This window comes from Apium graveolens, chromosome 8 (assembly GCF_009905375.1).
Source record: "Apium graveolens cultivar Ventura chromosome 8, ASM990537v1, whole genome shotgun sequence".
Lineage (NCBI taxonomy): Eukaryota > Viridiplantae > Streptophyta > Magnoliopsida > Apiales > Apiaceae > Apium > Apium graveolens.
In genome coordinates, this window is record NC_133654.1 from 36,050,386 (window position 1) to 36,122,474 (window position 72,089).

Here is a 72,089-nt window from a genome sequence, read left to right on the forward strand (position 1 = left end):
TCTAGTTACACCAAAATCCAATCTTATAATGAATCAACTAGAAACATTTGGATTGAGATCCAAGCAACCTAGAGATAAAGCTGGATTAGGTTTTGATGAAGAGAATATACAAACAGGAGTAGAAGTTACTCTAAGAGATCCTTTTATATTGACAGACAAACCATATGAACAAATCAAACAAAAGCACCTTGATAAAGTGCTATCTGCTCAAATTGTGATAGATGCTCATGATAAGGAAAATCTAAAGGAGAAATTGATTTTATTTCTCTATGATGGATTAACTTACAGACTAGCTGATACTGATGTGCTAAAGAAGTCTATCAGAGAACTTCAACATATTCACTATCTTCTGGAAGTAAAATCTGATGTTACAAGAAGATGGTTATAATACATTTTGAAGGCTATAAGAGATCTATTTAGAATCTCTGGTACAAAGACTTCTCAGTATATACCAATGATTACTGAAGATGATGGAAGAGAAATTCCTATGCTGAAGAATTCTGCTAAGGTGGAAGTTATTCTGAAAGGAAGATGCTTATGTTATAATGAAAACTCTTCACAGCCTAGAGTTATCAGACTTGGAGATGGACTTGAAAGAACATCAATTCAAGCTCTCAGAACAGCCATTTATCAAATTGGTGATAGTAAAGATGAAGAACTGATGCAAGTCAAAGCACAGTTACTTGAATTTCTGAGGAAAGCTGAAGACAAGCTGGTAAGAGATTTTGTTAAGAATCATTATGGATTCAGATTGATCCAGTGAAGTTGGTATAGCTACAAGGACTGTAAGTTGTAGTTAATAGTCTTATTAAACTCTTATTACATTTCAACTTAAATGTTTTTGACATCATCAAATCTATTAACTTGTATATTTTTGCACAATTTATAAGTTGGGGGAGATTGTTAGATATATTTGAGATGTCATGTCTAATATGTTTCATGTTTAGTTTTCAGATCTTAACAAACAGGAAATATCAGTACTTACTGAAATCAGTACTTACTGTAAGTCAGAAGATAAATATCAGAAGATGGATATCAGAACTTAAGTACTGGAAGACTAACAGTTAAGGAAGGAAGCTGATTTACAGGAAAGAAGATCGAGACTAATACAAAAGAAGATATGCATGGAAAGAAGTTAGAGGACTTAAAGACTTGTATAAGATATCTGATTGATATATTTTGGGAGACAAAATTATATTCCATATCAATTAGAAGTTATCTTGTAACTGTGTACTATATAAACACAGATATAGGTTTACACTATACATGTTATCATTATCGAGAAGATCATATATTGTAACCTAGCAGCTCTCGTGATATTTGTTCATCACTGAGAGAGAACAGTTCTATTATAACAGAGTTTATTATATCGAATATATATGTTTACTGTTACTGGAGTTCGAAATCGATTTGATTGTATTCTACACTGTATTCAACCCCCTTCTACAGTCTTGTGTGACCTAATAACCCTGACTTCCAATCTGGTAGATTGCAGTCCTAAGTGCTGAGATGTGATTTCTTTCTAAACCATCACCAAGTCTGATTACTCTTGGATGGGAAGAGTCTTCATTGTAGCACAGACATTTCTCTTTCAGAATGATTTCAAGTTTACCAGAATCCTTCTTCATTTGAATTTCACTTCCATCATCTTCAACAATGTTTGGAATGAATTCTGTAACCCTTGATCCAGAAATTCTTGCTTTATCCCTTATGGTCTTCATGATGAAATTTGACCATCTCCTGGTAATCTCAGACTTTAACTCTAAAAGATAATGAAAGAATTGAAGTTCTTTCAGAGATTTGTTCAGCACATCTGATTCTGACATTATGCTTATCATGAGCATCCAGTACCACTTGAACAGATATAACCTTATCAAGGTGTTTCTGTGTAACTTCTTCAAGAGGTTTATCAGTCAATAAGAATGGATCTCTAGTAAGCACTTCAACTCATGTCTTGATTTTAGCTTCATCAGAACCTAGTACAGCTCTGTCTCTTGCTTCTCTGGCTTTTAATCCAACAGTCATGAAATCAGATAGCAGCTGGCTTTTCTAAGGATCTGATGGATTAACATTCTTCCATAGGAGTTTTCTCTTATCAGTAAATGTCAGTTTATTCAAATCAACTTGAGCACTGTCAGAGGTTGATGTCTTGATGACTTGATCAGAATTTGTTGTTTCTTATGTAGCTTGCTGTTCTTCATTCTGAACAACTTGAGTTGTGTTAGAGGTTGTCTTAGATTCTTCAGTTATCTTTCTTCTCTTCAGATTTTGAACAGTTTCATCTACTGTAGCAGCATCATCAAATACTTGAACCAGTTTGCATACAGGTTTCATCAGGATTTGAGGAATCTTCATCTCCTGTGCCTTTGTTGGTTCATCAATTTTTCCTTTCCCCTTATCTTTGGGATCAGTTTCACCTTGTGATCTTGTCTTGGGCTTTGAAGCCTCAGAATTTAACTTTTCCGTGATCACAATGCCTTTTACCTTAGACCTTGGAGGTTTCTTTGCATCAGAAGCTTTAGACTTTAGATTTGTCTTCTCAGCTGCAAATCTAGCTTCTTCCTCCTTTAGATTCTCTAAATCCATTCCAGGATTATGTTTGAGAAATAATCTTCTAGCAATTTCCTCATCAAGTGTCTAAATTTTAGGATCTTTATAGTAGACAGTAGTCTGCTTTCCCTTTAGCTTCAGAGTTTTAAAAACTTCTGAGAGTCTTCAGATCCTGACTGAATCAGGATATCAGAACTTGACATCAGACTTTTAGCATGCACAGCATCAGAACTTGACTTCTTCTGTGTAGAAGATTTGCTAACATTAGAAATTACTTCCTGTGAAGATTTTCCTTGACCTTGACTCTGACCTCTACTCTTATCAGAGTTCCCTGGTCATCACCTTTATCATCCTTCTTCTTCAGTATTTGACTACTTGAGCATTTGGACTTAACTACCTTCTCCCCCTTTTTGGCATCATCTAGTAGTAGGAGAGAGAGAAGAAGTTCTACTGAAGATTGAATTTCATTTAGTTGAACTTGTTGAGAGGCTTGATTCTGCAGGACCTCAGTAATTTGGGCTTGTTGCTTTTCTTGAACCTTCTCAATAGCTTCAACTTTCTCATGTATAGGTCTGATAAACCTCTTTTTGTCTAGCTTGATCTCCATATCCAGCTTATCAGCTTTTTCTAGAAGTTTGTCAACTTTTTCATGAGTTGTGGAGTGCAGACCTTGAAGATGTTTAGTACTTAGAGCTGTGATTTTGAGTTGTGTCTTAAAATCAGAGTTTGTTAACAATTCATCAGCTTTAGCAATATGCTCTGTCAGAACTTTTGAGCTTGGAATGAAATCAGATTCATTTCACTTCTTGGTCCACTCAACCCCTCTGTGAGTTTCTTCCCAAGGAACAGTAGCTTCTTTTTCAACAAACTTTTGAATCAATGCCTCCTTTCCAAGAATGGGAGCATTTACTGGAGCACTATCTCCAGAACTTGCTAACATCTCCTCATCTTCTGACAACACCAGAGTTTGTGTAACTGAAGGAGATATTGTAGCAGCTTCATCTAAATTCTGATCTTCAGGTTCCAGATCTAGAATTGGTGTAGATGGTAACTCAGCCTGTAAGATTAGAGAATTAACAATAGATGGCTGAGCTGCAGTTGGAGCTTCCAGATAGAGCACAGTTGGAATGTTCAGCTAGTGGATGTCAATTTCAGGACTTAATCCTGAATCTTCAACTGTTGTTTCTTTAACTGGAGAGACAGGAGGTGTAATCACTGTTTCTGGAATAGTGTCTTTAGCTTGAGGTGGAGATGGCAAAGTTTCAATTACAACAGGTTTTGATGAGATCAGAGATTCCTGATCCCCTTCCTCAGCTTCTTGAGTATCCTCAGAATGAGGTTGTGCCAAATGTCTTCATGCTCTCTGTTTTTTTGATCTTCTGGATAATGAAGGAGTTGCCTGAGCAGCATCAGAACTTATAGTTCTTTTCCTCTTCAAAATATCTGAACCCTCAGCTTCAGTCTTTTTCTAATGGGTTGACCCTTCAGCTTCTACTGTCACAGGTTCTGATGCATGAACCTGGACTTGCTCCTCTTCTTCATCAGACTCATCCCTTGGTATCATCCTTCTTCTCCTTGATGGAGATTTAGGAACTGATTTTACTCTTGAAGGTTTGGGTCTTGATATTGTAGCAGATGTTTGTGGGTGAGAGGATTGTGTTGGTTTGAAATATGTTCTGAGGGTAGGTTGTGGTTGTGGTTGAGAAGTTTGAGCTGTTTGTGTAGTGGTTGTAGGTGTTGATGGAGATTGGGATGGTTGTACATCAGGGTATATGGCAGTATAGGTGTTTGGATCAGAGTTTACTAAGACCTGTTTGACTGATTGAGGAATTTAGAGGGGTCTTAGTACAGTCTTCTTATTATCAGTAGATAATAAGCCAGTGAAAGCCCTTTTTGCAAGTTTAAAGGGTTCAATTGTCTCACTAAAATTCTGAGGTGCATCAGAACAACAGAAACTGTATATAAGCTGACAGAATCTATCAAAATAAATTGTGTTTCTATCTTCTGTCATCCTATCACCTATTAAACCTAAAACAACACTTGCATAATCAAAATGTGTTTGATTCAAGAGAGCATACCCGATTTGCTGACTCATTATGGGTATAGCATCAAAGTTGGAGCTCTTGTTGGCAAAAGCTTTTGTAATGCAGTCAAAGAAAAAACTCCACTCCCTCCTGATGTGGGGTCTCTTCAATTGTCTTAGCTTTGCCAAAGACTTTTCATAGCCCAGATTTGCCATCATTTGCTGAAGGGCCGGCTCCTCAACTGATGAACTGAAAGTGCCGTCTTCTGGCAAATGTAGTGTTTGTCGAACAGTTGACAAAGTCACCACATGCTCATCCTCCTCTGTTGTAAATATGATACTTTGGGACCCATTTGCACCACCATCATCATATACACCACTCCTCCAAAACTCCAGTACTTGAGTTCCTGAGAGTGCTTCTGGTTGGGTCAAAGCATACCCAATCTCAATTCGAGAGAGAAAGTCTTGTATGAAGTGAAGATCTAATGGAGCTTCGTCCTTGCTAAGTATAGCCAGATAGTTGTTGGGGACGAACTTGGCTCCATTAAAAATGATGTCCTTTGGTGCCATTTCTGTGAAAAATCAAGTGAGAAATAGAGTGTATAGAAGGTGTTTGATAAAATGCCTGTTAGAAAATAGCTTCAGAGAATATTAGAGAGAGAGAGAGAGAGAGAGAAAATAAGAGAGATTAGAGAATAAGAAAAGTAGGTAAAAGATTGTAAAATCTTTTAACTCCCATATATATACTCTCTCCACTCAACCGCTCTTTTTGAAAGTAAAACAGACACTTTACATCTGTCAACTAGTAAATAGTTAAAGCAGTAGTTAGTGGGCACGAGAAATAAGCAGTAATTATTGTGCACATGCAATTATCAAGGCAAACACGTTTCCCACTAACCAAATGATTGTGACTGTTTTTATCACACTTAATTATTTTCTGATAAAATATGATTGTTACAGTACAACCACAAATAAGACAAGTAAATAAATAATACCATGTAAGCATCAAAGTTTCCATCAGGATTTGCTTCAAAACTTGACTATTATCAGAATTTAACGGTCATCAGAATATGGCTTCTGTACTCAAAAAGTGAATGTCTGTTTCTGTGATTCTTCATACAAATACTGACTTGTTTCTTCAAAGTTTAATCATCAAAACTTTCTTCAGAACTTGTCCTCAGAATTTATGTAAATAATACTTAACTGTTTGTCAAAAATAATTTGATCACCACAGTAATTTTCATCATTCATATGGAATGAGAGTGTGTGCATTTGCAAATGCTCAAATAAAGATTAAAATCTCATAAACTTCAGTATATCTTAGAAATAAGGCATAACTAAGAAAAGTGCTTAAAATCTGTCTTCAATTTTAAAGTCTACTATAGAATAAATTTATGCAAGAGTCCACCTCAACTGTTTGTGCTCATTTTATGCATCTTTTGACATTCTTTTTACAGTGGCTTCTCAGTGTAAGTGAGTCACAACTGCTATCAGAATTTATACTATTATCAGAGTATTTCTCCAGTAACCAGAGAATGTGAAAAGTCACCAAGAAAAATTTATTTGCTTTTCTAATGCATATAACTTAATACCAGCAATGCACTTGGGTCTTCCCTTACACATATTTACACTAGATCTCAAAGGAGTACCTGACTTCAATTTCTTTTCTTTTCTTTTCTTCAGATAAGTGAGGCTTATCAAGCATGTAGTTCATCCTTAAGATTTACTGACATCAGAATTTGACAGATAAGAAGCAAAAATCTAGTTTGTGACTTAGTAATTAGATACACAAAGTAAATTTGACTAAGCTCAAAATCACAATTTGCTTGTGTAATTGATTTCCACATAAACAACTAATTCAAACATGGGATTTCTAGTATGTTAAAGACTATTAGGTCAGCATCTAGCACAGTAATCCTCATTGAAATGTATAGTCACTGAACATTCAAAACACTATCAGAGTATATAGAATCACATGAGATAACAATCAGTATTTAATATATAACAATTTAAGCACAGATTACATGGAGATAAGACAATCTGTAAACACTGATCATAAAGTCTGATGCATGAGAACAAAAACTAAGCAGATTTTGAGAAAGAACCTGAAACCATTCCAAGTTCATTTACCAGTCTTGTAAAAGTAGCTTCACATAGTGGTTTGGTGAAGATATCTGCTAGTTGTTAATCTGTTGGAACAAAATGCAATTCCACTGTACATTTCATCACATGTTCCCTTATGAAATGGTACCTAATGCTGATGTGCTTTGTCATTGAGTGTTGAACTGGATTACCTTTCATAGCAATAGCACTTTGATTATCACAGTAAATAGGGATTTTAGAAAATTCTAACCCATAGTCCAGTAACTGATTCTTCATCCAAAGAATCTGTGCACAACAAGTTTCTGCAGGAATATATTCTGCTTCTGCAGTTGATGTGGAAATTGATTTATGTTTCTTGCTAAACCAAGAAACCAATCTGCCTCCAAGAAATTGGCAGCTTCCACTAGTGCTTTTCCTGTCTATTTTGCATCCTGAAAAATCTGCATCTGAGTAACCTATTATCTTAAAATCTGATTCTCTAGGATACCACAATCCTAGATCACCTGTACCCTTGAGATACTTGAAAATTCTTTTCACAAATATTAGATGAGGTTCTCTTGGATCAGCTTGAAATCTTGCACAAAGACAGGTAGCATACATGATATCAGGTCTACTTGTAGTTAAATTGAGTAAAGAGCCAATCATACCTCTGTAGTTAGTAATATCTACTGGTGCTCCAGTATCTTTATCTAACATGATTGCAGTGGCCATGGGAGTGGATGCAGTTGAATAGTCTTGCATTCCAAATTTCTTGAGTAAATTTCTGGTGTATTTGAATTGATTTATGAAAGTACCTTCTTCATTTTCCTAGACTTGAAGTCCCAGAAAATAGCTAAGTTCTCCCATCATACTCATTTGATATCTTGACTGCATTAGCTTTGCAAACCTTTCACAGAGTTTGGCATTTGTAGAACCAATGATGATATCATCAACATATATCTGTACCAAAAGTAAGTCATTTCCATGGTTGAGGTAGAACAGTGTTATATCAATTGTGCCTCTGTGAAATCCACTTTCGAGAAGGAATTGAGCTAGAGTCTCATATCATGCTCTTGGAGCTTGCTTAAGGCCATAAAGTGCTTTGTCAAGTTTGTAGACATGATTTAGAAATTTTGGATCTACAAATCCTGGAGGTTTTTCAACATATACGTCTTCTTCCGATTCTCCATTGAGAAAAGCACTTTTCACATCCATTTAAAAGACTTTAAACTTCTTGTGAGCAGGTTAAGCCAAAAAGATTCTTATGGCTTCCAATATAGCAAATCGTGCAAATGTTTCATCATAATCAATACCCTCTTGTTGAGAGTAACCTTTAGCAACCAGCCTTGCTTTGTTTCTTGTAATTATGCCATCACTGTCAGTTTTGTTTCTGAATACCCATTTTGTGCCAACAATCGATCTGTTCTTTGGTCTTGGCACTAGGGTCCAAACTTTATTTCTTTCAAAATCATTTAACTCTTCCTGCATTGCTTTCACCCAATTAGCAGCTTGAAGAGCTTCTTCCACTTTCTTTGGTTCAGTCTGAGATAGAAAGAAATGATAGAGACATTCATTTGATGTTGCAGTTCTAGTTCTGACACCTGCTTTAGGATCTCCAATTATTAATTCAGGTGTATGTGCTTTAGTCCACTTCCTTGTAGATGGAAGTTGTTCTCTAGAACTGGATCCTCCCCCATGATCCATGCTGTCTCCATCAGCATTTTCCGGTGCTCCCCCGTAGTTATACTCTCTGAGACTTCAGAATTATATTTGAATTCTTCAGGATTTGAAGAATCAGAGTTTCCAGAATTATCAGAATTCGGCTCATCAGAACTTGATGAATCAGAACTTGAAGAGCCAGTGACAGGTTCTGTTGCTTTTTGAGAGTCTTGAGTTATGGTAGGATCTTCAGCTTGCTCCCCCTGAAAGGGTGCATTTTCCCTTGGAGTAGTTACCACAGTTTCAATGACATCAGAATTTAACCCGTCAGAACTTAAAGGATCAGGATTTAAGCCATCAGAATTTATAGAATCAGAATTTAAATCTTCATTTTCAAATCTCATCTGATCATGATCATTGAAATCTTCAAGTCGAGTAATCTTTTTATAATCAAAAGATACATTGATAGATTCCATGACAACCCTTGTTCTTAAATTGAAGACTCTGAAGGCTTTTGTGGAAAGTGGATATCCAACAAAAATTCCTTCGTCGACTTTTAGATCAAATTTTGACAGCTGTTCAGGATGAGTCTTAAGAACAAAACACTTACATCCAAATACATGAAAGTATTTCATATTTGACTTCTTTTTCTTCACCATCTCATATGGTTTATTTCCATGCTTGTTTATGAGTGTTGCATCTTGTGTAAAATAAGCAGTCTGCACAACTTCAGCCCAAAAGTAGGTTGGCAGCTTTGCTTCATCAAGCATAGTTCGTGCTGCTTCAATGAGAGTCATGTTCTTTCTTTCTACAACTCTATTTTTTTGTGGAGTTCCAGGTGCAGAAAATTCCTGCTTAATTCCATGCTCTTTGCAGAACTCTTCCATGATTGAATTCTTGAACTCAGTGCCATTATCACTTCTTATTTTTTTTAACAGAATCTTTGACCAACTTACCCAGCTGTCTGACATGATCAGTTAGAGTATATGCAGTTTCATTCTTCTTGTGCAAGAAATACACCCAAGTGTATCTCATGAACTCATCCACTATAACCTTAGCATATTTCTTCTTTATAATTGACATTACATTGACTGGACCAAATAGATCAACATGCAGTAAGTGATAAGGCTCAAGAATTGAGGATTCAGTTTTGCTCTTGAATGAAGATTTTCTTTGTTTTGCCTTTTGACATGAATCACAAAGGCCATCAGGAGCAAATACTGATTTTCGCAGTCCTCTCACGAGATCTTTCTTTACTAGCTCATTTATGTTGTTGAAATTTAAATGAGAGAGTCTCTTGTGTCAATTCCAGCTTTCTTCAATTGATGCTCTACTTAACAGACAGATTGCAGAGCCATCAGAGTTTGTTGAAAGTCTGGCTTCATATATGTTACCATGCCTGTAACCTTTCAGAACTACTTTGCCTGTAGAATTACTTACAACTTCATAGTGTTCTTCAAAGAAATCCACATGATAACCTCTGTCACGGATTTGACTCACACTTAGCAGATTGTGTTTAAGTCCTGAGACAAGAGCCACTGTTTCAATGATGACATTCCCAAGATTGATATTGCCATATCCCAGAGCTTTTCCCATGTTGCTATCTCCATAAGAAACTCCTGGTCCAGCTTTCTCCACAAAGTCTGATAGCAGGGCTTTATTTTCAGTCATATGTCATGAACATCCACTGTCAAGAACTAGGATGTTTTTCCTATTGCCCTGCAATCACAAAGACCATTATTGGTTAGTTTTAAGGACCCAGACTTGCTTGGACCATTTGGCCTTTTTAAGTTTGTTAGCATTTGTAGCGGATTTAATTTCAAAGTTTATGCTAACATGTTGTTTATCAGACTTTGTATCAGACTTTGCATAAGAATTTACACTAGAAGGAATTACACTAACTTTCTTCAAAGAAGTTTTTATTTGATAATAATCATAGTACAAACTATGATATTCCTTACAAGTATAAATAGAATGCCATAAACTACCACAATGAAAACAAGAATTTTGTGGTTTAAACCTAACAGACTGACTCTTAACTCCTGATTTATGAGGTAAAGAGTTTATATCTTTATTTTTCCTGCAAAAAGAAGCAAGATGGTTAGAGTTTCCACAGTTGTAACATTTCTTTCTAGGAGCAATAGGAACAGGCATATAATTATTACTTTTATTCACACCTTCCTTTCCATTCCTATTTTTCTTAGCTTCTTTTACCTTGTTTATATTTCTAATCTCTTTCAGTTTATGCTTAAGCTGCTTCTTAGTCATTAAGCCTATGTTTACTTCAGCTGGTTTATCCTGTATTAATTTGTCAGAAGTTGACTTTTCTTTTACTTCTGTCTTAAAATCTTTCATCTTTTCAGAATCAGACATAACAGTTTTTGCTACAAATTTAACAGGATTTACATTTGGCTTAGCAGTCTGTTTAACACAAATTGGCTCAATTTGTACAGTTCCTTTCTCACTTTTATCATCTCCATAACCTAAACCCTCTTTCCAGTTTCCACTACTTAGTATATTCTGAGTTGTACTGTCAGAGTTAGTCCAAGTTCTGATGATCTCTCATTCCTTTTCTTTCTTATTCCTTTTCTAAATCAGTTTTTATCGGCGATTCATCAAGGACTTTTCAAAGATATCTAAGTCGTTGTGCAATTTGCTTGAGAAAGATGTGCCTTTCAAATTTGATGATGAATGTTTGGCAGCATTCGAGACTCTCAAGAAGAGTTTGATCACTACACCAGTTATTACAGCACCAGATTGGACAGAACCGTTTGAGATGATGTGTGATGCGAGTGATTATGCGGTAGGTGCAGTTCTGGGACAGCGCAAGAAAAATATCTTCCATGTGGTCTACTATGCGAGTAAGACTTTAAATGGTGCCCAATTGAACTACACCACTACTGAGAAGGAGCTTTTGGCTATAGTCTTTGGCTTTGAGAAATTTTGATCTTATCTGCTTGGTACGAAAGTAACAGTATTCACTGATCATGCAGCTATTCGCTATCTGGTTTCTAAGAAGGATTCGAAGCCGAGACTCATTCGTTGGGTGCTTTTACTTCAGGAATTTGAGTTAGAGATCAAAGATAGAAAAGGTACTGAGAATCAAGTAGCTGACCATCTCTCTAGGTTGGAGAATCCTGATTCTACTTCACAAGATAGGACGTTAATCAATGAATCTTTTCCGGATGAGCAGTTGTTTGCAATTCAGGAGGAAGAACCATGGTTTGCAGATATTGTAAACTATCTCGTCAGCAATATAATGCCTCTTAATTTGACATCCGCTCAAAAGAAGAAGTTTCTGCATGAGGTGAAGTGGTATATGTGGGATGAACCATATTTGTTTAGACAGGGAGCTGACCAGATCATCAGGAGATGTATCCCGTTCTGTGAGACGGAGGGGATATTATGAGACTGCCATTCCACGGTTTATGATGGACACTATGGAGGTGAGAAGACGGCAGCTCGTATTTTGCAAGCAGGTTTTTTCTGGCCTACTTTGTTCAAGGATGCTCATCAGTTTGTTTTAAGGTGTGATCGTTGCCAAAGAGTGGGAAATTTGTCAAGGAAGGATGAGATGCCATTAAATGTGATGCTTGAAGTCGAGGTCTTTGATGTGTGGGGAATCGATTTCATGGGGCCTTTTATCTCGTCTTGCAATAATCAGTACATCTTGCTGGCAGTCGATTATGTCTCAAAATGGGTCGAAGTTAAAGCTTTACCGACAAATGATGCAAAGGTAGTACTAAATTTTCTTCATAAGCAAATTTTCACAAGGTTTGGAACGCCTCGGGTAATCATAAGTGATGAAGGATCGCATTTTTGCAACCGTAAGTTCACTTCTATGATGCAGCGTTATAATGTGAATCATCGAGTAGCTACTGCCTATCATCCGCAAACAAATGGTCAAGCGGAAGTGTCTAACAGAGAGATAAAGCGTATTCTAGAGAAGGTTGTTTGTCCGTCAAGGAAGGATTGGTCTTTAAAGCTCGATGAAGCTGTTTGGGCTTACAGAACAGCATACAAAATTCCACTTGGGATGTCACCGTTTCAGTTGGTGTACGGTAAGGGATGTCATCTACCGGCGGAGCTTGAGCATAAAGCCTACTGGGCATTGAAGAAATTGAACCTGGATTTAGATGCAGCTTGTAAGAAAAGAATGCTTCAGCTTAATGAACTTGATGAATTTCGACTTCAAGCGTACGAGAATAACAAAATGTATAAGGAAAAGGTGAAGAGGTGGCACGATAGGAAGCTACATCCTAAGTTATTTGTGCCAGGGCAACAAGTTCTGTTATTCAACTCTCGGCTTCGACTTTTTCCTGGGAAGTTGAAATCAAGGTGGTCTGGACCTTTTATTGTCAAAACTGTGTTTCCACATGGAGCGGTGGAAATTTTTGAGAATAATTCGGACCAAGCATTCAAGGTTAACGGTCAGCGGTTGAAGCACTACTATGGGGACATGGCAAACCGAGAGGTGGTTAGTGCCATTTTGTTGACTACTTGAGAAAGGTACGGAACGTCAAGCTAATGACGAAAAAGAAGCGCTGCGTGGGAGGCAACCCATGAATTGTTGTTACAGGAACCCTTAGAAGTTAATAACCTATCCAAAAACACAAAAAAATCAGAAAACAGGGGCTGAAAAAAAATTCCAGAGACCCTATGCGCGCCCGCGCAGCTATGCTGAGCGGCCGCGCAGCTTGCTGCGCTCCCGCGCAGATATGCTGAGCGGCCGCGCAGGGGTCGAGTTCCAGCAAAAAAAATTTACAGTTCAGAAGAAAAAGAAAAAAAAAACACAAAAACAGTTGTAGCCCATAAACCCACGAATTATTCCCACTACCCCATCATTTTATCCCTTAATTCCCAAACCCTAATCTAATCCACACCCTATATATACATACACATATCCTACATATCTCTCACAAAACTTCCTACACTTAAACCCTCTCACAAATATCAAAAATCAGTTCTTACACACTTTTATTCACGAATCAATGGCACCCAAGAGAGCACGCACTATTGACAGCAGCAGCACAGTTCCTACTGCTGATTCATCGAGGGGTACTACTGCAAGACCTCGGTTAACTGACAGAGCTGCGGAGGAGGAGTACACTAGGCTGTTGGGGAAGCCGATTCTGAAAGAGAGGGGGTTTTTACCATCAGGGAGGGATGGTGAGTTGTTGCCCATGATTGCAGAGAAGGGGTGGATAGCTTTTTGTGAGTCACCCGACGCAGTACCGATGAGCGTTGTTCGCGAGTTCTACGCGAACGCGAAGGCTGAAAAGAATGGGTTTTCTGTAGTCCGTGGGCTAACGGTTGATTATCATCCTGCGGCGATTCGCCGTGTGATTGGACAGCGAGAGAGGAAGCCCGAGGAGGAGAACTGGAATGAAAAGACTGCTGAGGATTTTGACTTGGATTTGATTTGTGCGACTCTCTGTCGACCGGGCACAGTTTGGAACCGCAGTCCAGCCAATAATGAGTATCGACACTTTCCGGCGATCGCCATGAACAGGTATGCCCGTGCATGGAATGCATTTATATGTGCTAATATTTTGCCTTCTTCACATGCACACGAGGTCACAGTTGAGAGAGCACAGTTGTTGTGGGGAATTCTACATGATGAGTACTATGTGGACCTTGGTGAGTTTATCTACCAAGGAATTCTGAAGTTTTTGAGGGGAGCAAAGCATATGAACATCCCTTATGCATCCACGGTTACGAAGCTATGCCGAGCAGTGGGAGTGAACTGGCCGGCTCATGAGCAGTTGCAGTTGCCAGCAGCTCCGATAGATTCTGGCACTCTGAATGGGATGCAGGAGTGGACCGGTGGTGAGCCTGAGGAGCATGGGCTGGGTTATCGTCTTCCAGGAGGGCGTCCAGCACGAGGTGCTACTATGGCTAGGCCAGGGCGTGGTGAGGCTGGTTCTTCGAGAGCTCAGGAGGGTGCTGGGATGGGTGATGCCCAGTATAGGAGGCTTTCACGGCGGATGGATGCCATGTATGAGACGCATAACAGGTTTGCTCAGGAGCTCACCCTTGCGTTAGGGACTGCTTTCGAGGCCTTGGAGCTGATATCCAGTGGCCAGTTTTTGGTGAGGACTCTACATACCCGCCGCCTGATACTCCACCCACCGAGGGTGATGATGATGATGACTCCGAGTAGGTATACCCTGTGTTCCTTTCTACTACTTTCACTGAGGACAGTGAAGATTTTTAGTTTGGGGGTGGTAGTTAAGGAATATTGTGTGTGTGTCATTTAGTTGCATATTCATGATAGTTTAGTTCATATAGTTGCATAATTTATGCCATATAGTTTTTTTTATGAATGTCATGTAGCTCATGCATTTACTATGATCCCTTTTGCAATGATTTATCGACTGAATTGTGATATTGATGCGAGTGTAGTGATAGCATTAAAGTGATATTAAGTTGTGTAGTTTGTTATGCATGCTAGAAACAATTGTAAGTCCACTAAGTCTTAAAGAATGCGTAAGGGCTAGATTGTTGTTATGATTTGGTTGTTTTCAAGGTCAATCTATTTATGATGCTTAGAATTCGATTATAGGTTCTTAGTGATAAAGACATGAAAAAGAAAAAATTTTGGAGAAAAAAAAAATATGGAAGTTGTTGCTAGTTGTGGCTAGGCGTCAAATGGCTAGTAGCCGGCTCGCTTATGTGGCGAGTAGTCTAGGGTTGAGTAAGATGGAGCGAAACGAACTTGCTCAGAAGTTATTAAAAAAAAAAATTGCATAATTGATCAAGAGTGGGCTCTTTGGTATTCGAGTTATTAAGTTCTTAGGGGACTTTGTGCCTAGTGACCTAAGGCTTTTAGAGTCTGGGATCCGCTAACCTAACGCTCGTTACATGGATACCATTGTATAAGTCTTTTGTGGACCTCACTCATTGCACGGTCAAATAAGCATTTGAGTTGTAAATAAAAAGCACGACTCCGTAGTAAGCTCCAGAGTTCTTGTAGTGTTGTATATCACTTTGTGCCTAGAATTTTTTATTCTTTGTATAATCGTAGGATTGCCTTGAAGATAGTCTAGTCATAGTAATTGGTCTAGTTCCGAAGCATATCTGTTAAGCATTTGCACACACCACGTTTCTAGCTGTATGTCCGTTTGCATGAGTTTATTGATCTTTAGTTGTCTAACTGCATTCGTTGAGATGTAACAATTTGGTTGGTTAATTATAGTAAGGGGGATCGTTGCATTTTTATATAGATTGCATTCATGCATATTTGTATTTGTTTTTGAGTCTGTGACGCTTGAGGACAAGCATCGATTTAAGTTTGGGGGTGTGATAAGTGGCATTTTACACCACTTAGAACGTCTTAAAATGGCTTAAATTGGTGTCTTGAAATCAAGTATTTTGTGTATTTGATGCATTTTTCTAGTGTTTATGCATTTCAGGGTAATAGTTGTATTTCGGGGGAGGAATCATCAAGAATAAGCCTTGGCATGTGTTCACCATTGCGAGAGGAAAGCAATGGGCAGATTACGGCGAAGAAATGGAGCAAGCTTGGAATTTTTCCAGTAGGGTCCTGCGCGCCCGCGCAGCAATGCTGAGCGGCCGCGCAGCAACCTGCGCGCCCGCGCAGATATGCTGAGCGTCCGCGCAAGGTCGGGGAAAAAGCTGAATTATTTTAGACTTCTACTTCTGTGTGGCTTCCAACTTCTATGTAAATCTGAGTTTTATGGGACTATTATATAGGTAGATTTGAGACGTTTTCATAGAGAGTATTAAGGAGATTATGTTTTAGATTGTGTTTTACGCAAGAAGCGAAGGAGATAAGGAAGAAGACCAATTTAGCACACCGCAACGAAGAGGAAGCATATATTCTTGTGATTCTTGTTTCGTTGTAACGTTGGATGCTAGTTTTCTTGCTTTGACTTATTTACTCTTGTGACGTACTCTGTTTTAATATAATTAGTGTAGTTATTATTTTCTTGTGTTTGTTGTCATGATTTCATATGAACCCATGATGGCGATAAGTTCTATTATGGGCTAATCGTGATCATGGGGTTACAACGGATTTATTATGGAATTCTTTAGTTAATTGTTTAATACTTTAGTGTGTGATGATTGCATGATATCTAGTATTGGTTGTGCGTATTCGTCTTATGTGCGTCGCGAACATATAAGATAGGGTGTTAATCTCTTGTGAAGCGACGGTGGATCTTGAGATTTAGAACTTGCCATGCTAGCATAGGTTCATGTACGTTGTGCATGATTAGTGGGTAACTCTAACAGTTTTATTTGCCCTATGTAATCAAAAGGAATAACTTGTGCTTAAATCGTTGTGTTGTCAATTTCTGTAGACATATAGGAACTCAACATAATTGATGACTATTCAATTTCTATCTTAATTGTGGATGTTTGGTAGAATGGTATTAGTACAATGAAAGTTGGCTTTTATCAGTTTTGTGTTATTCGATTAATATCATCACTGTCACATGCTAAAGGTAATAACAATGGCTATAGAAGGAAGTAATAATGAAGTTGTGATCTCATGAGTGTTTTATTATTGATAATTTGAAGTGTTAGTTAAGTGGTTAATTATAGTTAATATTTAATCAACAATTTTAAGTGTTATTATCTTAACATTGAGAAGTAATCATACATTGGTGAGTGAGTTTAATTAGACAATAAATTAGTCTGAGTCTCTGAGGGAACGAACTAGAAAGTATTCTATATTACTTGCGAACGCGTATACTTGCGTGAATATTAGCGCGTGTTTTCGCCCTAACACTGAGCACTATCAGATGGTCTCCCAGAAGTATGTTTTCCTGGTCTTGCCATTTCTCAACAATACCAAGAACAATTAACAACAATATGCTACAGAAAGTATCGATCTAAGGTTGCTTTTTGAAAATTGCAAAAACTACCCAGAATAATAGCAAACACTACTAGTTTAAACAATCTTCTGGGACTACTCAACAATATGGTAGAACAAGTGTAGCGGGGTTGTAGAACACAAAGTAATATGCAAACTAGAGTAAAATCGGGGTTCTAAAATGATCAAAACCAACAATAGCACACACAAACGTGGCTTAAATCAACAAAACAGGGCTCACACAAACATGGCCTAAAATAACAAGCACACACAAACGTGGCTTAAATAAACAACATTCATGTTTATGGAAGAGTTGGTTGCTTGGGTTCTTACAAGTTGAATAAATGGACTCTTTAAAGAGCTTGCTGATGAAGGTGAATCCAGGGGCACCGGAGACCCAAGGATGGAGAGCCCGTCCTTCTAGCGCCAAATGATAACTCCTGGGGCGGAGCTGCTCCTTCGATGTCGTGTCTGGATCCTTCGCCGCGGTGGTGGTGTAGCTGTCGTGGGGTTCCTACAAAACAACACCGGAAGGGGGGTTTTGGTCCTGCGGCGCCTCCGGTGTGAGAGTAAGAACTCGCTTTTGGGGAAGATGAAGATAGATAGGAATGCAAGGTGGCTGTGTGCGTATATGAGTGTGAGAGAGTGATTAACCCTAAAACCTTACCTTCTTGGACTATTTATAGCACAAGGACGGGTTTTGGGGTTGGTACCTTTAAATCATAGCCCTTGGTTCAGGGAGCGGAAGACACCTGGTTGGAGTGGATGCTTTACATGTGTCAGTGCGGAACTGGTCGAGAAATGTTCTGAGGAACCTCTAACATGTGCCTTAATTATTCCTATAATTGATGTGTGACAGTTGTCCCTATCATGTGCTTGGCCCAGTGTCTCACGTGCTGGGATTCATCAAGTTTGTCCTTGCGGGACTAGGTCAGTTAGGACTGGCGGTGTCCGGGAGTAGACTGATTTAGGATGCAGGACTAGTCCTTTCCGGAGCTGTATGGAGTTAGGAGTCTGGGACCAGACCTCTCAGGAGCTATATGTATTATCACTAAGAGCATCTCCAACCACATTAACTAAATTGATTAGCTAAAATATATTTAAATATTGGTTAGCTAAATTATAGATAATCAATAAGGTATTTTATTCCGATAGGATTAGTTATATTCATTAGCTATATTTGAAAAAATATTACTTTAATATCATTTAGGGTATTGAAATTGGAGGGAAATGTGATGGGAGGAGATGAGAATGGGAGGGAAGTGACCTGGCACCTCTTACAAATCTCTAAGGCTTTGACAAATATAGAGAAGCAACTGAGATTATGTATAATTTTTTTACCTAACAGACTTGGGTTGGAGTAGAGATGCACAAAAGGCCCACCGCCCGGCCTTAAAAAGCCCGGGCTTTGACCGGGCCGGGCTTTTCGGGCTTTGGCTTTGACCGGGGCCGGGCTTTTCGGGCTTTGATTTTGACCGGGCCGGGCTTTCCGAAAATATCAGAGCCCGATTTGGGCCCTTGAGGCGGGCCTAACCGGGCTTTTTTCGGGCCGGATCGGATCGGGACGGGCTTTTTCTAATTTAAATTGGATCGAGTTTTATTAGAGATTCTGAAGAAAGACTACATATGTTACATATGTTAGCAACTAGATCATCGTAAAAATGTATTAGTTTACACAGAATATTATATGAAAACATTACTTCGTTGAAAATATTTAATTTCGGCAAAAAATTAATATGTGTATAGAATAATATGTTTTATCATTATTATCCAAATATATATAATGTATTTACTATATCTTCTTTCATTATTATGCAATGACGTATGTAAATAATATTATTAATCACAAATATGTAAATATATATATGTTTAAAGTATTATTTATATTTATAGTAAATGTGAATTCATAAATATATAAGAAAATATATTGGAATAATCAGATTTTAACCGAGCTTTTTCGGGCTTTTAGTCGGGTCGGGCCGGGCTGGGCCGAAGGCCAGGCTTTTAACCGGATCGGGTCGGGCCGGGTTTTGCCTAAAAATATAGGGTCCGTCAAGGTCATAAGCCCGGGCCGGGACCGGGCCGGGCTTTGACCGGGCCGGACTTGACCGGGTTTTGACCGGATCGGGCCGGGTCAGATTTTCGGGGCCGGGCTTTTTGTGCATCTCTAGGTTGGAGTATGTTTTTTTATCCCAATAACTAAAAGGAACTGCCACATTGGATTTAGCTAACAAGTATCTATGGGTTAGAGATGGTTTAATAACCGCATAAATATTAACTGGATCTGTAAAATAGTTTGTAAAAATAATTTTATTTGACTAATAATTGATTTCACGAATTTTTGAAAAATGAAAGAAAGGGATGATGAATTTAAATATGTCATATTTTCATTCCGAAAATAGAATTATGAAAATATTTTCTCTCCCTATACGTTATTTTTTAAAAAAAAACTCGGGAATAATATTAAATTTTGCAATCTTGAGTGAGATTTCACAATTCACATTGTGGCCTCGAAACTTTTACAGTGAAAGCCTCTGAAAACCTTATAATTTATAGTTCATCCCACAAATTTGTAAATTTACCGATCGAGTTTCAAAACAAATTTATGTAGTAGTATACGAGTATCCAGCGATAAAAAGAAAGTGCTATGCATGTTTGTGTCTCCCGATAATAGCCAAATCTTGTATTGTATTGTACTCCAACTCTTACACATATGATTGGCGTACAACTTACAATTACAAGTGCATACATGTGCAAGCCAATGAGAAAATTGTAAGTTAGTTGAGACTTGAAACTACTGTGAAATTACTAATAACAATTCTCTGGACTAACAACATATCAGCAGGCAATATAATTAATCGCCAACCTTTGAGAAAAGTTGATTCAAGATTTTAAAACTGCTCAAGTAGAATTATAAATTTTTAAGAGTTCTGATTTATAGAGAGTCTTGAGCAAACCCTACTACACATTTTGTTTAAAATGAATCTTTTTTGGTGCAGGAGGGGTCATTTCTGTGTTTAAGTCCAATTCCATACAGTAGCTGTAAATATACAAATTTTGGGTGCCCCTCCAACACACTTCTGATCCTCCATATAAATTGAGGAATCAAACAACATACAGTAATTAACAGCAAGTAAATCACTGAATAAAACAGCCAATGTTGAAACCAGCAGGGTTTTGTGGGTAAAATGAATAAAAAAATGCCATATCAAATCACAAACACTTACTCCCAAAAATAATGGTGTCAACACTTTGTGAGACAAATATCATCTGTAAAATCATCTACCCATGCGTACATGTACCTCTATATTTATCAACTTCTCTATATTTCACTTAACCACATTATAATCTCTCTTATATTTTCATGTTGGTTGGGTGGTCCATTTTACTATGTGTACATTGTAACATTATGGCTCACCAGAATGCTTGACTAATTAGATAAGTCATTGACTTCAAAGTCACAAGTCTATTCCTCACCATCTCAATTAAAAGGCTAAACTACTTCTGAGTCTCAAATTATGAGAAAAATCAATTTCGCTTTACAACCAAGTCTATATAAGTAGACCAAGCCCCTTTTATCCTTTTCTGTGATAACTCATCAAGTAAAATACATGTGTCCTAGATCTTTGTCAACCCCACTTACTTGAACTGGTTGAGATTATCTCCAGTGATAAATACCAAACTATAACCATGTCTATCTATTAACGTGCTTCCAGTTACATCCACAAAAAACACAAAGAAATCCTAATTTGTAGGACCGTAAATTAAAGTCCAGCCAAGTCGGATATTCAATAAACGAGCTCAAATTTATATTCGAACTCGACTCATTTTATAAAAAAAGAGAGTTGAGTTTATCAGTGTGCAAAACAAGTCGGGTTCACACCCATAATGTGTTAAGTAAACTCACTCACGGTCAAACCCTCTTAACCTCTTTTAGAGTAGAAAAGAGCATCAGTGAACCAACCGGTGTTTAGAAATTAAGGACCCCCAAACTTTAAAAGAGAGAGAGTGAGATTCCAAAAACGTTAAAATGTCAACAAAAGTGTATTATAAATCCAGAAAAAAGAGCAAAACAAAAGTGCAAAACTGCAAATGACTGTAAGAGGGGTAGATTGAACAACAACATGGTGGACATCAAGTCCATGTTTCGCACGTACTTAAACAACCATCCTATTTTTCCTGTAAAAAGGTGTGAGAACCACCCTCCGTCTCCACCTAACTCTACCTAATGAATTACACGATTTACAGTTGGGAAACAACTCATAATACCACTAAAATTACTTACTTCCTACCCACCATGTCTTCTCCATGTATGCATGCCTGGATCATGCAATATTACTTGCATACATATTGCTATGTATTCATGTGTTCCCTTCCAGCCCAACATCAGGCGGCCTACCAACCCTAAATATATACCATTCTACAACCCTAAGTATGCTAAACATGCAAAATTAAATTTACGATTTTGACTAGTGTACTCTGTTAATTGGCGAGGGAATGTATAATAAGGTATCAAGATTGATTTCCTACATTGTCTACAAAACTTGTAATATCTGATTACGTCGACATAGAAAACAAGCGACTGAGTACCCTTTATACCTAGATTACAAGGTCACAAGAATTTGAAGTTAAATTGAATTTATGTTTAACGGATGAATTTCCGGTGGAAGTAGTTATGTTTTGAAGACTGTGTATAATTAACAGGTACCTATTACATAAAAAAGGCATAACATTATTCATTGCAGTTGCACTGCAGAGTGCAGACTATCAGAAATCAATGCAGTCGGTAATTTTGGCGATAAGATCCAAGTCTGGTAGAACATGAAAGCCTTTATATGCACTCTCCATGAAACATAGCTCATCACAGGTAACAATATCATCATAATCTAATGTTATCCAACTCGCTGCGTCGCATAATGAAACCAGAAAAGAGAGGTACCTAAACTTGAGCTTTTATGGATCATAATTGGTGGGGGCATTGTCAACAGAACTACTATTGGCTGATCTGTCTTCTTCTCTACAAAATCTCTCTCAGTATCTATGGATGTTTCTCTGACTTTCCCTGCCCATGTTATCTTTAACAGTCATCAAACTGGAAACTGTACATTTGTAATACACATAAACAGCTAGCTTATCTCTTTCACTCGCATTTCCCTACCACTTAATCTGTCCATATATTGATTGCTAGTGGTCCATCAACTATTAATATAAACCAACCATCTGAGCTGGTTGGCCTTCTTTTCATAATTCTGTTCAATGTGTCGAGGCATCGAACCAGAAAAGGTCTAGTTTGTTTGAATTCACGTAGCCTAGACGCTTTAATTGCCCCGGATTATTATTTTTCATATTCATATACAAAGCATTGTTGTAAAGTTTTGCTTGTAGATGTTAGAAATAAATAGCATCTGACATGAGAAGTTGTATTTATAGAGTTGAATGCAGACTACTCATGAAATTCAGTAGCTCTGTTGTAGGTGAGTCCACAACAGTGATCAGAGTAATATGACCAAAACTCAGTCAATTAATCTCCACTTGAATACCTATGGCAGATCATGACTGGGAGAAGTTATTGATAAGAATACAACTGAAATTATCCGTTGCTGGCATAACGAAACTTACCAGAACTCGAAATTGTAAAATGTACAAACTTCCTTGAGTACAATGCTAACGTGAATCTGATTAACTTGAAAGAACGAATGGCTTAGCTTACACAGCTATTCGGTCTGCACCTTCGTATCTGTTAAATTCTGCATAATTTAAAAGAAGTTTCGTGTCAAAAGATAATGTCCTGACCTATAACTAGTAGTTTCTTGAGACGTAAAGTAACTAAATTACATGAAAGAAACTAAGTGACAGGTCTCGCCAAGAATTGCTAGATGCTAAATGGCCAAGAATTCATCATTTCTACGGAGAGTATAATTATTGGGAGTCTGGTCCTTGGCTTATCGAAATCTTTAAAGGGAAGTAATTAATCGAATGGCACCAGCATGTCGATTTCATTCAATAATTCAGAATACTATACCTTCATTTCCATAGCAATACAGAAAAACTACATTAACAACAGACAGCCAAATTCATAAAACAGTAATTTACGGGACTAGTCATAAGGACAGATTATATGCATGCTTACAAGAAACATCAGAAGAAGATAAGAAGAAATAATGCTTAATGTCCTTGCTCTGATAAATCAACTGTCTAGGTTTTCTATATACACAAGCCTATTAAGAAACTTCATAATTGTCTTGAATTAGGGACCATTCTACAGTTCTGCAAAACAACATAATGGCCATTAAAATGCAGGGTAATTTTTTACAGAATCCGATGACTGTTAAATTTAACTAAAAGACACCAGAGACAAATACAAAACTACACAAACAGATACTCTTGTTGATAGGCACTTGGCCCCTTTATAAATTTGAAACTGGGATCCCTTTTGTTCCCCTAATGCAACCACAAAACGACCACATTTATCAATCGATGTTCATGTAAACGTTAAATTATACCCCAAGAACATTAGTCTGCTTTATCCTCCTCATCAAATACAACTGCTGAACATCAAGGGCTTCATGACAACCACAATCTATATTAATGTGAATTGATATTTTTCCTCCTTGGAGACAAGGAATCACAAAAATCTAAAAATCAGCTAATGAATCAACTTAAAGCTACCGACAACACAGATCAATCTCAACTACTTATAAGAATTACGTGTTTTATAGGAAGCCGCCAATTTCTTTTCCAAAGTACAGGTTAGAGTTGATAAACCATTCTTCTTCAAAATTGAATCACTCGAGTTTTCTAAGGATTGGATGAAATAATAATCTACTATGGTACATAAAAGGCGAGCGAAATATAATATAAACTACTCTAGAATACCTCTAGAAAGTGCACATACAAATTTGAAAAAAAATCAGAGTTTAAAACTTTGGGTTTCTTTCATAACAGATGTGTTTGCAGCTCACTTTGCAATAGTGGTTCAGATAAGACATTAGCATTTGGAACATCACTGGCCTATTATATAATTTAGAAAAACCGAGTATAGATGCCCTTTCAGAAGAATTACAGGAACTACCAAAGCAATTAGATGCAAAATTTTGCTAACATGTAATTTTGTTACACTTGCTAAAAGGAGTGGAAAAGTATGTTGGTGTGCATTCTGCAACTTAGTCCACAGGTGGTCTATCTTTCTATTCAGTGTAATTTACAAGGAACAGATATGCAAAACAAAAGCATAATTCCGAAAAGAATAAACAGCCAAAAAATTAGTGTTTTTTTCTCACTTTTGTGCATGTATGAGTGCAGATTTAGGCATCTAACAGTAATATCCGCTAAAGAAAACCTATTTGTATCTGTGTTTTACAATGCAAAACTTTTCTCCAATATCAAACAATTTAGATTGATATAAATGAAGCAGCAACAGGCTCAATGAATAGATAACATGATAGTTACTATTAAAACACATTTCCTAGGTTGCTGTCCATAGTCCATGACGCTTCATTGTTACTACAATATCAAATGAAGAATTCTATTCTTAGCTTATAGCTAGTAAATCACACAATTGCCAAATCTTTGTTATTTTGGAAAAGCATCTAAGATAATCTATTGACTTCGATGATCAGGGAGCTTATAAGAACTATAGTTTTTCTTTCTGTCGGGTGTAAATTTCAACTGACAGCTAAAAAATTTCCAGAAGGTAAGCAAAACAAAAGCAGAAGGATTTCGTCATTACTTTAAACCGACTTTTATCGCTTGTTGCTGCTGAATTCACTCTTCCCTCCCTCGTAAAACATATGCATAATCGCTTTCCAAAAAAAACATATGCATGATCAATTGATCATGCATATACTATGTCTATGTGTAAAATCATATCGGACACCTTTTCCTTGTTCTTCCTCGAACAACTTTACCACATGAATCCATTGAAGACGTGTGAGCCCCCAAAGTGAAGTGACTACAGAAGTAAATTCGTAAGCCACGCACAGCTACATAGCCAAAGGACTATATAAAAAAAAGGCCATTCCATTTCGACAAAAGACCCACACCCAAGTTCCATTATCCCGATCATAGTTATCAGTTATTCTTGATACCTCCCTATACATGTAAGGAACTCAGGGCATAGGTAATACAAACAGAATTCACAATGTTAGTTATCGCTAGATCCACTAACAGTAATGGTGTCATACGTGAATTCAGTTGGTAATCAAATCAGTAACAACTGTAATTATGGTACTAAAGTTAAGAATGCTTTCTTAGCATAATTGAAAATCAACCCTTGTAAATTGATATCAAACATAAAGGAATCTGTCTTATAGCAAAAGTGTGTGAATGCGCGCACGCGTGAGAGATCAAAGAGACTAGGCAACATGAATTTTGTTCTGTCTCGCATGCTACTATCTTTTTTCCAGATTTCTTGTTATTAATATCATTCACATGTAACTGCAGCTCACCATGTAATTTAGTTCATTCTTTGTTTTCTAAATTTTTGCAATATTTACTGTAGACACAGCATCACATTAGATCATGATGATATATAAATAGAGGAGGCTACTACACACACAGACACACTGGATCAATTAAGTGTATCTAGTCTCTCAGGCTTGCTGAACTTTGAGGGTTTACTTTAAGGGCAACAGGCCTATACGAGAGCAAAAGCGAAAGGCGTGTTTTAGTTATACTATAACACCTTTAGGAAAAAAGTTGGGATCACACCTGCATTTCTATTATCACATCAGGACCACAGTAGAATGGGGTGAACAAATTAAACCAGATATGTAGCACAAGAATGAAGAATCAGGACACCCTGTGACTAAGATCGGTTTTCCCCGTCTCACAAAACCTAAGTAGCAATATCCACCTATCTAACCAATGTGTGCATGTGGGATGAGGGAGAATCTGAAAGAACCTTGGATAGCATTTGTGAGTTCTAATAACTCATCTTGTAATAAATTTAAGGGTTCTAGAGAGTGAAAAGTCATTACTACTCAAGAATTCAGGGAAGTTACTCATAAATAGACAAATGGCAATATGGAGGAGGCTCTCTAATGTACAAATATTCTTGAAGAATGGTAAATTAAACCGTATCCCATTCCCAATACTAATGAGATTCAACCAGAACATATAATGGCTTCCCCTTCAATCGGTCACGCCCCTGAAACATTAACAAACATTAAGAACTTAATGAAAATCCTACAGAAAATAATCATATGGATAAATATTGCATTAGTTGATTACAGATGAACTGCTGACTCTACCAAAGACTACTTTTCATACCCAAGTGTAACATAATTTTCACGCATAGAAAAAACAATCAAAAGAAACATTCTTTTTTGCATCTGATTCAAGCTCAGACGGTCATGGGACAAACTCAGCAGAAGTAATTTACAAATATATAGCAAGTTTGACTCGGTGCAAATTGTGCTAGACTTATATATACAAATCAGCCAGCAATATAACCTTTTAGTAGATTAGTTAACATTAGGGAGAATGATGTTCCAACGGGGCTCTTTCAAGTTTCAAGAAACAAAGGTAATCTGTTTCATAGTTTAACTAAGACACTTCAAAAGTGGGCATTGTGGTAGGCAGGTTTGGCCTACAGAAAGAACCTCTCTAATCAATTTACAAGAAGTTGGCTTCTGTACTTTTGTTATCAGTACGTATTCTAGTCAGTATTAACTACAGTCTTACAGCTGCAGTTCAGAAGGCTCAAACACTGGATGATACTGTGACTCTGTGAGCACTGAGCAGTTTAGCAAGTTCTGAAGGAATTGCTGTCTAGACTCTCACAAGCAATAAGTTTCCATACCAATCTCTCTATCAAATCTCTCGTATTATTATCCCTTGGTTTTTAACTCGCCAGTACCCCACTATTTGATTGGCATCAACAAATCAACTAAATAGGGGAATAATTCCAACATGATACTTTACCCAATAACTATGTGTTGTGGAATGAAGACAAACTTTTACATCCATTTAGCTCCACAATTCAAGAAAAGTTGATTCTAATATAAATTTGATTCAATATAAAGGCTGGACTGAAATTGTCTATTAACCACTATAGGGACACAGTGTTCTAAAAAGCATGAATCAGAATTGTTCGGTGGAGGGACCTAATCGGATAATCGGTGATTAATCGGATTGATTAATCGGGGCATTAATCGGAAGAAATTTATTTAATAAATTAATAAAAAATAATTCTATTTAAATGTCATTAACCTTCCATAAGATTTACAAAAATAAAACCACATATCATTAATTCAGTATTAATGTTTTAATAGTAAGATTTATAAAAAAAACTACTATCACGAGTCCATAATTTATTTAATTAATTTATACTAATTAATTACTACTGACTACTCACTAATATTACTTGTTGATAATTAGATGTTAGATATATTTGATAATGTCATGGCTAATATGATTTATGTTTAGTTTTCAGATCTTACTTAAACAGGATAAATCAGTACTTACTGGAAGTCAGGACTTAAGGATATCAGTACTTATATTATCAGGAGATAATCATCAGAAGATGGATATCAGAACTTAAGTATTGAAGGACGTTCAGATAAGGACAACAGCTGATTAAAGGAAAGAAGATCGAGATAAACATAAGAAGAGATATGCATGAAGAAGGAATTCTATGAAGAATAGAATATTTGGAAGAAAAGATATCTGATTGATATAGCGATTATCTTGTAACTGTGTAGTATATAAACACAGACATAGGGTTTACACTAAAAGTGTTATCATATTCGAGAAGATTATTCATTGTAACCCTAGCAGCTCTCGTGATATTTGTTCATCACTGAGAGGTAACAGTTCCATACTGTAACAGAGTTTATTGTTTCAATAAAATTTGTTTTATGTTATTTGAGTTATTAAAAGTTCGATTTGATTGTACTTTACATTGTATTCACCCCCTCTACAGTGTGTGTGACCTAATAAGTGGTATCAGAGCGTGACCTAACAAGTGGTATCAGAGCCTATCTGTTAACGCACAAACAGTTTAAGATCCAAACACAATCATGTCTGACACAGAAACTCCAACTAAGCCTACCAAAACTGAAGAACCTCCAAAGACACAAATTCAAAGTCGGTATGAGACAATCAGAGTTCTCATACTGAGACCATCTGAATATGTCATATGGAAGGTGAGGATGACCATGTTTCTGGAAGTTACAGATCCAGAATATCTTGATAGAATCAAGGAAGGACCTCACAAACCAACCAAGCTCGCGGTTGCAGTTGCAGGTGAAGCAGCAAAGACTGTACCAAAGAAGAAGAGTGATTATACTGCTGAAGATATCGCATCAATTGCTAAGGATGCTAAGGTACGACACTTACTGCATAGTGCCATTGATAATGTAATGTCAAACAAGGTAATTAACTGCAAGACTGCAAAGGAGATATGGGATGCTCTGGAAACAAGGTGTCAGGGAACTGACACAATTAAAAAGAACAGGAAGACAATACTCACTCAAGTGTATGAACACTTTGACTCAAAGGCTAATGAGTCATTGACTGATTTATATGATAGATTTGTCAAACTCTTGAATGATTTGTCACTGGTTAATAAGGAGTATGATCTTGAAGATTCAAACCTTAAATTCCTGTTAGCTCTTCCTGAATGCTGGGATTTGAAGGCAACAACAATAAGAGACAACTACAATCTTGATGAAACAACTCTTAATGAAATTTATGGAATGCTCAAGACTCATGACCTTAAATCCCCCAAGGCAGCTACCTCAAGGAAAGACAAGGGTAAAGCTCTTTTCAAAAAGTCTGATACTGAGTCATCAAGTTCTGAAAGTGATGATGACTCAGATTCTGAAAGCTTGCCTGAAACTGATGCTGATGAAGAGATAATGAAGCTGTGTGCTCTTATGGTGAAAGAGATCACAAAGATTGCATACAGGAAGTTCAGGAAGGGAAAGAAGTTTTCCAGGAAAGGCACAAGTTCTGATAAGAAGAATTTCAGAAGATCTGAGGGCAGAGGAGGAAAGTCTGATAGAGGAGATTATACCAATGTCAAATGCTATAACTGTGGTGAGAAAGGCCACATATCTCCTGATTGCAAGAAAGTGAAGGGTGACAAAGGCAAGGCTCTTGTCACAAAGAAGAAAAGCTGGACAGACACCTCAGACTCTGAAAGTGAGGAGAATTATGCTTTGATGGCAAATGCTGATAAAGCAAGTGCTGAAAGCAGTTCTGAAGCTGTTGAATCAAAGGTACCTCAGACTACTTATGCTTTTCATACTGATGATACTAATGAGTTGAGAAGATATCTTAAAACCATGTTTGTTAGTTATAGAGATCAAATTTTAACATGTGAAAGATTAACTTCTGAAAATCTTGCATTTAAGAAAAGAAATGATTTCTTAGAAAAAGAGTTAGTTATGTTCCATCAAACTCAGAAGGATAGAGATGATGCTTTTTATGTTAGGGATGAAGTGCTAAAAATGAATGAATCTCTAAAAACTGAGTTAGAAAAGGAAAGAGAGATTATCAAGACTTGGACTAACTCTGGCAGAACAACTCAAAATTTGCTAGGTAGTGAAAACTGGAAAGAGGGCTTAGGTTATGGAGAGGATAAGAGTGATAAAGGAACTGTAGAAGTTAAGCCTGTTATTGTTCAGCAAAAGCCAAAGTTAAAACTTGTTAAGTTTGTAGCAGTAAAGTCTGATAATGAGAAATCAGAAGTTAAAGAGGGATTAACTTCTGACAAACTTAAACAGGAAAAGACAGCTGAAGTAAACATAGGTTTAATGACTAAGAAGCAACTTAAGCATAAGCTGAAAGATGTTAAGAACGCAAACAAGGTAAAATCACCTAGGAAAAATAAGAATGGAAAGGAAGGTGTGAATAAAAGCAATGATTATAAGCCTGTTCCTAAAGCTCCTAGAAAAACGTGTCATAACTGTGGAAGTTCTAACCATCTGGCCTCTTTTTGCAGGAAGAATAAGAACATAAACTCCTTACCTTCAAAGTCAGGAGTTAAGAGTCAGTCTGTTAGATATAAGCCACAAAATCCTTGTTTTCATTGTGGTAGTTTATGGCATTCCATTTATACTTGTAAGGAATATCATAGTTTGTACTATGATTATTATCAAATAAAACCTTCTTTAAAGAAAGTTTCCATTGTTCCTTCTAGTGTAAATTCTGATTCAAAGTCTGATAAGAAAAATGTAACATAAACTCTGATGCTAAAACTGCTGCAAATGTTAACAAACTTGATAAAGCCAAAGGATCCAAGCAAGTCTGGGTCCTTAAAACTAATCATTAGTGGTCTTTGTGATTGCAGGGCAACGGGAAAAACATCCTGGTTCTGGAAAGCGGATGTTCAGGACATATGACTGGAAAGAAAGCCCTGCTATCAGACTTTGTGGAGAAAGCTGGCCCAAGTGTTTCTTATGGAGATGGCAACATTGGAAAAACATTGGGATATGGCAATATCAATCTTGAAAATGTCATCATTAAAGAAGTAACTCTGCTCTCAGGACTTAAACACAATCTGCTGAGTATAAGTCAAATTTGTGACAGAGGTTATCATGTTGATTTCTTTGAAGAACACTGTGAAGTTGTGAGTAAATCTAAAGGCAAAGTTGTTCTGAAAGGATACAGGCGTGGTAACATTTATGAAGCTAAGCTTTCAACAAGTACTGATGGTTCTGCAATCTGTCTGATGAGTAGAGTATCAATTGAAGAAAGCTGGAATTGGCACAAGAAACTCTCACATTTAAATTTTAACAATATAAATGAGTTGGTCAAGAAAGATCTTGTGAGAGGACTGCCAAAATCAGTATTTGCTCCTGATGGCCTTTGTGATTCGTGTCAGAAGGCCAAACAAAGAAAATCTTCATTCAAGAGCAAGACTGAATCATCAATTCTTGAGCCTTATCACCTACTACATGTTGATCTATTTGGTCCAGTAAATGTCATATCTATTGCAAAGAAGAAATATGCTATGGTCATAGTGGATGAGTTCACCAGATACACATGGGTGTATTTCTTGCACACAAAAAGTAAAACTGCATCTATCTTGATTGATCATGTCAAGCAACTGGATAAATTGGTCAAAGATTCTGTGAAGATCATAAGGAGTGATAATGGCACTGAGTTCAAGAATTTGATTATGGAAGAGTTCTGCAAAGACCATGGAATAAAGCAGGAATTCTCTGCTCATTCAAGCTGCACGTACAATGCTTGAAGAAGCAAAGCTTCCAACCTATTTCTGGGCTGAAGCTGTGCAGACTGCTTGTTTTACTCAAAATGCAACACGCATTAACAAGTAAGGAAAGACACCATATGAGATGGTGAAGAAAAAGAAGCCAAATCTGAAGTATTTTCATGTATTTGGATGCAAGTGTTTTTTTCTCAAGACTCATCCTGAACAGCTATCCAAATTTGATCTAAAAGCTGATGAAGGAATCTTTGTTGGATATCCACTTTCCACAAAACCCTTTAAAGTCTATAATTTGAGAACAAGAGTGGTCATGGAATCTATCAATGTCTCTTTTGATGACAAGAAGATTACTGGACTTGAAGATTTTATTGATCATGATCAGCTGAGATTTGAAAATGAAAACTCAAATTCTGATACTGAAAATCCTGACAATCTAAGTCCTGATACTGCAAACTCTGATGGATTAAACTCTGATATTATTGAAACTGTGATGACTATGTCAAAGGAAGATGTACCTGTGCAGGGGGAGCATACTCAAGATCTTACCACATCTCAAGAAGCATCAGAACATACAACTGGTATTGGAGCAACTCCTGAGAGATTGAATCAACTGGAATCTGTATAAATGGTTTACCATACCTACTTGAAAGAACACATCTTGTTGTACTTCATGACAGATGGTAGGGTTTATCATATAAGGCAAAATGTCATTCCATTGAAGTATTTTGAAGAACTGGAGCATGTACTATTCTTACTTCAAGTGAATGACAGATTAACAGAAAGTGCTGCAAACTATTTGAAGGATCAGATTCAGAGACAGAAAAGGCTTTATTCTGTTAAGTCTGACAGCACATATCTTACAAAGTACAGAGATCACAAGGGTGATATAGTTGAAATGAAGCCCAACACTGCTAAGATTATAACTACCTTTCTGGGTTACAGGGCTGTGGAATTCAATCTTGAGTCTGATAAGGCATATTTGATCAGACTGGATCAGAATATAAGAAAAGCTAAGATTAATAATCTCAGGGCTGCAATCTTTTAAATTGGTGAAGATACTGCAGAACTTAAAGATGCTAAAAGGAGGATGATTGATGAACTTAGATATGCTGAGAAGTGTTTGTTGAAGAACTATCTCAGAACAACTCCTGACATCATAGAGATCAGAAGATGAAGCCAAGTCAAGATCTACAACTGATTAAATTCTGATATTTGTACAGACTGAAGCTGTTATCAGAAGTTAAAGATTGGTAAAGTTTTAAGGACTGTAAGTTGTAGTTATCTAGTCTAATTCTCATGCATTTGTACTTAATATTTTTTACATCATCAAATATCTGTTAAACTTGTATATTATGCTAATTTACAAGTTGAGGGAGATTGTTAGATATATTTGATAATGTCATGGCTAATATGTTTTATGTTTAGTTTTCAGATCTTACTTAAACAGGATAAATCAGTACTTACTGGAAGTCAGTACTTAAGGATATCAGTACTTATATTATCAGGAGATAATCATCAGAAGATGGATATCAGAACTTAAGTACTGAAGGACGTTCAGATAAGGACAGCAGCTGATTAAAGGAAAAAAGATCGAGATAAACATAAGAAGAAATATGCATGAAGAAGGAATTCTATGAAGAATAGAATACTTGGAAGAAAAGATATCTGATTGATATATTTTAAGAAGCATAATTATATTCCATATCAATTAGCGATTATCTTGTAACTGTGTAGTATATAAACACAGACATAGGGTTTACACTAAAAGTGTTATCATATTCGAGAAGATTATTCATTGTAACCCTAGCAGCTCTCGTGATATTTGTTCATCACTGAGAGGAAACAGTTTCATACTGTAACAGAGTTTATTGTTTCAATAAAGTTTGTTTTATGTTATTTGAGTTATTAAAAGTTCGATTTGATTGTACTTTACACTGTATTCACCCTCTCTACAGTGTGTGTGACCTAACATTAGAAATTACTACGTACAAATTCACATCGTATAAGAATATACGATTGTTTCTCTGTGTAAAAGAGTCCATATGTTAATATATTATTATTATTAATTATTAAATGTTAAATGTTAATGATTATTTTAAAAAAAACTTTATTTTTTAAAAAAATATATTTTTTTTATTAATTTCAAACTTTGACCGATTCGGCCGATTTTTGACCCGATTCAGCCGATTTTTTCCTAACTGCCCGACTTTTGACCGATTTTTCAAAAAACCATACTTTGACCTGATTAACGATTAATCGAGACGAGACCCGTCCGAACTCCGATTAATCGGTTAATCAGCCGATTTTTAGAACACCGATTATGATACACAAGAGCTTAAATTCCATGACTTGGTGTATATAAAAATGTCTTTTCCTCTTTAATACTCAAAATGAGTAGTTTCAATAGCAAGTAGCAATAGTAGAAGTCAAAAATTCATGCAGAATAATTTTGCGTACTAAAATTATACTTTCTTTTTTTTTTTTGCTAAATACTAAATTTTACACTTGCAGTATATGCGAATCATGCATGGCTGTGTATGCACTAGACTACTCTCTCATGAATAGATCTGCATAATTTTTTTCTGATACATGCAAGCCCACTTGAATATAACCAAAACATAATCCTAAACTGACTTTAATATCAAACTGCTAAACTTTTCTAAAATAGCTAACATGATTTGTGAATTATAGTGCTTTAGCGGTACTGGGTAATCAAGATGGTTTTAAAGATTAAGATGCATATCATCATATATATGTTGTGATCAGAATGCCTAGCTGCTATAGCTTAGCCTGCACTACTATATGCTCATAATAATTGGTTAAATATCTTGCCAAAGTTTGAGTGGAGGTTTTTTGAGGCTTATTACCATCCTTTGACATTGTATATGTAAAATAACAGTCTCGTGATCTAGACACCCTCAACTATACCCAGATAAGCATGTGAGTAGTAGTGGTTGGTTCCAAAGATCAATGTGACAATAACATATTCAGATAGATTTACATCCACGTCAAGGGAAAGATACCATGCAGCAGGTACTAGGGAAGTTAATATCAGGTGACAAAGTCAAAGTGTAAAGTTATATCATCATTATTGCTGCAGAAACAACCCGCCGTCTGTATAGCCAGTATCTTACTCGGACTCGGGTATGAAAATTAGTTACACACAGACACTGTACTATGTTTGGACATTGGTATGGGGACAACTAGAAGGCAGGGCATATTATTAAACAATTGTATTAGATTAAGACATTAAGTTTCTTGGCCAAAATTAACAAAAAAAAAATCAGATTAATCATGATTCCATGACTCGGTGACTCTACCATTATCTATACCTATTACCATTCTATAGTCCATACATAATTGACCATTCTTCTTGGATATGAGAAGATATGTTTTATGCAGCAACAAGAATGGCAAAAGAATATGATAAACAATTGGAACAGAGAGGGTATATGTATATAAACATATGTTGGGTTGTCCATGGCATTAGTGGTAGGGTTGAATATTGGGTTACAAGTGTGTGCGGAAGTCTGCACCCTATGAAAGCCAAGTGAATTCGGATTGCAGCAACTTCTCAAGCTGATTGAGCGAAATACGATAAGATTTCTCTCTTCAAGAGAGAGGGGGAGCGAGGGCCGGATACATGTGAGTATGCATGAAGAGATTGCTTTAAGAATATACGTGAGGTAGGTTTTGGAGTTGATACGAGTCAAATTACACTTAATAACGTGTGTGTGGGTGCGCGCTCACGCATGTTTCAACATGAAACTTTCCTACAGTAAAATATACAGTTTTACTAGACCTATGGGCAGGCATTTTAAATAAGACTGGTGGTTATGAAGTAAAATCGGTAGCAGATACACAAGAGAAAACTAATAAGTAAATCTTTGAGAGAGAAAAGACTCACCTTCAAATCTGGTAGTTCAATCAGACATGCACATTCAACAACTTCGGCACCAGCACGTTCTGTAGAAAGGGAAGTTAGATTTGTATGCATTATCAGTGATTTCTATAAGATGTAAATAACATTTATGCTTCCAATTACTAAAACATGTTTTATTACATATAATATGCAATGACGATTCAGATCACAGGGCTTCTTAAAAAGCTTGAGCCGGTTTAGAAGGACAAGAAAAAGAGTGATCAAATATTAAGCATTGTTCGTTTACAAAACATCAGTGAGCCACTTGATATATGTACAATATATGTGCACCAATCCGCATTTTCTATGATTGGGAAAATCAACAAGGAGTTGCAATTGTCTGTACTTTGTGTGAAAAGTAACAACACTAGGTAAACCCTTATCATTGTAATATATACAGTAGAATGAGTGCTGAAAATAATATGAAGCTTAAACAAAAGGTTGATTATCAGACTGGTAACTGCAATTGCACAAATATACATCAAGTAAAACCCTGGTTTCCAAACGGTCTCACTCGACTAATTTATCTCAGTACATGGGACACTGTTAAAACCTCTGTTGAAATGGACAGGAACTTAAGACAGTTGGCAGCCTCCTTTGTAAGAGGAATTTTGCATGTTTTTTGACACAAGCACAAGTCAGAACTGAATTTAATACAAGGACTTGTGATATCAGGCATAAAATTAATAATTCAAACCCACTGCAGAAAATTACACAACAGAGGTAATGAATATAGCAGGCACGCGAAATAGAAAATTCGTAAGATAGACACCGGTTTGAAAAGACAAATGTATATCAGGAGACCCAACACCTCCGTATAGTGGTATCTCCCTTGCTCCCTTTACGGGGGATGTCCAGGGTTTGAACCTTGTCAAAGACAATGTGTGTGTGAGTGTGTGTGACTAACAAAAAAAATGTATATCAGGAGGAGAAAAGACCACTCAGATTCAGTGGATATGACTGCATGGAGAGGAAGAAAAAATTGCAGGGTAGGTGAAAGTAGTAGTAAAACATCAACATTATTATTGTAATGGTGGGTACATGTGTGTGTCATTTATTGAATAAAGAAGCGATATCAGTGACCAGTACAACACTTTATAAAATCTTTTTTGTCTCTTACTCCCTGTTACTTTTAGTTTACTTGAAGGACATACCATATAGATACCACTTCATGGCCACTTAAGGCAGGGTGCCAGTGGTTTATGTTTCCATTTGTTCTAACTAAAATTAACAGTGTTCCTTGGCTAAGATGATTGCGTCAAGTCAAGCCATTTTGAAACAAATTATCCGCATGATGTTGTGATATATGTGCATGCCTTATTTATTTTTTGATAGTCATGCACATATATCACAAAGTATCCAGTTTGATACCTAAAGCTTAAAAGTATCAAATACTCTTAGCTGACAAGTACACTCAAGTCATTTTGAATTCTTATTCATAATAACAATTAAAACTCATTGTGCACCATATGGCATGATGCTCTATTGTTGCAGAATTTTTCCGACTGTTTAGAAAATTTAATGTATTTTTTGACTGTTTAGAAAATTTAATATATAATCAAGTCAAATGGCATTATATAATCATACTAAAGCATGGATAAAGCGCATAAAAACTTGACGAAAAAAGCTAATAGAACATGCATGATAGTAGCAGGTTTACATGACAGACTGCAGCTTCCTAAAATATAATATAAAATAACAATGACAATGACAATGTCTTCAACTTGTGAAGCACTGAAGATTTGGAAGAGGGACTATTTAACCTTAATATAAGTTTTAAACTGAATACGGTCAGGGCATTGCCATGGCCAAATTACCAAAAAAATAAAAATCTCTAAAAATTATGGTAAACAGATTAGTTGTTAATAGGAGTTTAAGAAGTACCCAGTAAATTCATAGCAGCACAAAGGGTGCCTCCAGTAGCAATTAAATCATCAACCACCAAAGCTCGTTCATATGGTTCAACTGCTCCAATGTGCATCTCAAGACAATCTCTTCCGTATTCTAGAGTATATTCTTCTGACATAACTTTGCCTGTGGTCATAAAATGATAACGTGATAACCAACAAAACTTTATGAAACGCCATGTATGATATATTTGATACATTTGTTACAACAATCAGAACATAAAGAGTGAATTTAGAGTATATTTAAGTGCACATTTTGAAAGAGCACAGGAGCATAGACATCAAGCATGTCTTATTTTTCTACATAACGGTATAAAGGGATTTACTACAGTCTGCAAGATGAAAGATATACCAGGCAACTTTCTTGGTTTTCTCAAAGGAACAAATTTTGCTCCTATTGCTAATGCTATAGGAGGACCAAAAATGAAACCACGAGCCTCTATACCTAGAAAATCAAAAAAAAATCAACAGATTAGCATTCAGTATGAAATTCGAGACCAGCGTACTATTCTGTAATATACGAGACTTGTTGAGAGCATGCAATTCTGACAAGATCCCGTGTGTATATGAAGCCAAGAAAAAAGGCAGATGACTTTATCAATTTTGTTCTCGTGATTATCTGTATATTGTTTCCAAATCTAGTCATTTAGTTCTATTTGTCTTCTAAAAACCTATAATACCTCCAATGGATACAAAATTAAAACTCTATTATCTTGTACTATGCTTGTTATAAAAAACACTTAATTCTTAAGATCTCCAATATAGCATAATTATCATAAGAACACTATATTTATTCTTAAATAAAGTTAATGTAGAGAATGAGTTATGACTGCCTAGAATTTACCAATAAAGACTGCAAATGAACTGTGTTATCTCAAATATGTTTATCACACAAGCATTTGATTCTTATCTAAATGTAATTAAAAATTTTGAAAAGTTAAGCATGATTATGGCTAAAAACTTTACAAGAACAGAAAAAATTGAAAAATCACGAATCAGTGCTACTCAAACTGCATATACTGTATCACATTACACATATTAATGCTACTCAAGCTACATATACTATTAATCTATGTTACTCGGACTCGGCTAGAAGTGTTGACATGGACACGTGTCCAAGTATCGGAATCGGCGACTTTTTGGAAATATACATCTTTTTGGCCTAAAATAAGTGTCTAAGTCTGAGTGCCGAGTGTTCGACACGGGTACTCGAAGGTAAATTGAAGAGTCCGAGTAAAAAAGCTATTAAGTGTGAAGAATGCAATGAAATAATTAAAGCAGAAAGGCACTAAGAAATCATGTTCTTAACTTAATATGCATATGTTGACTATTGAAACCTGCTAATGGATATGTTATAAGAAATGCCATTATCTTTAGCAACAGGAAATTAAAGTTTCACCAACTGATTTATATTAAATGTAGGTGCCATAACAAGATAAGACATATAAAACCACGCAGGTACACAAATATGGAATACACTATAGATGCATAATGCCAAAACAAGGACCAATAAATCTTCATGAAAATTATTCCAATTTTTATATACAAATATATATGTGTGTGTGTGTGTGTGAAAATAGAATCTAAAGGTAGAAAAGCTTTCTAGCGAACATACCTAGGGTACAGTGAGCTCATAATATAAGTAATTTGTTGATCTATAGACTCTAGTACAAATGAGACAGAAAACATCATGGTTTACTTTGTGATAATATGCCTTGATCGGAATGGAACAATACATACACACTCTTGTCCCTGAACTTTTCCTTGCAATGATGGGTTAAATTTGCAGTTTACACAGATTGCTACAAGAAATGAGTGTTGAGAAATATGTTAATGAACTATCTTGAAAATAAAGTTCGATGCAGCGTCAAGAAACTATAAGGATTTTGGGTACAGAGGACAAAGAAAGCCACTACTTACAGTGGACTCCAGATTTGTGATAAAATCTTTCCAGCAATAAATTGATATCAGAAAATTCAAATGGCACTCAAAACTCATCATAAATCCAGGAACATTCCATGACCCGAAATCATAAACTAATGGAATCAAAAGAATTAGGGCCAATCCAAGACCCCATAATTACACAAGTGGGTCCACCTAAGGTGGGATGCATCACTAACCACCATTATTCACCCAAAATTAAATCCAGCACAAGCCCGGAAAATACTTTTTGCCTCTCATAATCCTCACGAAAATAAACTAATCCAGAAGACATTCCACTACTACTAAACCCACCCAACAAACACAAATCAGTATAAAGTCTGTAAATCTATAGTCACCTCAATGAGAGCATAAAAAACTCACTCAAAAAATATGCAAATTTAGATTCAAGACAATGTAGTATATGAAATTGAACCCAACGACGACACTGGGGTCCAAAACAATTTAACACTGAAATCTCCCCCAAAAAGTCAAAAAGTTGTGACACTATAAATTCCTATGTCACATACCTAAAGAACAAATTTTAAAAAATAAAAATACATCTATGTAAATTTGTATGTGTAGCCAAAAATTGAGAAATGTATAATAATCAATAGACACAAACACAGAGTACACACAATAATACTTGCAACATGATACACATTCTAACTGGAACAACAAAGACCCACTTTTGAGAAAAGGAACCCCACTTTACACCCTACTCAAATAATTTACCTACAAAAAAAGAGTGAATTTTTTCACTTCACTCCAATAAATTAGTAAAAAGATAAATCTTTACACTTGAACTCCAATAAACTATTAAATTACAGAGAAAAAGATTAAATATTTACACTTAACTCTAACAAAATAGTAAAGTACACATAAAAAGATTGGATTTTTACACTTAATTAGTACATTGAAAAGAAAAAGATTGAATTTTTACACATGAACTCCAATAAATTATTAAACTACAAAGAAAAAGATTAAATCTTTACACTTAACTCTTAACAAATAAGTAAATTACATATTAAAAGATTGAATTTTAACACTTGAAACTCCAAGAAATTAGTAAATTAAAAAAGAAAAAGATAGAATGTTTACACTTGAACTCCAAGAAGAGTAAATTAAAAGAAAAAGAAGGAATTTTTACCAGCAACAACAGAAATGTTCTTGTCTTTGTATCTCTCAACAAACATATCCACAGTGTTCTTGAAAGCCTTTGGAGCCTGTTATATCCAAAATTTGGCATTGGATAGACTCGGGTCAAACGCGGGCTGGTTAGAGTCAAACTCGGCGTTGCAAAAGGAAGGACGCGCCCAAGCCTGTAGGACGCGTCCACCACGATGGAGGTATCTAGCAACTGCGGTTTTTTAGCAATGAAGGTTGGGGTACGCGTCCAGAGGATTAGGACGCGTCCTGTCTCTATGGAATGTTGTGAGGAGTAGTTGTTGGAAAGATAATGCAGGTTTTATGAGGGTCAGGACGCGTCCGATGTCTCAAGACGCGTCCTCTGTGTGGTAGATGTATTTTCGAGGATGGGCTCAGGACAAAGCACGCATGGAAAGGAGCAATGAAGAGGTATTTTTACTAATGTATTTGTTGCAGGTACTCTTTGAAGAATTCCCTTCTTGAGACGGTCAAGGAGGGGGATGTCCGTGAAAAGCTTGAAGGCCTCCAGGGGTATGCCTGATGATTGAAGGCCTCCTCCTGTATTCAACGGGTGTCCTCGTTGGGGATGTGGGGTTTACCTTGGTGTGTGCTTTGGGAGCTCTGTTCTTGTATTCAATGGGTGTCCTCGTTGGAGAACTTTGGAGTCATCCTGCACTTTGCACCCAAGAGCTTGGGATCACCTGTCCTGCTATCTGGTGGGTTATCCTCATTCGGGGGACAGGGACGCGTCTGGCATTTGGGGTGAACCGTGGCTATACCTGCGTTCGTAAATCAAGGGAGATAGCTGTAGCGGAGTGTTATCCTTGCGCAGGGAGATGCACTATCCGTGAAGTCCTACGATTACGGATGAGCCTTGGGCCTTTGCGGTTGGGCCTCATAGTTGGACATTCCTAAAGCTAGCAGAAGATGGATATTGGATGGGCTTCTATTGGGCTTAGGAGTAAGAAGTCTCAATGCATTAGACTTCTTCTTCTACGAGAACTACGTCAGGCTTGATCCCTATATAAAGGGTACGTAGGCACATTGAGAGGGTAAGAAGTTGAGAGCTGATAAGAGAGCCACCACTTACTCTGATCAATCTCAGCCTAAAACAACTATAAACCACCACACACCGCTTAAGTTTCCGGTAAAGAACCACCGTCACAGATCTTAGTTCCGGCGAAAAACCTCAATCTTTGTTGTTACCAGATTCCTCCGTCAACAAATTGGCGCTAGAAGGAGGGGTGCTAATTAAGGTCGCAATCTTAGGAGGAAAAGATGTCTTACAATCGTGATGGAAGTTCTTATGATGGAAGTGACAGCAGGTCAGAAGGGGAAGGCGGGGGGCGTTATACTCGCCACGAACCCTACGTTCCCAGAAACATGGCGGACCCACCAAGGGCTCCGGATGTGGGGGGGACACCTCCAGTTCTCATCAGCAACACTGATATATTGGAGCAATTATATCGCATGGGGGATACTCTTAACAGTTTTAACTCAAGACTGAACACGGTGGAGCGTCGAAGGACGAGGAGAGGTCGTCGTTTCCCCCGTCACGGTCATGCCTTGGGGAAAGCCCCTGTAGTTGAGGGAGATACCCAGGGGAGCGGGGATAACCCGCGAATCACTCCGCGGCGTTTGCAATATTCTGACGATGTAGAACCTATTGTAGAGCTTGCGGACGAGGACACTGAAGGCAGAGAAAGGCCTCACCTGGGCAACCAGGTAGTGCCACACCCGCATAGGTCTGGACGTACGATGGGCGAGCGTCGCCGTGTGGAGAACGCTCAAAGCCAAGACGAGGAAGGAAGGGATCTTTCAACCTTGAAGAAGAGGCTTGGCATAAGGTTGGAGGACGACGATTTGAGGATGTTGCTGGTAGAATGGCAAAAGGAAGGAAACGCCGGAGAAGCGAGGCCCCGTGATACGACGCGTGTGCCCCCGCATTCCAAAGGGATGACGGGATGCGGCACCGCGAGCACGAGCGTGCCCCTCCGCGAGGAAGGCCCGGGAATTTCTACCGGGGATATCAGAGGAATGGACGAGGAAGAATGGGATATCAATACGGAAGAGCCCCTTACAATGGTAGGAGAGGTGGCGCGCACTCCGCTGGAGAAGCCCCCGCTGTTATTCCCGTAGCTTCTCACAGCGTTACTGGTAATGGGTCTGGAGCGCGTCCTCATGACCCGGACGGCGGGCGGACTCAAGTAAGAATGCAGAATAATGATGAAATTCCGCGACACGGTCAGGATGAACCTCGTGTACGGGAAAACATTCAGAACCAAAATGGTAATATGCCACCGCCGCAGCCTCAAGGTGAGGGGCGGCGAGATCCTCCGCCGCACCCGGGGGGTAATCAAGGGGAATTTCAGCAAGTCGCAGAGCAACCCCAGCAGCCTAATGTTCAAACCATTCCTGGGGTAGGGACGTTTAATGTGAACGACCTCAAGCGGTTACTCAACCATCTTGAGGGAGGAAGAGTAACGGCGACAGCGCAAGCTCCTTCTCCTTTTGCTGTTGTTGTGAGGGAGGCGCAATTGCCCGCGGGATATCGGAACACAACCAACGACTTGCGTTTCCACGGGAACTCTGATCCTGTAGAGTTCTTGGGGCGTTTTAACATTGAAATGGATGTATATCAAGTACCTGATTTGGCTCGATGCCGTCTCTTGGCAGCCACTTTCAGAGAAGGTGCTCAGCAGTGGTTCCAAAAGCTTGGTCCAGGTGTAATTACATCCTGGGAACAGATGAAAACTTTGTTTTTGACACAATTTCAAGCCGCGGTGAAGTACACACCACCTGTTACCACGCTGGCTAATGTGAAACAAAAGGAAGGAGAAAGTTTGACTTCATATTTCAAGAGGTTTAACGCAGAATCTACTTTGGTGAGGGGTGCAACTGACGAAACGTTGAAAATATTGCTTATAGCTGGGTTGCGTGTGGGGACGGATTTCTGGAAACACCTACAAGGGAAAGACCCAGTGTCATTGGCAGATGTGCTCGCACAAGCGGAGTCGTTCAAAGCAATCGAGCAGTCGCTTGCAGAAACAAAAAAGAATGATGATACCTATAACTCCAAGGGGCGATCCAAGAGAAGGGACAGATCTGTAAGTCCGGGTTATCGGCGAAACGCCAGAAGCCCTAACAGGGTAAACGCTGTGAGCTCGCGAAGAGAATGGAGCCCACCATCGAACTACGAGAGAAGAGTCAGCAATTATACCCCGCTGGCGGCGTCCATTGATCATATCTTCGAGGTAAATAAGGACAGGGGAATCTTCAAGAAGCCCGACCGTCTAACTTCATGGCAAAGCAGAGATAAAAAGAAGTACTGTGACTACCATGAGTCTACTGGCCATGACACCCACGAGTGTCGTCACTTGCGGGATGAGATTGAGGAATTGATCAAGGCTGGACACCTAGGAGAGTGGATCGACAAGGTGAAGCGACGCAGGGGACTTGATGACAAGGGTAAAGATGAAAGACAACCCCCGCGGGCGGAGGATGTTGAGAAAACGGCGGAGGTCAAGTTTCAGAGGGCCGGCAGCATCAGGGCAATTTTTGGAGGACACCCTTTTGTTGGTGACAGTAATCGAGCACTTGAAAGAAACGCGAGAGAAGCGCGACATCCACCGCTCACTAACATCCACAGCTTGGAAGATAGACCCCCGAAGGTCTTTAAGGGGGAGTCCGCTGATATTACATTCAGGGAAAAAGAATCTAGGTGGGTGCATCATCCTCACAACGATGCGCTGGTGATTACCATGCTTATTGGGGCAATGAACGTACATCGAGTGTTCCTGGATAATGGGAGTTCTACAAACATCTTGTACTATAGCACCTACAAAAAGCTGGGTTTCCCAGATAGTGACATGTATTTCGAAGATGCGCACGTCTATGGCTTTACGGGGGAAGCAGTGAGAGTTATGGGCTCAGTCAGACTTCCCGTCACGCTTGGGGAAGGGGCTTTGTCGGTTACTCAAATGATAGATTTTAAGGTGCTAGATCAGGATTCCGCGCACAACGTACTGGTCGGCAGACCTTGGTTGCGTGCGTTCAGGGTGATAACCTCGATACACCACTTGATGATAAAGTTCCCGACGCCAAACGGAGTTGGCAGCCTGAGAGGGTCACAGTATGAGTCACGTGACTGCTATCACAAGGCTGTCAAGGAATTTCGCAGAAGAAGGTATGAAGGGAAAGGTCTCCCAGTTGAAGATGTAGAAGATATTCATACAAAACCGGGTGGAGAGGTCCATGCCCACTATTTTGTTGAAAACCCCGGAAAGGAAGAAACCAATACCTCTGGGAACTCTTTTGTGATGCAGGGACGTATTTCGAAAATCCGTAGTGTAGAAGAAGTGGTGGCGAGTCACACAGGGGGAATCATGCGGAAAGAGGTTAACGGGGAAAAGTTGGAAGGGAGAAGTGAGATTTTGCAAGGTCTCGGCGATAACTGCAAGGTTGATGCTCCTCAAAAGAAGGATGCGCCCTTGAATGAAGTTGAGGTTGATGCTCCTCCAAACGAGGACGCGCCCTCAGATGAAAAAGTGGGAATTGAAGACCCCTGAGACTTTGATTTCGATTTGGATCCCAGGATCCCTATGCTTATCGAAAAAACGGGACCGGCCGAAGACACAATATCTATTCCAGTTGATAAAAATGACCCAAGCAAGGTTTTGAAAGTGGGATCTCAGTTGGATGAGGAGATGAGAGGAGGTCTTACCCGCTTTCTAATTGCAAACCTCGATGTTTTCGCATGGAGTCATTCAGATATGATAGGGATCGACCCGGAAGTAATGTGTCACTGTTTGAATATCCACCCGAATTGCAAGGGCATACGTCAGAAACGTCGCCCAGTAAGTGGAGAAAGGGCGATAGCATTAAAAGAAGAAGTAGACCGGTTGTTGGAAGTGGGGTTGATCAAAGAATCGTTTTACCCCGAATGGCTTGCAAATCCAGTACTGGTGAAGAAACCGAATGGGAAGTGGAGGACATGTGTGGATTTCACGGATCTCAATAAGGCCTGTCCCAAGGATAGCTTCCCGCTGCCACGAATTGATCAGTTGGTTGACGCGACGGCAGGGCATGCGTTGTTGAGTTTTATGGATGCATATTCCGGATACAATCAAATTCCGATGTATGGCCCCGATCAAGAACATACATCCTTTATTACAGACAGGGGGTTATACTGTTACATAGGAATGCCTTTTGGCTTGATTAATGCTGGCGCGACCTACCAGCGGCTGGTAAACATGATGTTCAAAGACCAAATCGGGAGAACCATGGAAGTGTATGTGGACGATATGCTGGTGAAATCTAAGGTGACAACTGACCATATCAAGCACCTGATGGAGATGTTTAATATTTTGAGGAGGTTTCGTATGAAATTAAATCCACAAAAATGTGTGTTCGGCGTGGAATCGGGAAAGTTTCTCGGGTTCATTGTCAATCACAGGGGAATTGAGGCCAACCCCGCGAAGATCAAGGCATTATTGGATATGAAGTCACCCACTAATGTGAAACAGGTGCAGAGTTTGACTGGGAGGATCGCCGCGTTAAATCGATTTGTTTCAAAGTCGTCTGATAGATGCAAGGAGTTTTTCAAGGCGATTAGATTAGCTGGGAAAGACTTTGTATGGACGTCAGAATGTGAAGAGGCTTTCAAAAGAATCAAGGAGCAACTGGGGCATCCTCCCATGTTGTCAAAGCCATTGGATGGGGAAAACCTAATACTGTACCTCGCAGTGTCTGAATATTCGATCAGTGCGGTTCTGGTAAGAGAGGAAGACGGGCAGCAATCACCAGTGTACTACGTGAGCAAGCGGTTACACGACGCTGAAACTCGCTACACAAATATGGAGAAACTGGTTTATGCCCTGATTCTTGCGTCAAGAAAATTGCGGCCGTATTTTCAGGCCCATAGAGTCGAAGTTCGTACAGCATACCCACTGTGACAGGTCCTGCACAAACCGGAGTCATCAGGCAGAATGCTGAAATGGGCTATGGAGTTGGGACAGTTTGATTTAGAATATGTGCCTCGAACAGCGATAAAAGGACAAGCCTTAGCCGATTTCTTGTTGGAATTTGATTCTGAAATTGATGACAAAGCTTTGGTGATGCTATATCCACCTCAAGCTGAGGAGTCTTTGGAGGAGTTTCCACATCCTTGGTGGATCTTGCATGTGGATGGGGCGGTTAACAATGGAGGAGCAGGTGCGGGCATAGTACTTGTATCTCCGGAAGGCCACCACCTGATGAGTGCAATTCATTTCAAGTTTTATGCAACTAATAATGATGCGGAGTATGAGGCGCTGATTAATGGCCTGAAAATCGCTCTGGAAATGGGGGTGCGAAACTTAATTGCAAGAAGTGACTCAGAGTTGGTAGTGAATCAGGTGAATGGGGGATTTCAAGCGCGAGGCCCGCGAACAGAATTATACTTGAGATGTGTACAACGCCTGATTGGAATGTTCAAAGAAGTCAGATTGGAATGCGTTCCGCGGGAGAAAAACAGTAATGCGGATGCTTTGGCAAAAATGGGGTCGCAACAAGAGGCTGTGTTGTTAGGATCCATCCCTCTTGAAATCCAGGAGGTTCCGAGTATCCCAGAGATAGAAACTATGCAAGTGGATGAAGCTCCCAAGGAAACATGGATGACGCCCATTCTAGCTTACATTCGCAAGGGAACACTACCCGAGGATAAGTTTATGGCTCGTCGACTTCGTTATCAAGCCGCAAGATATGTGATATACGATGAAGTCCTATACAAGAGAGGGTTCAACCAACCTCTACTCAGGTGTGTTGAAGAAGAAGAAGGAAATTACATCCTAAGAGAGGTGCATGAAGGAATCTGTGGCAATCACTCGGGGGGTAGCTCGTTGGCAATGAAAGTGTTGCGTCAAGGGTATTATTGGCCCACAATGAGAGAAGATGCTACAAATTTCGTCAAGGCATGTGATCGCTGCCAGCGCTTTGCAAACTACTCGTCTATGCCGGCTACACTCTTGACGCCTATGGCAAGCCCATGGCCGTTCGCCATGTGGGGAATCGATCTTATCGGAGAATTGTCGAAAGCTAAAGGAGACGTCAAGTATGCAGTGGTTGCGGTCGATTACTTTACTAAATGGGCGGAAGCTACGCCACTGGCTACTATCACCGCAAAGAAAATCAGAGATTTTGTTTTCAACTCAATTGTATGTAGGTTTGGAATCCCTTACAAGCTGGTCTCCGACAATGGGAAACAGTTTGATAGCAAGGAGTTGCGACAGCTATGTGAGGAGTTAAAAATCAAGAAGGAGTTTGCGGCGGTCTATCATCCTCAAAGCAATGGACAAACAGAGGCTGTTAACAAAATAATAAAACATACCCTCAAAACCAAGCTGGAGGAACGTAAAGGGAATTGGCCTGAAGAACTCCCGAAGGTGATGTGGTCATACAACACTACACCGCGATCTACTACGGGAGAAACGCCGTTTATGCTGACTTACGGTTACGAAGCTATGGTCCCCGTGGAAGTTGGATCGGGATCACTTCGCAGAGACTGTTACGGGAAAGAGGACGCTGAGGTTAATCAAAGGCTTCATTTAGATCTCTTAGAGGAGACGAGGGAAAATTCTCAGCTAAGGCTAGCAGCATATCAGCAGCGCGTCGCAAGGTATTATAACAAGAAGGTAAAAGGACAGTTGCTGAAGGTGGGGGATTTGGTACTTAGGAAAGTGATGCCAAATACAAAGAACCCCCAACATGGAGTGTTTGGAGCTAATTGGGAAGGACCGTACAGAATAAAGTCTATCCTGTGGAAGGGGACTTATCACCTTGAAGACATGGACGGGAAGCTAATTCCGCGAGCTTGGAATGCGGAACATCTCCGAAAGTATTACCAGTAAGGCGTGGCTTTGGCCCCTTGCATATTTCTTTTATCATTTTGATTTATGCTCAGTTTATAGGCTAGAATTAAATAAATTCCTCCTAGCCTAGGGGGGTGGTGCATGTACCACTTACTTTGGGACTAGTTGAAGGGTCATTTTTCAGAAATAATTTCCCCACAGAGCATAGTAGTCGTGGGACTGGTGCACTTTTGACATCAGAGCGCATTATAAATAAAGTTTTGAAACAAACAAAAATCTAATATATTTGCTCAAACTGCTTGGTCTCATGACGCGTCCTAAGCGTAGGACGCGCCTTAATCTAGGGTTTTATATGAATGAAACACAAGAAAAATGTACTATTTCCAAGGACGCGCCCAAGTTATCTTGGTTGATGCTCCTTTGGACTGAATGTTACTATAATATTGACAACATAAGTAAAAAAGAAAAAGTGCTTGTCAAAGACGCGTCCTGCGGGAAGGATGATGTATTTTGGATCAAAGGTGAGGCGCGTCTTGAGTGATAGTTCTATGTGGATGTTGACTGAAGTAGTGGCTGCTAAAAGGATCAATAGAACTTGAGTAAAAATGTAACTAGGCAGTGTACTATTTCCAAGGACGCGCCCAAGTAAATATTGGTTGATGCTCATGATTTAAAAGCAAAAGCAAGTCCCTACCAAGGACGCGTCCTCCCTGAGATGAAATATTTTTAAGAAAACATTAAGGCATGTCAAACAGTTAGGACGCGCCCCGTCGTGCTTTGTGCCTTGGTTAAACACACAAGTACAGTGTAATGTCGTGTTCATGTACTTTCCAAGACAAACAAAGACGCGTCCAACTAGAGAGGACGCGCCCATAATGGATATTTGCTTGACGGGAGTAAAAATAATAAGTTAATCAAAGGAGACACGCCCTAAGTATGAGGCGCGCCCATGTAAAAAAAAAAGGAGAGTGCAAGTGGATGAAGTTCAAAAATAGTCTTTACAATTTGCAAGGCTTTAAAGGGCCTGCGCCTTTAAGGATAGTTTAGAAAAAGTACATGAAAAACATAGGACGCGTCCTAGGCAACAGGCGCGTCTTAGGGCTTGTCCTGGTCATTTGCAGGGGGAGGTTGAGTTTGGAGTGGAGCAGGCTCAGGGGACGCGTCCTCCTCCTCTAAGCCTAGGAAAATCCTCTTGTTTTTGATGGAGTCTGCGGCCCTTACCCTGAAATCGTTTACCCATATCTGGGTATCTGCATCAAACTTGGAGAATGTATACTCTGGGTCGTTGGCAATAAACCCAGAGCACCATTCCTCAAACCCAGCCTGGAAGCCGTGCTGGTAAACGAGCTTTTTCTCTTCTGTCCACCCATGCAGCCTATCATCATTCAGGATGTCGAGCTCCAGCTGCATGGTGGAGTTCAAGGTGATGACGTTGTCCACTTGTTTTTCCATTGCAGAGACATTGCCTTCCAGAACAGCTTTTTCTGTTTCTAGACGCGTCCTCTCTCCCTCCAGGCGCTTGATTTCAGTATCTTTTTCTTGTGTAAGCAGGGCAATGTGTTTTTCCAGAGATTTGACCTTGTCTTCGGCCTGGCTCTTTGCAGTATCAGTAACTGCAAGACGCGCCCTGAGCCTTGCCGCCATGTTGGCACTCTGTCTGGCATGAAGGTGAAGCTCAGCAGCGGCCTTCACCATGGTTTTTTCTGTTTGTTGCTCTGTTCTGAAAGTCCAGCCTCTGACTTCATCCTCTGAAAAATCCCCAACAGAGGACGCGCCCAGGTATCTAAGAACGAAGGACTGATCGTCAGGAATGATCTTTTGGCGTTTCGAGGGCGCGTCCTCCCCCTCCTCAGGAATTTCAAACGCGGGAGTCTCTATTATCTTTGGAGGAGGAGAAGGAGTTGCAGCAGGAGGTGGGGTTTTTGCCTTTGAATCAACCTTTATGGGAGCTTGTTTCCTTGCCCTTAGTTTTTTGGAAGCCCCAATTGCGAACCCTTTGGGGAGTGAGGCCATATCTGTAATATAAACATTGAAAGGAATTAGTTAGGTACAAGGAGACGCGTCCTAAAAGTAGGACACGCCCATTTCATGATATAAAGGACTACGTGCATGTCAGATATAAATGAACATAAAGATAAATAAATGTATGGTAACGACGCGTCCTAAAAGTATGACGCGTCTTACCTAAGACGTTTTCTATAATAAGGAGACATGCCCGGGGGGTAGGGCGCGTCCAAGGTGATAGTGCATATATGAAGTAACTTTTATAAATTATGCTAAAATTAAAGGGAAAAAGTGAGCATAAATACGATGCGTCCTAACGCCGTGACGCGTCGTACGTACAATGATTTCTTACCATGCTCTAAATCCACCTTCTTGGTGATGTCTGGCTGAATAATTTCTGTGGCTTGGAACCCTTTGGACTTTTCAGAAGCAGTAAGGATAGGTTTCCCATTGTGGAAATCTCGAAATTTGCAGAGGGAACCCACTCTTGGGGACAAAGCTCCTATTTTCTTCAAGTTCTCCTCGGTGATCATGTCCCTGAGGTTGAAATGTTTTTCAGCATACTGTAACACCTTTTCTGCTCTCTTCTTCTTCTTTCCTGCAAGCTCTTTCTGGGTCCTTTTATCTAAGAGAAGGGAGGATAGGTTACAACAAAGAAGACAAAGAAAGGGGTATAAAAGAAAAGGCGCGCCCTGATAAAGGGGACGCGTCCTGAATGTTGGACTCACTTGGTTCCAAGTTAAAGCGAACGCGTGTCCTTTTGACATCATAAATATAGAAGAATGGCTCCTTCCAGTCTCTTTCGTGGCTAATTTTACCTTCATTGAATCCCTTGTTGTTCAACCATTTGTTGACTACCAGGAAGTGGTACCCGGGAATTGATTTCCTGATGCTGTAAAAGAAGCTGAATTCTTTCATTGAGGACGCGCCCAGCCTTAAGTTATGGTACATGATGAACAGAGCCCAAGCTAGTTTGTATGAATTTGGTGATAATTGGACTGGAGCTACGTCGTACCATTTTAAGATTTTCTTAATGTATGGATGCAAAGGCGCGCCCACACCCAAAGAAATTAACTTTGGGGTAAGCACCATTCTGGGGATCCTTTGGTTCCCGACATTGAAAATGTGCGGCCTCATGGTTCGAAGAGGGCGCGCCCAGATTCCCTCCATGTCATAGTACTTCATGTGCCATTGAATTTCCCAATCGGTTGCCGTCGAGTCAAGAGCTACGCATGCCAGCTTGCCTTCTCTTTTTCTTCTAGCATTCTTCTCTGCCTCAGTTAGAGTGTCAAGCCTGGTCCAGTCACAGTCCACTTCAACATCTGAGGGATTCCAATGTTCCAGAGGGGAGTCTGATTTCTGAGGGGATACTGGATACGTTTCGGGGTCAGGAATCCTCCTTTCGAATTCATTCACGCTGAGAGGTGACGCGTCCTGAGAGGGAGCCGAGCCTTGAGAATTTGACGCGTCCTGGGAATAGGACGCGTCCTCGCCTGAAATGGCTATTTTTTGGGGTTTTTGGCTTGTGGTTAAAACAATTTCGTCGTCTGTCCAATCTTCAATGGCAGCCCTAGTATCGAGAACCGGAGTTCTTTGCCTTTTGACTCCCTTCTTCTCCATTCTTGAAAGTATGGGAACATGATCCATGGAGTCAGAACTGGAATTGGACATTATTGAGGTTTTTGATTTAAGGGAACAGAAGACGCGTCTTTCTGCTCTAAGGAAGGAATTCGTCCTGTGGATGTTGGGAAAGTCGGGTTTAAAAGAGATCAGGTGTGGGGAATAGGTTCCAATACGCTTGTTGAGTGCTTTAAACGGGTGAAATGGTGAAGAAGAAGACGCGTCCTCCAGCTGCAAAAGAATAAATAACAATTTGAGGACGCGTCCATGTTTTTTTTAAAAAAAAAAAAGAGGGAGAGAAGAAAAGGAAAAGAAAGATGGAAGGATATTTGGAGGGCGCGTTTTGAAAATCTACCGCAGGGGGGGTGTGCTACAATGATGCGTCCTAATAAACCTTTGGTCCTATGTTACCTTTGTTTGGGACAACTTGAACATGTCTTAAATTAGAAAATAGAGGACGTGCCCTAACAGAAAGACGCGTCCTACATGATTATAATAGCGGAATGTTAATCGACTGTTAATTATTTGGGGGAAATATGATGAAATCCTAGAAACATGTAGTTGGGAGATCAGGGAAGCAAAATATGTTATAGTTACAGATATATACACATATACATACAAGGAGAGCTAAGAATGGTGCATGGAAACTTGAAGCATATGAACGGGTTTTTACTCATTAAACTCGATTTACTTAATTAAATAAGAAGGTAAAGGAAGATTTGTATACCTTATGAGTTGGCGGTTGGATTGAGCTAAAGAAGTAGGGAAATGGCTGGATAGATCACCGGAATTTGGACCTCGAAACTCCTGCTTGAAAAGGTGGCAATGGCGGTTGTATGAGAGAGAAAAAGAGATGGTAGTGGTGGTGTGGTGCAACTAGGGTTTTTATAGAAGAAGGATGACCCTAAGGATGACAGCTGCGCACCACATGCAGAGGGTGAAGTTAAGACGCGTCTTCCCGTCGTGACGCGTCCATATATTTTGAGCCAAATTTCGCTTGAAAAGAAATTCCAATTTTGTTTTTAACTGCAAATGGAATTTGGGGGGTAGTTGTTATATCCAAAATTTGGCATTGGATAGACTCGGGTCAAACGCGGGCTGGTTAGAGTCAAACTCGGCGTTGCAAAAGGAAGGACGCGCCCAAGCCTGTAGGACGCGTCCACCACGATGGAGGTATCTAGCAACTGCGGTTTTTTAGCAATGAAGGTTGGGGTACGCGTCCAGAGGATTAGGACGCGTCCTGTCTCTATGGAATGTTGTGAGGAGTAGTTGTTGGAAAGATAATGCAGGTTTTATGAGGGTCAGGACGCGTCCGATGTCTCAAGACGCGTCCTCTGTGTGGTAGATGTATTTTCGAGGATGGGCTCAGGACAAAGCACGCATGGAAAGGAGCAATGAAGAGGTATTTTTACTAATGTATTTGTTGCAGGTACTCTTTGAAGAATTCCCTTCTTGAGACGGTCAAGGAGGGGGATGTCCGTGAAAAGCTTGAAGGCCTCCAGGGGTATGCCTGATGATTGAAGGCCTCCTCCTGTATTCAACGGGTGTCCTCGTTGGGGATGTGGGGTTTACCTTGGTGTGTGCTTTGGGAGCTCTGTTCTTGTATTCAATGGGTGTCCTCGTTGGAGAACTTTGGAGTCATCCTGCACTTTGCACCCAAGAGCTTGGGATCACCTGTCCTGCTATCTGGTGGGTTATCCTCATTCGGGGGACAGGGACGCGTCTGGCATTTGGGGTGAACCGTGGCTATACCTGCATTCGTTAATCAAGGGAGATAGCTGTAGCGGAGTGTTATCCTTGCGCAGGGAGATGCACTATCCGTGAAGTCCTACGATTACGGATGAGCCTTGGGCCTTTGCGGTTGGGCCTCATAGTTGGACATTCCTAAAGCTAGCAGAAGATGGATATTGGATGGGCTTCTATTGGGCTTAGGAGTAAGAAGTCTCAATGCATTAGACTTCTTCTTCTACGAGAACTACGTCAGGCTTGATCCCTATATAAAGGGTACGTAGGCACATTGAGAGGGTAAGAAGTTGAGAGCTGATAAGAGAGCCACCACTTACTCTGATCAATCTCAGCCTAAAACAACTATAAACCACCACACACCGCTTAAGTTTCCGGTAAAGAACCACCGTCACAGATCTTAGTTCCGGCGAAAAACCTCAATCTTTGTTGTTACCAGATTCCTCCGTCAACAGAGCCAATAACAGTGTAGTTATATCTTGAAACATAATCCCTGCAATAAAAAAAACCCATCAAACTTACATACATATGTAAACATTTATTTATTCAAAAAATAATAATAATTTAAAATTTTGAAAAATAAAGAAAAACCTGGTTTGGGAAAATTGGGAACAACACGAATTGTGGATTTGATGTGAAGGATGCGAGGATCATCATTGCAACAAGCTGACATTGTAGTGAAATAGAGTGAGCTAGCCAAGTGTTCTAACTCACTCTATATAATAATATATATGTATGTGTGTATAGTTGTTTATGCCTGGGAGAGACTGTGTGGAGTGAGGGGAGGGAAAATAGAGTGGGGAAAAGGAATTTTATAGAGGGGGCAAAGGAACGAGACTGAAATTAACAAATGAAATAGTTGTTTAAGAGTAAATTTAGATATTTTAATAAAATTATTCGGATATTTCAATTCTTTTATTATATTATATAAAATCTCTTATAAGTAATTTTTTCAAGATTAATTTTTTGGAATCAAAAAATTATTTCAAAAAACGAACTACAAATTACTAATATTAGTAAATTTCTTTGATCAAATTTTTAATTTGATTCAAAAAATTATATTTTTTATCAAAAGGGTAATTTTCAAATAGAGTCAATGTTATTAAAATAATATTGATAATTATAATCTAAGCGATGAGCATTGGGTAATCGGGATATCTTTATTTTTCTTTAAAAAATTAAATATATATATAATATTTATCAAAAAATTATATAAATTTTAATATTTATTATTTTTTGTTTTGTATCAAGTTTTAAACATTATTTTTAATTAATAAGTATTTATAATTTAAATACAAAATAAAATAAGAATCACATGAATTTAAAATGAATTTTTTAATTAATAAAATGAATATGAAAATTTTTAAATACATATTAAGAATTTTAATGTAGGAGCCCCTAATTTTTTGCAAAATTTCTTCCACTCCCTGAATCGTGTATGTGACGCCCTCAATCTCGGAGTTAGAAAATGAGGACTCACACACCATTAAATTAACATTAAATAAGTATAAACCCCGATTAACTATTAATAGAATCTAACAGGATTAAGTTTGAGAAAAGATTACAACTACCAACCAGATAATATATAATACAACCCAAAATAATATTTAATTTACACAGTCGATTCCGACTTGGAACCGACAGATTACTCATTGTATCTTTACAAACTCTTCAGCTAAAACGCTTACTCACACAACTGGTACTACCTGCTCTGGCATTTGGAAGCCTACGACACAGTAGGGGCCACTAGGTACGCTCTTACAAGCAGTGCGCCTAAGCCTGCCCCTCTTCTCGCTTAACTGTCATGGTTAGAACAAAGCAAAATATATGAGCAAAAAAATTCATCAAGTAACTATATGACAATTATATAATGCAACAATATCAAATAACCAAAATTGCTTTTAAGGCTAACTACTTTACTTCTCTAGGTGGCAGAATTCTGTCTTTGGGCTATGAAAAGGTTATGAAGAAAGATTTGGACTCTCATGAATCAGGGCTCTCAAGAATCAGTGCTCAAGATAGGATGAAAGCCGACATTATCACAAATCATTAACGGAATCTCAAGGATATTTCAAGTGGAAAGCAATAATCTACTCAACTCTGAGAATCAATTATATGACTGATAACAATATCAGAACAAGAATCAGGGTTCTCAAAGCTGTATGTTAAACAATAACACAATCAACTCTTCTCAAATCATTTAAAATCATTTCATTTTCAAAGAAGCAATTGCTAAGGCAAAGTATTCAATATCTTTTTATAAAGTGATAGGGAACCCTTGATTGGACTACTTTAACTTTCATAAATTATAATACGGGTGATCAGCCTGTACCGACCTCCATCTAGTCGTTAAGGTACCTATGGCATAATTTAAGCCTTAAACTATACTAGCCCCGCTAGTCTCTTATATGACTAGACTAGTCACACTAGTATCTTACGTCTCAATCCAATCCATCAGGAATTCATTTGGAAAACCTTCTGTTGAAAAAGAAAGGTTTTACTAAGTTCATTTTATCATTACCAAGAATATGAAATCATTCGGACTCTTTCAAGTCGAAACTCATTCTTAAGTTCAATTTCAAGTTTCAAAAGAATTGAATGAATCAAAAGTAATCAAAGATCAATACTATGGTCGAGATCAAATGATAATCAAATACGTAAGTTAGGGATTCAGAACAATTCTGAAAATCACTACAGAATAAGGTTTACAATGAAGTATATAGGTTAATCAAAACAATACGCAAGGGAGTTCATAAAGGTTCTTATAAGGTTAACGAGAATTCAAGATATCCAAAGGAAACAATAGGTAATCAGGATATGAATCAACATGGTTACTATAAGGGTTTTGAACAATAATCATATCAAGTCGTTACAAGAATAATATCAGGGTGTTTCAAAGGATCAATAACAGGTATGGCACAAGAATCAATAGGGTTCAAGAATCAACAACATGTTATCACAAGTGTTATAAGGATCATTACTCTATCATGGTACCAACAATATTCTCTCTATAAACCATTTTTATAAGTAGGCAGAGTTATTTGTCTGAATTCGCTTTCCTGTTTTACGGGGTTTGAGCTACTGCCACCTAGAACACCTTTCCCTTTTCTAGCCTGAATGCCTTCACGCTCCGAATCTACAATTTAAACATAAATCCCTTATTAGCAACTTATTCAATACTCGACGTTGCTCAGAACGTCTAACGATTACCCCTTATCGCAATACCCTAACAGTATATACTTGATCATATTCACATAGCACGTATACGATATACTCGTATACTTTAAATCAAATAGTCATCAAATCACCTATTACGACGCAATTATAACACATAGCATGCAATTCCTTATACCCAAACTTTATACTTCAGTTATAATAACGATTGTACATTCCTATATCAAAACGACTTATTCTCCCCTTCTTAATCCATAAAATTCGAACTGAACTAAACAATATATTTAATACTTCTTATTATTAGGGATGGCAATCGGGTCGGATCGGATCGAGTATTACAAAATTCATATCCAAACCCGAAAATTATATCCATACTCGAACCCGATCCGAACCCGAAAATGAATATCTGAACCCGATCCATCGGATTTCGGATCGGATTCGGGTTGGATATTTATACCCGAACCCGAAACCCGAAACCCGAACCCGAACTCGAAATTTGAAAATTTGTATAATTATTGATATTGTAAGTGCTTGGGATCGAACATGTGACTTGTAGAGAAAGAGTTTTAACGTGTCATCTTCAACCACTACACCACATCATTAATTGTGTTATTATATGTATAGCTAATATTTAAAAAATCAACTCAATTGAACCTAGTTTTTAGATTTATTACTAAAAATGTTTTGTTAACCTTATAAAACTTATCACCCGTTTAATAATTGAATAATTATATTTTATTAAACTTTATAATTAGTTAATTGTTAACATCAATATAAAAATATATATTCTAAAAATTATATAATGATATGTATAATGTATAATATATATTATAATATTATAATATGTAATATATAAAATTTTAATATTTTATATATAGTTAATATATATATATATATAATAATAATTCGGGTTTTTTCGAATTTCATGTTCGGATCGGGTTCTGATAGAGTTTCGGATTTCAAATCGGGTTTCGGGTCGGTATACCTAATATCCAAATCCAAATCCAAAAAAAATTGGATTTAAAAATTAAATCCATATCCAAATCCAAATCCAAAAAATCGGGTTCGGTAAATCCAAAATTTCGGGTTTCGAATCGGATTAATTTGTCATCCCTACTTATTATCTTAAGATGCACTCATATATCTTTACATGCATGATTCTAATTTAACATCCGAGCCTCATTACAACTTAGATTCAAAGAACGACTCCATAACACCTATTAATCACCAAAATTCGAATCAACAAGTCACCCAAAACAATGCACCATTCGGCCCTAATCAAATACCACAACATGCAAAGACAATTTCACTAATTGAACTTATTTTAAGTCAAATTTAGCAAGACCGATCCTTAGTATCACCCTCTTTTGAACAAAAACTAACCAGATTTGCACTTAAACAATACCATCACATGCATTTATCAAACTAAGTTCACAAATCAATAAAATCAAAATAATTCTAAGAACAATCATTAACAAGTCATTTACATCCATCGAAATTAACTTAATTCTTTTTAAAAAATCAAGAATCCCTTCGGTTTTATAGAAAACACCACATGCAACTATCGAAAATAAAGTTTCAATATTATAGAGTTCAGTTTATACATCATTACTCACCACCGGTTCACTGGAGTTCATCACCGGTGGCGGTGGTTTCACGGTGGTGCCCCCATTCGGGGGTTTCCAACCTTGAACCTCCGATTTTTAACCCAAAAGTACAGCAACTAACACATTCATCTCATAATCATCATATAATTGACAAAATTTCAAGTCAAACAATGAAAGGAATCAAGAGTTGAGCTCTCGGCTCAACACCGAACACAAACACACACGCACACACGCATGCAAGCACCTACACACACGCACATGATTTAAAGTATATATATGGAATAAGCATGGAATTTTATGGAAAAATCCATTGAAATCAATGGGAGAAGAGGGTTGTACCCCGAGAGAGAGAGAGAGAGAGAGAGAGAGAGAGAGAGAGAGAGAGAGAGAGAGAGAGAGAGAGAGCACGGTGAAGAAAGAAAAATAAAGGGGGAGGGTGGAATTATATAATAAGGGGCAGGGGTATTTTGGTAACTAGCAAAGTTCTATTCTTTTCTATTCTCTTTTCTTTTTATTCTTAAGCTTAAAAACGAATTTAAATATTACATAGCCCTCTCATAAATATGAAAATGAAAGGAATATCAATTTTAAAATATAGAGTTCGAAATTAGCTTTCCAACCATATTTTTAAAATAATTTTTGAGCGTACGATTCATTTAATACAGGTTTTACAAGATTGCGCTCAAAATTGAATTATGGCTCGATAAGATCATTTTAAAATACACCGATCACCAAATAATTTCATCCATCATCTTTAGAAAGTCTGTAGGACTATTTTTAAGATAACAAAACAAATTTAATGTCTTAACCATACTTGGATAATTTTATAAAAATATATACAGGTTCAATAAACCTCATTTTAAATCTAATAAATCCCTTAAAATCATTTAAAAATAACCAGAGCATATAATTAAGCATATTTTTAAGCACTAGCACGTATTCACATATCACGACTCATATCATGCCACATTCGATCATAAGATTTCCCCTTTTAATTAATATTCACTTTTCGCGTAACGGGTCGCGTCCTATCTGACGGCCCGACGCTGAGCGTTTTAAACTACGCTTCTCAATCATCCTCTTTATATCAGCTGACACGTCAAACTGAAATATAATATTTATTTAAACATTTCCACTTCACATAATTCACATAATCACGCTTTATTCACATAATATATAATTACAACACAAAAGTATACTTTATTCACTTAATCACGTCACGAATTTCTCGGTCGCTACAGTGTAAATCTCAATCCCCGCCTCCTTTGATGTGGGAACTGAATTCAATCCTTGCCTCACTTGATGTGGGGACTGAATTTGGATCGGGAAGAAAAAATACCCATTGTTGATCATTCTATGTATAAAATGTTTAAAATAGTTCTTACTAGAATCAGTTTTTCATAATTATTAAATTCATGTTATCTATCTTCTAATCTCTATTTTGCTATTAAATACATTAACATTTACAATAATTCGTATCATTTTACAATCAAATGCTACATCCGTCCTGATTTTTATTGTCCATAATTATCATTTTCACTCGTCCCGTAATAACTATCCACATTCTATAACTATGGTAAATGATGATGTGTAAAAGAAAAGAAATAAGGTGAATATTGTTATCCCAATTCTATTCTATGCCAATTATTAATGAATAATTTTAGAGGTACCAAAACCTCGTTTGTTTTAATGTGACCCACCTATATAACTTCGAATTCCTTGAAATAAAAAAAAGTTAAGATGTTTGGTTTGCTCAATTTTAGATTAGGCGAGGGAACTCCAAGTTCGAAGGTTTTTGTTGTTTCCTTAGTCCACCATTGTCACAACTCACAAGTTACATAACTATCTAATATAAAAATATTAATTACTTATCAAATTTAACTACATGAATTATTGTTGCATAACAATAAACCAAACACAGATTTTTTAATTACCTAGAAATTTATAATTGTAACTTAGTTACGGGGAAGTTAAAGTTCTTATGTAATCACGTAATTGACGAAACAAATAAGGCCCAAATTGGCATCCAAAATTGTTTTCAATTGTCACGGGTAGTGGTTTCATTACCTACAATTCAATTAATAATAATGGACCCCTGCATTCACATAAATTATCTCGATAATATCCTCCCATTTGTCAAGGCACCAATGTCTCATCAAACATTTATGCCGAATTCTCGAGTTTACTAAACAAAGAAAATATAAAAAATCAGGAAGGAAAAAAAGAAGAAGATATTTTGTATATAATTTTCTTTCTTTTATTCCCAAGTTTTTGAATAAAAGAAGAGAAATAGAAATTGTGTTGAAATATTCAATATTATTATTAATGCAATTTATTTCTTTATAATCTCGGTTTTGGAAAGAATATGTTGGTGTGAAATTGATTAATATTTAACTTCACTTTTTAATTTTTTTCAAAAATTTCAAAATCCGTTATAAAAAAATAATAAGCACGTGTTTTTTTCATTTCTGTCCAAATTTTAAACTCGGATCCATAATGTTAATGAGCAAATTTAAGGTACTTGATATTTTAAAGAAGTATATGATATGATATAAATTGTCAGGTTTATAAAAAAAAATATTATCGAGTGATAAAATGATGAAAAATATAACTTTAGGTTCTAAAAAACATAATTTTAACGACCAACATATGTACTAGCTATTAATAAACTCTATACAGTTAAATATTTTTAAAATAATAAGGTTGTGACTAATAATAAATATTATTTTAATGAGTTTATTACTTTATCGGAAGTAAAAATACACTGTGTCCATTATGTTAGAACCGGAGAAAAATATTATTTTAGAGATATTATTACTTTATCGAGTATTATATTATCGAGGTTCAACTATACTACTTTGTTTAACTTGCTACCACAAAACAATATTGATGATGTAATTTATGTATTGCTTATCTAATTTATATATGGCCAATATAAATATGTAGAATGATTTATCACAATAATTAATTATTATGTTTTTTTAAAATTTTAACTAAAAATTTTAAAAAATACTTTATTTAGGTTATCTATTTCTATAATAATTTTTCTTAAATGCATATGAGTCGCTTCTAACCTTTTAGAGGAGGTCATTTATAATCCAGCGCACACTAAACCAAGTGCGATGTACAACCGCACGAATCAACGGTTCCTCTCGTACTAGATTGAATTAATATTGCGGCACTGTCATCAATAAGGTAAAACTAACATATCTCTATAATTATGTAAAATTATACTTTAAATTTTTTTTGTTCGACAAATGTGATTGATCAAATATAATCCTCTATCTTTTTTGCTAAAGGAATACAAAGCCGCAATTCTAAATTTTTTATATATCTCTAAATATGCCACTTACATGATAGGTAGATGTCACATAGATTTGTTATCATAGATTTGTTATCTAATAATTTTGTACCATTAGAGTTGTTTTTAGATATAATTTTAACTAATATATTATAGGTGACACCATTCGAGCGTACATTTTTTTTATATATAATTAATCATGTAAGTATATATCACGAGTCAAACTCGTGATCTCTCATAAAAGGGACACGAACTCAACCAGTACACCGGCAGTTTTATCGGCTTATCGTCAGAGCGTGTACTTTTCTCCTATAACAAAATTTTACATAATCACTTTGTTATTCTATTTTAGTTAACAAGTTTTGTTATCATCCTTGAATATTGTTTAACAGCTTTATAAATACATGGTTAAATCAAAGGTAGTAATTTATACCCGATCAAAACTTATTCTGACACATAAAAATTTATTTTTGACCAAAATAACTTTGACCTTTACCGGTTAAAGTTGTCACATATTTCAATAAAATGAATATTTTATTTTATTATTTTTACTCAGGCCTCATTACAATAAAATGAAATTATATTGGAAAGAAAAGTTGTTCGAAAATGGTTTTGACTCTATTTTATTCCAAAAAAATGAGTAACCGGTTCTCGAAAAGTACACAAAATGAATACTCAAAAAACTAATCAAGTATCATTTTCTAATGAATTTCCCCCTCATATGTACTTATATACTAATTTAAAACAAAACTATATAATAATACTTATATATTAAAAATACACTTGAAATAATAAAATTTAAATACAGCTTACTTGTTTGATAAATATTAACTGAATAATCAAACATTAGTTTTAATAAAAAATCACATATCATTTCTAATAAATGTGAATATTTTAGAAAAAAGCTAAAATATATATAATTTTACGTTTGATCATCTTTTGAGATAGTTATAAAATAAATTAATAAAAAATTGAGAAAATCAAACTCGTGTTTGATCGAGTCAAATCGAGTTTTGACTGATTTTTTATAAAATTATTTTTTAATCCTATTACTCAAAACTTGAATCAGTCAAGGGGTTAAAAATAAGTACTTACTAGTGATTTTTAGAATACCGCTCATAAGAGATGCCCATCTCTAATTTTTGACAAAATTGTACTATTCATATCTCAGTTAATTTATTTTTGCACTTTAATGGCTCAAACAAAAAACATGCCAATTGTTTGGCTAAAAAAATCTTTTTAAACCAAAGGGGTGGTGGGTACAGATATTGCCAAGTCTCATATACATATATTGCCAAGTCTACTTTGAAAAATACGAGCTCGTACTTTTGCTTTCTCATATATATGTAACGTACAAAAATCATATATTGCACGTGCCACAAATATTTGTAGTTATATGACACAGGGATGAGAGATCACGCAAATGATCTCAGGTAAAGCAAAAGTACCAAATATATGGAGTATCGGAAATGGATAAAAGCATGCACGTATACGTTGGATTGGAGAAAGAGAATCTATAAAGACATAAAGCTGTTCGGATTTTTTTCAGAGTTCCAAAATAATACCGCATCTATTTATGTCTGACTCATTAATTAGATAAATAAATATGGGGTTTGCGACGAAGATTAAGAAAAAATGAATTTAAAAAAAAATGAATAAAATTGTGAGATTAATTAATATTTAAGGTATAAAATGAGTCTAGTAAAAAAATGTAGTGCATGTGGTTCTTTTTATATTTTAAAATTTTATTATTTTTGAAATGCATAAATCTGGAATATTATTATACATAAATGAACGGACAGAATGAGTATATTTTAATTGGTATATAAATCGGGGACTCGATTTAGAGTATTCGAAAATTAGAGGTCAGTCAATTTGGACTTAAATGAGTAATCCATCAATTACTTGAACATTAAAACAAGTATTCAAAATATCGTATGGATGAAGACGTAAATGAATTGAACCGATTTTACTAAAAAAATCGTAAATTTTCAAATTTATTCCAAACATACTCACAAGCAACAGTAATCCTCCGTGATGTTGTAGGGTGGAGGACAAGGAAATGTGGTTATATACTTGTGTTGTGTGTACAGGGGATGAAGTTAGTGAAGATTTGATGAAAATCAAACTAAAATTATTTCATTCAACTATACAACCTCTTACCACTATATTATATTGTCACATATGCTTTTTATCATATACATAATATGTAAGTGTGCTATATAAATATTTTATTTAACCTTAAAGATACTTACTTGAATTTCGCAAAAAAAAATATAGTTAGTTGAATATTTGTACAATTAATTTTTAAGAATTAAATTATAGATATAAAATTAGGCATAGTACACAAATGGATTATTATCTTATTTATTAATCATTTTTTAGTTTGAAAATATATCTCATATATTTTTAACATATTTTTTATTATAAAAAGTAATTAAAATGTACATATATAATTTAAAAAAAAATATTGAAAATAGAATCGCTTATATATAAATAATTTATATTGGTATCACATATTTAGATAAGTTCGAATTATAATGAGTCAATACATTTTAGAACTTGGCCCATTGTTAAAAAAATTTGAAATTTGACTACATGACATGGCCGAAAAACATCGTCACATTATACGTTTAGTAAATTTAAATTACAAGTTCGCCGAGAATATCTTACCAATAATGTGAATTTTTTTAATATTTTATGTTAATATAAATTAATGTGTTTGGGGTCTTTATAAGATCAAGTCAATTGATTATTTATATTAAAATTACTAACTTCACTCGTAACATATTATTATTTTTGAAATTTGTCCAGATTTTAAGAATATTTGAAATTTGAAATGAGATCTCACGAGATTTGTTAAAACTACGATGATATATTAAATCGATTTATTTGTCATTTTCCACTTTAAAAAACTAGCTTTTTTAAAAAGAAATCTTTTAGATAACAATATTCATCGATCAAGATAATATTGTACAAATATTTTAAATTATTTTAATATTTTGAATTATTCAAATAAAAGTTATATTTATACTATATTGTATCATTTGATTCAATGCATTTTATATTATTTAAGGAAAAAACATATATTGTTCAATAATTTGAAGGATTTAACAAGGTCAACTGATATTTATAAAACTTTATCGAACTGATTTTTTTTAATTTTTGGAGAATAGTATAAAATGTTATCAAATTATTATATGAAGAAATATCAGAGTCGTAATGAAAGAAACTTAAAAATAGTTTAAGTAACGATATAATTACAATTTTTCTTTCGAATTCTTGATAAAAATCATGAATATCAATAATAAGTTTTAAAAATATATAATTCAATTTTAAATTACAGCCATGATTGATACTCGGTTGCGTAAAAAATAGATATGGATTTTTTTGTCAGTGATAATGTGAATATCATATATAAATTATAGCAATTTATTTATTACATAATTTTAATTTTTGAATAATTTAAATCCATGTTATTTAAATAATCAATTGTCTCACTATATGTTAATAATGATTATACATGTACATAAATCAGATATTTAGCATATAAATAATTGAAATCATCATAATTTACTAATAGATGTAATATACAATAATTTACATGCTAACACACACATACTGTTAGGTAATGAATCACACACAGAGGGGGGTGAATATATTTTTCTGATTTTAGGCTTTTCTTGAAAGTTAATGGTTGAACAAAGTAAATTAAATCATGTATAGAAAAGTTTTAATGCAGAAATTAAACTTGCATAAAATAAAGAACACAAATCTTCAAAACTCACTTAATTTTTATATTAAAAATTAAGACTATTTTGTTACAAAATTTCTAAACTCTTTAATGTTAAAGATCTCAGCTTCTTCTTGAGAGTGATACAAGAGATTTTATCTAAATTATTACTTCTAACTAGAGGACCAGTGTTAACTTTATAACTCAGTTAACTGCTGGTTTACACAGTGTATAATAAACATGCTATTAGCTTTTCTAAACTGTCACTTGTCATTTCTCTTTATAGAAAAGCAGATCTTTCATTTCTGGCTTAGCATATCTTTAGCATCCTGTGTTTACTTTAATCTTCCTCTGTCAGTTAATCCTTGCCATTGATCTTGCACACTCTTCAAACTGCTTTTTGTAGACTTGTCAATCCAGCTGCTGGATTATTTGTTGATTGTTTATCTTGGATATTGAACTGATCTACAATTATGTACTTTGAGACTGTACCTCGAGATCTTCAGTTTGAATTAGTAGCACATTTGACATCTCGATAAGTACATAGGCTTATCGATATTTCTAGCACTCCATATTGAGTTTGACTTGTAGAGGTCTTCAGCTTGTCGAGATTTCTAGTCTTCAGATCTTCACTATGACTTATCGATAACTTTGAGTTCTCTAGTGAAGGAATGACTTGTCGATATCACCAATCTTCAGTTCTTTATTGGCTTATCGATATCTTCTTGAGTTCTCGAGTAGCTTTCCTGACTTCTTCACTCCCGGTGGATATTTCTCATCCGTCGAGTAGATATATAGCTCATCCGTCGAGTAGATATTGCTCATCCATCGAGTAGATGTTGCTCATCCATATATAGCTCATCCGTCGTGTAACACCCCCAAATCCGGGGTCGGGGATCCGGGTTGTCACGAGTTCCATTTCCCTTAATAACACCCAATCTTAATAAATAATCAACTATTCTGTACTGTGACCCCACCATAAACACACACACCACAAGTTATAGTCTCAGAGTTGAATATCCAAAATAATCACAAGTCGTTTTATTCCACAATTATATGCCAATACACCTTAAAAGGGTTTCTGAATAAATTTACATTTTCTTTGCCATTATTACAATTGATAAAGATACATAAGTCTGGTACATCAAAAGTTGAAAGCCTAGCCTATTGGTAGTTCCTACCTCAGCTACAGCGACATCAACGCTTCAAGAAAACTGCGGAACGTTTCCTAACCGCTTGCGAATTGGAAGCTTGGTTTTGTTCATCTTTTCTATCTGTTGTTGTGTGATGAAAGAAGAAAGCAAGGGTGAGCAGCAAGCCCACCAAAATAATATGTATAATGATTAATAATATATGAGCCTTCTCATAGTACTCATGAAAGTCTTGGTCAAAAGAAATGAACCAAGTTTGATATCTTAATGCGATGAAGTCGCAAAATATTCAGTATATATACATATATACTTTTCAAAATATTGGAAGTCCTCTTCCATGCATAATATAAACAGAGTTCCAGTTTATAACTGTATAAAACTATCGTTGCAAGGTGATCTCATATATCTAACCTTGTCACAACGTTTTTATGAAAATCTTTGACATGCATAAGATAATCATTTACTAGATATAAGTTTAAAAGATGAAGTTACAAGATACTCCAATATACTTATATCTTTTTCCAAATACTACTTGAACTACCACCGTTCAAGTTATAATTAGTTCAAAAGTTCATCACATAGATGAGACTACAAGATAATACTTGAATAGATTCAATCTTTAAAATATCATCAAAATAAAATGAAGTTATGAGATACTTCATTTGATGCACACATCAATTTGAAAACTTGACCCTGCCAACACTCAACAATCGCCCACCCGTAGCCTTTCTATCGAAGTGCTCTGGGTAGTGTTGCAGAAATATCCAATTGGATGATGAACTCATTACGGGAGTTTGCCGCGCCAGGAAGACCACTTAAGATGATCAGTCGTAGTAGTGCAACCCCACCATTTTCTACAAGTAGAGGAGAACCTGTCGGATTTACTTGTCAACCGAACACTGGACTCCTAAGGAATGGACCGTCTTAGCGGAACTTCCAGGCCATTATGGGCCAATATAATAAGGCTGGGCCGGCGCCACTCGACCACTTACGCCACTCCTAGTTCAGATGAAATCCATGACTCTGAAACGTAAAGCTCGTCCCCCCTTTTCCCAAGTAGAAACTTGTTGATACGGCTCCACCAAGAAGTCGTATCTAGTTGGAAAGGAAAACTCACCGATATTTCCCAGACGATGCCTGTTAATGGATTAACTTGTTCCAAGAATTTTACTTCCCGAGTGTTGGGTAAGTAATCAAAATTCTTTTATCAAGACAGCAACCTTGTTGCGAATATAAAACACACCACAGAACCGGATCCCTCAGGTTTTGAACGAGTATTTAAATCCCCTTCGAAAGGAGGATCTTAAATATAAAAATGAGTTTTGGGATCCGCTCTAACTTTTAAAAATCATTTTGAAGACTCGCAAAACATTTTTGAGAATGTTCGGAGTGATGCTGATTTAACAAAATAAATCAGTCCCGATATATTAGAAAATATCTGAATATTATTATTTAAATAATATTCCCATAAAGAATAATCTTTATAAAAATAATGGAAGTAGAAGTTTTAAAACTTATACTTGAAATGAATATTAAATAACCAAAGACATACTTATACGAAAGTACTATCTTTATTTGAATAATCAAAAGTGAGTTTGATTATCGACACCTTATTCTTTAATAAAATAAAGAATATATCTCAGTAAATAATCGGAGTCATAGATCCTCAAATGAATATTCAAAATAATATTCAATAAATAAATAAGCTGAGTCATAAGCCCTCGAATGAATATTCGAAATAATATTCAATAAATAAATAAGCTGAGTCATAAGCCCTCGAATGAATATTCGAAATAATATTCATTAAATAAAATAAGGTTATGGAATAAACCTTATTCGATTAATAGTTTTGAAAACTATAATCATATATATATATATATATATATATATAATCTACTCGGGATCCTCGACTCCCGGTTTTAGAAAATATTTTCACCTTTGGGTCCCTATACTAAGGGTATATGCAAATTACCGCTATTCTCTAGCATAGGTATTATCAACTGAACCAACATATATATATTTCAAGAATATGAAACAGGCATGCATATATACCATATCACATGCTACAATATATAGCAAGAATTTGCTAAATAACCATTATGCATCTATCACAAGATAATGCATGTACAAATGTATACATCACAACAACAGTATAACGGATAGAAAACTTGCCTGAGTGCTCCCGGATAGACTTAAGCTTAGAGTGGGTCCGATAACCTATGAACAACAACATAAGTCGGAATTAAACCCCGGTCGCTTAAGAAACTAGACTTAAACCATTTAGAGTCCTAACGTTCGCTTTCGCGCTTAACGATTCACTTAAGTCGCTCGAGTACATCTCGGCTCCACCATTTTTAATAAATTAACCATTAAGGGTTTTAAGGCGATTCTTTTGCGAGTGTCTTACCAACTTCCTAACACACTTAACATAATTGTTTCATACTTCAATTAGTCCTTTAAGATCTTTAACCTATGTTTCGAAGTAAGGCGAGGGGTAATGATTCGTTCGCGAAATGTCGTTACTTAAAAAGGCCGTTTCTCCTAAACCGTACATCGGAATCAAACGAACCACATATCAAAACGAAGCTCGTAACATGAACTATCTAAACATGGCAATGGTCAAAACCTAGCAGGGAGTTCTCGGGTCCTAATGTTATGAACAAAAGCAGTCTAAAGTAAATCGGACATTACGACGGCTATGTTTACGCGATTTCCCAATTTTATACCATTCCAATTCAACCACCAATCAATCCCAATTCATTCATACAATCAACATTCATCCAAAACACACTACAACAGTCCCAACACCTCAAGTTCTTCCAATTTATGTTATTCTTATCATGAACTTAAACTATACTTAATTCCTTTAACAAATCAACAAGATTCAACATTCATACCACTACCACTCCAACCCAAACTCTAAACAAACAAGCTTCATGCTTCACATATACTATATTACTCATAACCATTCCTAAATACTCAAAACTAAAGCTAGGGTTTGGAGTTTATACCTTTTTGAAGCTTCTTAATCAATGAAAGATCCTGGGAATGCCCATGGAAGCCTTGATCTATGCTTAAGCTACCTTGAACTTTCATAAAAAAACAAGAAAACCAAAGTTATTTCTTGAAGGTTACTATTCACCATCTTCTTCCTTAATTTATTGGAAGAGATTGTGAAGGAATTTGAAGTTTAAACTTATAGGATATCCATATCTATGTACAAGGAACCTTAGATAATTACCTTGTGATTTAACAATGCTTGGAACTTGATTTTTGATTTTTCTTCCTTTGAAAAAGAAGAAAAGCCGAGAGCAAGATGATGAGAATGAAATGATTTTGTGTTTTTTGATTTGTTTGGCTTAGCTTGGTTGTTTTTTTTGTTTTGTTTTTGGTTAATTACCTTAAAAACCTTATATTTGTGTGGTTATAAACCAACCACACCTCCTCCTTCCCTATGTCATGCTTGTATCACCTTATTGTGTCATCATCTCTTACTTGCCCTCTTTTCATTGGTTGGATGACCTCATCATCCCTAACCTCCTTGATTAACCTCCTAATTGTTTGCCTAGTGACCGCTGATCTGTTATACGGTTCGCTTAACTTTCGTTTTCGTTTATCGTTTGAGGGATCATACCCGGGATCTTATTACTTGGGTTTCCTTAACCTTTCTCAATACATTATAATCCTTTTATGATCCTCTCTTATAATCCTTTAATTTAAATCCTTTTTATCCTGTTACCTTATACTCAATTCTTTCCGTATCTAGTGGATTTCCGGGAAAAAATCAAAGTGTTCGGAATTGGATTCTGACGATCTTTACATACAGTTATATACCATATAGAGTACTAATAAAATCTCAGAATATCAATAACAGAACCCCTACATAGTGTGGCATGAAAAGTTTTCTCATTCAGCAAAAACACTATTCATAAGGGTTTCAAAAATTTTCCAAAAATTGGGGTTATTACAGTCTCCCCTCCTTAAAAGGATTCCGTCCCGGAATCAGATAGAAAATGAATAGGGATACTTTCTTAGCATTACACTTTTTAACTCTCAAGTAAATTTTCCCACATTGTGGTCCTACCACCAAACTCCGCCTAGTTTGATAACCCTTCTCCTAAGCACTTGTTCCTTTTCACTCTATAACCCTTCCTGGTTGCTCCATATAGGTTACGTCTGGTTGCCTGTCTATGCGCTCATATGCCCCTATTTATCTGGCATCCGAATTACACTTCCTTAACATTGATACGTGAAACACGTTATGACTTGCTACATGTTCTGGGGTAAGGCTAGCTCATATGCTAACTTCCCAATACTTCTTAATATATCCAAGGGTCCGACAAATTGTGGACTTAGCTTTCCTTTCTTTCCGAATCTCATCAATCCTTTCCAAGGGATACCTATAACATTACTAGGTCCCCTATTTCATACTCTTTGTCCTTTCGAGTCAAATCAGCATACTTCTTATGTCCATCTTGGGTTACTACCAGCCGTCCTCTGATTAGATCTATTATATCCCTGGTCCTTTGGACTACTGTGGGTCCGAGCATCTTGCGCTCTACAACTTCATCCTAACATAAGGGAGATCGACATTGTCTTCCCTCAAAAATCTCATAAGACGACATCTCGATACCTGACATACGATTTATTATCGTGAGAAAACTCAATCCGCGTTAAGTGATCATTCCAAATTCTTTCAAGTCTATTGTACAGACTCTCATCATAGCTTCTAGCATTAGAACTTTTGCTTCTCAATACCCATTCTTTTCCAGTTCGTAATCGCTACTACCTTCCGTTCCTAATATTATACTGGTTATACTTCTGCTCGTTAGCGTTCTATAACCTTTTAATAACCACGTCAACCTTAGTATCACGAATGTGTTTCCATTCCGAATACCACCATAACTTTACTACTCCTTTTTCAGCTGTTTCTATTTTTGAAAGCTTGATCCATCATATAGAAGTAAAAGAATTCATTGAGAGATCACTATGATCATGAACACTTGTTACATTGCATAGTTAGTACAGAAGGTGGCCAGCCTTTAGTACTTGATAAATAATTAAACAATAGCTGGTATCCTACTCGGCTTCTATCACATAGATAGATAGTCATTCAGCAATACCTCCCCTTCTGGAAGGGTTGTTCTTCTCAGTTTATATGAAATGAAAAGAAGAGAAAAGAACGAATTGAAGAGAATTGTAAATAAAAAAATATATACTGCCACAAAATATCTGGCTTGGAACCTACCTCTGAACTATAGAGGTTTGTCATAGGAGAACAAAACATATATGTATTTATATCAACATCAAGTATTATAGCATCGTATTTCACATGCCTAAATATTTTTGCTATTCCGTCCATCATTCTATGGACCCATGCTCTTCCTCGAGCTTATACACAATCACCTTTGAAACTCCCTCGATATCGAAAATCGAATCTGGGATCTCATTCTAGACATCATCGTTACTAGAATTCTATGCTTGCACTGCAACCTTCCTCATATAGTAATACGACTCTCTTTTCATAAGAAGGAATAAATATTCAATAGGTAGATACTCTACTTAATTAGTCTATCAATGATAATCTTATACATTACCACGACCCGATTAGTGGTACTCAATCTCAACATCCATTCCAATACAACTCTCACGGTTGTAATCAGCTCATTACTCGCAGAA

General features: G+C 36.9%; 1 protein-coding gene and 1 long non-coding RNA gene across 2 annotated transcripts; both read right to left on the bottom strand.

Moving 5' to 3' along the window:
• Positions 1 to 22,099: 22,099 nt before the first annotated feature.
• On the bottom strand, positions 22,100 to 24,119 carry LOC141678581 (uncharacterized). Its single transcript, XR_012557802.1, has 2 exons — positions 22,773 to 24,119; positions 22,100 to 22,215 (listed from the first exon to the last, which is right to left on the bottom strand). It is a non-coding gene; the product is annotated as an uncharacterized LOC141678581 (long non-coding RNA).
• Positions 24,120 to 26,046: 1,927 nt separating this feature from the next.
• On the bottom strand, positions 26,047 to 54,253 carry LOC141679101 (adenine phosphoribosyltransferase 3-like). Its single transcript, XM_074485589.1, has 7 exons — positions 54,036 to 54,253; positions 53,903 to 53,937; positions 40,232 to 40,307; positions 37,514 to 37,606; positions 37,139 to 37,288; positions 35,240 to 35,298; positions 26,047 to 26,301 (listed from the first exon to the last, which is right to left on the bottom strand). Exons 1-7 carry the CDS (start codon positions 54,115 to 54,117, stop codon positions 26,248 to 26,250), a joined length of 549 nt encoding a protein of 182 aa, XP_074341690.1. The 5' UTR covers positions 54,118 to 54,253; the 3' UTR covers positions 26,047 to 26,247.
• Positions 54,254 to 72,089: the final 17,836 nt, after the last annotated feature.

Coding starts and splice junctions, on each gene's coding strand:
- LOC141679101 (XM_074485589.1), bottom strand. CDS start 54,117: ATGTCAGCTTGTTGCAATGATGATCCTCGCATCCTTCACATCAAATCC. Junction 37,289..37,513: donor AAAACCAAGAAAGTTGCCTG/GTATATCTTTCA, acceptor TTATGACCACAG/GCAAAGTTATGTCAGAAGAA. Junction 26,302..35,239: donor TTGAACTACCAGATTTGAAG/GTGAGTCTTTTC, acceptor TTAATGTTTCAG/GGGCGTGACCGATTGAAGGG.